At 42.7% G+C, this 53,892-nt stretch overlaps 3 protein-coding genes and 1 pseudogene across 5 annotated transcripts; all 4 read left to right on the top strand.

Annotated features, from left to right (window-relative positions):
- Positions 1-2,961: 2,961 nt before the first annotated feature.
- On the top strand, positions 2,962-15,917 carry LOC106587881 (zinc finger protein Aiolos). Of its 2 annotated transcripts, none has more exons than XM_014176545.2 (8): positions 2,962-3,414; positions 4,103-4,167; positions 4,365-4,523; positions 9,829-10,206; positions 10,637-10,804; positions 11,556-11,672; positions 12,663-12,782; positions 14,501-15,917. In XM_014176545.2, the coding sequence occupies exons 2-8, from the start codon at positions 4,116-4,118 to the stop codon at positions 15,166-15,168; spliced, it is 1,662 nt and encodes a 553-aa protein (XP_014032020.1). In that variant the 5' UTR covers positions 2,962-3,414; positions 4,103-4,115; the 3' UTR covers positions 15,169-15,917. The 2 variants fall into 2 exon arrangements, with proteins under 2 accessions (XP_014032020.1, XP_014032014.1); XM_014176539.2 differs by having other exon boundaries at positions 3,033-3,436.
- A 5,568-nt stretch (positions 15,918-21,485) lies between these two features.
- On the top strand, positions 21,486-22,552 carry LOC123737456 (lysozyme G-like; annotated as a pseudogene).
- Positions 22,553-23,332: 780 nt separating this feature from the next.
- LOC106587895 (protein AF-17) lies at positions 23,333-47,408 on the top strand. 2 transcript variants are annotated; one of them, XM_014176564.2, is made up of 20 exons: positions 23,333-23,652; positions 24,989-25,068; positions 25,257-25,311; positions 25,455-25,564; positions 27,129-27,232; positions 27,402-27,495; positions 27,823-27,942; positions 28,065-28,151; positions 28,499-28,649; positions 28,865-29,713; positions 30,313-30,479; positions 31,513-31,630; positions 32,776-32,842; positions 33,850-33,998; positions 34,574-34,786; positions 35,015-35,091; positions 36,371-36,735; positions 37,074-37,131; positions 43,932-44,114; positions 44,351-47,408. In XM_014176564.2, exons 1-20 carry the CDS (start codon positions 23,544-23,546, stop codon positions 44,384-44,386), a joined length of 3,192 nt encoding a protein of 1,063 aa, XP_014032039.1. In that variant the 5' UTR covers positions 23,333-23,543; the 3' UTR covers positions 44,387-47,408. The 2 variants fall into 2 exon arrangements, with proteins under 2 accessions (XP_014032039.1, XP_014032032.1); XM_014176557.2 differs by having other exon boundaries at positions 43,932-47,408.
- A 2,374-nt stretch (positions 47,409-49,782) lies between these two features.
- On the top strand, positions 49,783-52,125 carry LOC106587910 (CDGSH iron-sulfur domain-containing protein 3, mitochondrial). The gene is made up of 3 exons (XM_014176572.2): positions 49,783-50,164; positions 51,287-51,403; positions 51,766-52,125. The coding sequence occupies exons 1-3, from the start codon at positions 50,078-50,080 to the stop codon at positions 51,976-51,978; spliced, it is 417 nt and encodes a 138-aa protein (XP_014032047.1). The 5' UTR covers positions 49,783-50,077; the 3' UTR covers positions 51,979-52,125.
- The last annotated feature ends 1,767 nt before the right edge of the window (positions 52,126-53,892 follow it).

Genomic DNA, 53,892 nt, shown 5'->3' with positions numbered 1-53,892 from the left:
GGCATCAGGTTTTTCAAGTCGAGTAGCAATTTCCTCTTCCATATGGGGTGCAGTGCAATGGGTTGCTCCTGAGAATGGCTCTACACGAGTGGTTCCTCTTGGAATTTATACTGCTGGCCAATGGACACGCCTCCTTCTTCAAGGGGAGAGGAGCTGAAAGGCACAGGGAAGAAATGCCAGGCTAAGCGCTCACGTTCTCTCTCCCTCACTCTCTCTCCCTCACTCTCTCTTTTTCTCTTGCTGTCTCTCACTCATGTTCTCACACAGACACACACACATACTCTCTCCCTCACTTTTTCTCTCTCAATCTTGAATGCTCGCACAGAATTGCAGGGAAGAAAGACTGAGCTGAACCACCCTCCACACACATACACACACACGTTCACTCTCTCTGTACCCACTCTCACTCTCTCTTTCCCTGTGTTGAATATTCACAGAATGAGTATCTCACTTTTTGTCCCCTTATAACACAGAATCACACCGACAAAATATGTAACTAAAGCCTTCTCCTCTCTCACATTCAGACTCAAGAGCTGGCAGCACCTTCACCCTAACACAATGACTGTGAACACAAAACATTGCTAACTCGCATCATTACAATAGCTTGCCTTGAACCACTAACCCCTACTCTCCCCTCTCTCTCTTTCTCATCCCCCCTCTCTCGTTCTCTGTCTAAATACACACTAGCCTGAACATGAACTTGCACTCTGACACACAAACACACACAGAGAGAAAAACGTATCTGGAAAGCTATTATTCTCACTCGCTGTAAAAGGCATTCATATACACACAAAGGAGATAAAGAAAACCACTTCCATGCCATCTTAAACTCTCTTTCACAGACACACACACACAAACACCTCCAGCTAACGACAAAGCATTGTTAGAAATAACAAAGCTTGGGCAACCTCACGTCCCTTTCCTGCACATGGCCGTGGTTAGTGTGGCCAGTGTGTGTGTTGTGTGAGAAGACGAGTCCATTAGGCGCCAGCATCCCTCTTTTCCTCCCTCTGCATCTGCCCTTTACTTACTCACTCTCCATTCAATTCATTTCAAGGGGCTTTTTTGGCATGGGAAACATATGTTCACATTGCCAAAGCAAGTGAAAAAGATAATAAACAAAAGTGAAATAAACTCACTCTATCTCTCTCTCTCTGTCTCTCTCTCTCTCCAACTAGCTGTGCGGGTCAGCTATAAAAGGCAAATGGACAGTGCCCTCCACGTGGTAGCCCTGCTCCCACAGGTCTTAGAAAAAGCCTCCACTCTCCCACAGAGGGCTTCGCCAGCTAACTTTGAATTACACCACTAGCTGGGAGTGTTTTGATTGTGGATGCGTGTTTGTAAATGAGAGAATGTAAATTAGTAGGCCGCCAACATGTGTGTTAGTGTCTGTGTCTTTTGTGTACGTGCGGGTTAGTGTCTGTGTCTTTTGTGTACATGTGTGTATATGTGTGTGTCCAGGATCTTTCTCATTCACAACTATTTGGTTCCAAGGCTTACAGAGGGCTGGAACGACGCCAATTCTCTTTTATGTTCCTCTGCTTGTGTTTTACCATGGTAACCCAGCATGTATTGTAATGGCTTTGTGTGCTTTCCTTCCCTCTTTTTTTTCATTCTTCAGACTGGTGTCCCGCTGCCATAGGCTGGGCCATGGGCCGTGGGCCAAACCTCACTAGGCAGTGTAGTACCACTCAGGTGGGTGGTACGTGTTATTAGCGATGAGATTCTTTCCTTCCCTCTCTCAATAAATGAGCAGAAAACGACAGGGGTATGCAACAAATGTCTCAGCGTTCTGCAAGAAACCAGCGTCTAGTCTCGCACAGTGAATGTAAGTATTTTGCATTTTGGACTACATCAGTTGTCCTCTTTACTGATGTAGTGGGCCTCATTGATATTCAGTACAAATCCCCAAATTACCCATTATTGCTTTTTGGTAATACCTTTTGTAATTTCTATCCAAGTCTCTTGGTATAGGGGCCATTAAGTAATGAATAACAAACTATTACAATATTGGAACACGTACTGTAAATAATACAATATAACCTTTCTTCAACTGTTTGCTTTTGGCATGTTAAATATCTTGTTCAAGACATTAGGCGAATAAGTGAATAAGCCTGTACTGTAACCACGGTAGAGAAATCCACAGGTGTCATCGGGGGAGGTGTTTATTGGTCTCCCATCTCTCATGAAATAATAAGGCCAACTGTAGTGAGCTCGAGCTGCTGGATAGGTGGTATGCCGTGTGTGTGTGTGTGTGTGTGTGTGTGTGTGTGTGTGTGTGTGTGTGTGTGTGTGTGTGTGTGTGTGTGTGTGTGTGTGTGTGTGTGTGTGTGTGTGTGTGTGTGTGTGTGTGTGTGTGTGTGTGTGTGAGAAAGAGAGCGAGAATGCTCCCTGGTCCCTCCGTGGTTACAGATGAAGCCGGGTAGGTGGTTTGTTGGAAATAAGTTTGTGTGTGTGATCTGTATGTGTGTGAGAGACAGGGATACAGTATTGGGTGCTGAATGGGTCAGTTGGGGGTTAGTTAGCAATGAGGCTGGAAAAGGGGGTGAGTCACTAATGTGCGGTCTGCTTCAGCCCTCACAGCAAATGCACATTTCCAGATACGATTGTGAATCTGTTAGTCAGTGTCCTACAATACACACACACCTGATTGCTTATCCCTAACTGCATTAAAGCACTTTTTGCTACTCTGTATTAGTCCGAAATGTCCAATGCCATAGCTCTAATGAGCACATATTCACGCACACAGTATAGGCTATAGAAAGCGATGATCCCGTTATAACCAAAAGGCTATCTGTGGTAGACAGAACAAAAGGCTGTTTGAACCGGTAGACCACAACACTTCACATGAATGCATCAATACCCATTACCCAAACAAAAGTTTCTTCTGACAGCATTACCATGCTTGGTCATGGTCTATTCATGCAATCAGTGGATAGACTTACTGGCAAATTATTAAATAATTGGCAGGGATACATGCACAAAATCACTTTAAATGGAAAGAGGAGGCAGTAGCAGTCTTTGGCCACAAGGTGGGTTACTTGTATATTATATGGAGCCCGTCGTTGAACATCTACTGTAATATCCTGTTTTGATCAATCGTAGTCATTCATATCATAATGATAAATCAATGCATACATGTATAATGTATATTCACCACTTCAACAGTTTCACCTCACCTCCATTCTTAAAATGTCTTCAGTCTAGTCTTCCTATGCTATTACAAAGTATTTCCATCACTTCGTTTTGGCAAAAAATCTGTCCCCTGTTCCTTTAAGACGGTCTCCAAAGTTTCGCGTATGACGTCGACTTTGGCATATCCATAACGCGAGGCGATCCAGTGGCGGAGATAGGAATCTGAACGGCGGGAGAGACAGGTGAATTTAAAACTGGACGAAAGCGCTTCAGTGTCAGGTAGGAGATACATCAATTACAGGTAAGACATTTTAAAAAGAGATTATGAAAACTGCTGTTGTCTTCCTTGAGTTAAATATATTTTTAATAGGAATGTGAAATGGGAATAAGAAGATAAGCCTACTGTACATAAGAACGGAATCGTTCACATTAAAATAGGTGCATTTAGCTATAATTCTAAAAGTCTTATGATAATGAGAGTTTTATATTGTTTTAAGCATGAACCATTAAGCTTTAATTTATCCTCAAAAACCCATGTAAGTGTGCTGTAAGAAATAGGACTTAACTTTGTCAAATACATGAACTACTTCAATGGCAAGGTGTCTTTTCTGTTGAAAATAAAATTATATTCTGGAGAATTGTGTGGCTACATTGCTGTAGAAGGTTAGAACTGTGTCTTTCACAGTTTTCTATTTGCATCATCTTGACAGGAAATGCATGTTCAGTGATCGTCATATTTTTTCTTCTTCATTTGAATGAACTGCTAGGGTTGAGCAATGGACCATGCACAAACAATTTACCACACATTTATTTAGTCGTTTTCATGGTTATTTTCATTAACATTTTTGAATTTATATACATATTGCATTGAGTATGCCCTACTTAATGGCTTATTGCATGAAAAGTCACTAATTCCATGGAAATATGCTGATTGGCACACTGCCTCTTTTGTGTTTTATTTCCACAGAGAATCATTGAAGATGAACACAGAGGAAAAACAAGAGCTCACGTCATCACAAGATGAAACGATGGGTATGACAGCTTTTTTTCAACGTAGAACTTTCACTATAACTTATATTCCATACCGTAGGCTAATAATCTTTATTGTTGCAAAAAGGATGTTGTGCACAGTGCAATGGTCATAAATTGACTTACAAAAAAACGTATACGGTTTGAGACGTATGTAAGGCGCCGTATTAAAGACTAAGATGGTGATGGTCTCTTCACAGACGTTAGCAGCGCTGTGACAGATGAGAGGCCACAGGCAGAGGAGGAGGAGAGAGAAAAAGAGGCAGAGGAGAGACAGGGAGAGGAAGAGGAGGCCCCAGAGAAGACCACAGAGAGTGGAATGGAGTGCTCAGAACCCACAGGAAACGAGGGAATGACAGGTACGAAACACATGTTGATGAGAACATTGCCCCAAAACCATGCTGTATGGACTAGTTTACCCACTTGCGTTCAATACTCAACTGACCTATGGGATGATATGCACAAGCCATTGGGCTTAACAGAGGCTGTGAACAAAGGGGGTCAGATGCCCAAGACCACCAAAGTGTTAACCAGTCATTGACTCCATTGTACAAACTGAGTTAGAGGAGTTGCTGGTAACACTTTATTTTAAGCGTCTGTAATAAACAATTTACAAGGCATTTATTAATCATTACTTAAACATTTATAAACCATTTATGAATCATTTGTAATCATAAGTATACATACGTTTTATTTTCAGTCCCTAATCTAAAGTGAGCGCAATTTATACTTTATGTGTACTTTATAAATGTTTTGAGTGACCAGTGTAATATCTCACAAAAAGATGGGCATGCCATTGGAAGACATTGCTGCAGTACATAGCAATAGAATATGCACACAACACAGGATGTTTAAGGAAATATATACACATGTGTGAATAACTGACTTACTAACATTTACAGATGTGGGAGTAATGATAAATAAAATGGTGAATAAACTGTTTTTAAATGCCTTATAAATGATTTATTGTGGACCCTTAAATAAAGTGTTACCGATGTGGTGTAAGTCTACTGGAGGCCATGCTCTTCCTTATTTTAGTATTTTGCCACAGCTACACAGTCGGGGTGTAACCCTGTAGCTCTGAATTTCTACTGAAGCGCGCCCTGCGGTTCACTGCCCTCAGGCCCTGGACTCTAAATGGGGCCTCTCTCTGTGCAAAGTTTCCATCGCACCTCTGAGCCCTTTGCATGACAAGGAAGAGCATCAGCCACCGCTGAGACCAGAATGTGGTTTCTGGATGGAATATAACTTGAGTCTCGACAGGGGTTGGTTGACTGTCAGCAGGGACAGACATTGCAGGCCAGAGCCCAGGACTTGACGTGTACACAGTTGCAGTTGTAGGATATATAGACTGTAGGACTTAGAGGATAGCCTATACACTGCAGGGCTTGAGATTTACTTGTATGGTATGAGGTGCACACTTGCAGGGTTTGGGTCTTAAACTTGCAATGCTTGGGGTGTAGGCCTACTCTTGCAGGGCTTATTGGTGTGGGGCTGGGCGATATGGCCCAAATATAATTTCACTATATTTTTCTCATTTTTGATGGTATGGCGACATTTGACAGTATTTTATGTTTCTGAATAATACAAGTTCCAAATATGTTTTAGGAGTAGTACATGACCCTAGAACGGCAACAAATTCTAACCCTTTTTTATTCGCGATCAAACTAGGACAAAACTGACAGTGAATTAGTCCAATTGTTGAACTTTTAAGTTATTTAGCACTGTATAAAAATATCTTTAAAAATGGTATTGTAAAAATCCATACCGGTATGTAGGTATTCAAAAAATATCACCCAACCCTATATTGGTGTACATTTGCTGGGTTTGAGTTATGCACTTTTAGGACTTGGGTTGCACACTTGCGTGGTTTGGGGTATACACTTCTGACTTGAAAAGCAATGCTACACTTAAGGGGAGGGCTATGTTCTCAATCTATATGATCAGAAGAAGATAAAGCATGGCTGTTGTTTTCTTTTCTTCAACGTTGACTGAGAGGTTTCTCTATGCCGCTTTGTCCTGCCCTGGTTCTGGTTTCTGAGCATTGAAAGGAAATGCCTTGCTGTTATCTACGAAAAACATCTCCTAAATCTCTCTGACAGTCTGCCTTGTCCTAAATTCGCCTAACCAAACTAGGAGACGTGCTAGTGTCAATATTATAAAATATTCTAACTGTAAATACAAATGTAGAAGTGGAGATGTGGCGTTTATCACAAAGCCTTGTAGAGGTTTCTGTCTGATGATTGGCCCCGTGGCTAACCCAGCTAGCATATTTGGTGCTTTGGAAGTTGTGGGAATGTACAGTACCAGTCAAAAGATTGGACACACCTACTCATTCAAGGGTTTTTCTTTATTTTACTATTTTCTACATTGTAGAATAATAGTGAAGACATCAAAACTATGAAATAACACATATGGAATCATGTAGTAACCAAAAAAGTGTTAAACAAATTCTTCAAAGTAGCCACCCTTTGCCTTGATGACAGCTTTGCACAGTCTTGGCATTCTCTCAACCAGCTTCATGAGCTAGTTACCTGCAATGCATTTCATTTAACAGCGGTGCCTTGTTAAAAGTTAATTTGTTGAATTTCTTTCCTTCTTAATACATTTGAGCAAATCAGTTGTGTTGTGACAAGGTAGGGGTGGTAAAAGACCAAGTCCATATTATGGCAAGAACAGCTCAAATAAGCAAACAGTCCATCATTAATTTAAGACACGAAGGTCAGTCAATGCGGAACATTTCAAGAACTTTGAAAGTTTCTTCAAGTGCAGTCACAAAAAACATCAAGTGCTATGATGAAACTGTCTCTTATGAGGATCGCCACAGGAAAGGAAGACCCAGATTTACCTCTGCTGCAGAGGATACGTTCATTAGAGTTAACAGCAGGCCCAAAATGATTTTCACAGAGTTCAAGTAACAGACACATCTCAACATCAACTGTTCAGAAGAGACTGAGTAATTCAGGCCTTAATGGTCGAATTGCTGCAAAGAAACCACTACTAAAGGATACCAATAAGAAGAAGAGACTTGCTTGGGCCAAGAAACAAGAACAATGGACGTCAGACCGGTGGGAGTCTGTCCTTTAGTCTGATGAGTCCAAATTTGAGATTTTTGGTTCCAACCGCTGTGCCTTTGTGAGACGCAGAGTAGATGAATGGATGATGTGTGGTTCCCACCGTGAAGCATGGAGGAGGTGGTGTGATGGTGACACTGTCAGTGATTTATTTATAATTTAAGGCATGCTTAACCAACATGGCTACCACAGCATTTTGCAGCAATACGCCATCCCATCTTGTTTGCGCTTAGTGGGACTATCATTTGTTTTTCAATAGGACAATGACCCAAAACACACCTCCAGGCTGTGTAAGGTCTATTTGACCAAGAAGGAGAATGATGGAGTGCTGCATCAGATAACCTGGCCTGCACAATCCAATTGAGATGGTTTGGGATGAGTTGGACCGCAGAGTGAAGGAAAAGCAGCCAACAAGTGCTCAGCATATGTGGGAACTCCTTCAAGACTGTTGGATAAGCATTCCAGGTGAAGCTGGTTGAGAGAATGCCAAGAGTGTGCAAAGTTGTCATGGCTAATTTGAAGAATAAAAAATATAAAATATATTTTGATTTGTTTAAAACTTTTTGGGTCGCTACATGATTCTAAATGTGTTATTTCATAGTTTTGATGTCTCAGTATTATTCTACAGCGTAGAAAATAGTAAAAAATTAAGAAAAACCCTTGAATGAGTAGATGTGTCCAAACCTTTGACTGGTACTGTTTATTTTCGGTTTCACATTGGTTGTGGGAACGAAGCCATATGTTTCCTGACTGGTAAAACTGAAAGTTTTTTAAACGTTATGAGAATGTTTTATTTTTAAGTTGCAGGAAGATCATGAGAAAGTTTTACTCTGGTTCCTTGAAAGTTTTATGCAAGCTCTGAGAACGGAAATGATAGGTTATTTGGAGGTTTTTTAATAACTTCCTTAAACCTTTCACTGAATGTTTCAATAACACTGCTATCTTATTGTGGGTTAACTTTTTTGAAATCCAAGCACAGATAAGACACATGAGAATCCATTTCCTTAAGCAGTACTTATGCAAACACCTTTATTTTTTATTGTGACACACCATCAGTGACATTTGAACCAATAACCTTCTGTTCTCTAACCATGGAATTAGTCCACTGCGCCACCAGGATGCAGCTAACATGCCATGCAAGCACTCATTAAGATCAGGTTTGGCCAATTAGTGGGCATGGCCAACACACCTGAACACCATTAACAAGATAGAGGATAGAGAGAGTTTTGTTGATGCTGAGGACGGAATGTAAATGTAAATCTCTGAACGTTACGAAAGTGTTCTTATGTTTTTTATGGAAAGTTTTCGGAATGTATGTTTTTAAATTACATTCTTAGAACCTTCTCTGAACGTTACAACATTTCGGTTCTCGGAACAATTTGAGAACATGTCTTTTAAATAGAACCATGAGGAAACTTGTAGGAAACGTAATTGCTGAAGTACTGAAATTCCCACAGAAGAACATTGTTTCTTAATGTTCTTGGAACATTTTGAGAACATTACTATATATGGAACCATGAGGAAACCTGTAGGAAACGTTATATTGAAGTAATGAAATTCCTGAAGGGGAAAGTTGTTTCTTAAGTTTCTTAACAATCTCTCAACAATTTGAGAACATTCCCAATGTCAAACCATTTGGAGAACGTTCCTAGAACATTAGTAACATTGAAATACAATGTAACCATGTTTGAACTTTTAGAAAACATTCTGTTAAGGTAATGAAATGCCAAGAAAATAATGGTTTTTTTTTTGTCAAGTTCCTTAAATGTGCTGAGAATGTTCCAAAGCCAAGCAACTATCCTGCACCGTTCCCAGAAAGTTGTGGGAAGGTTGAATGTAAAATAACCATAGGACAACCACGCTCTCACCAATCTCTATGAATCATCTGCTTCTCAGAACGCTGTGTTAGCTGGGAAGCTTTTTTATGTCCTTATTTGCAGAAAACTGCGTGTAGAATCATTAGATAGGTTTTACAACATAGACCGGCATTTTTCTCTTCGCACACTGGCAGTGGACAACTTTTGGGGCTTAAAGTGACAATCAGCAGTAGAAACAATAACATAGCCCTCTCCTCACCCTGGTTCGGTAAAAAGCCGAGGGTTGGGACTGGAGAAATGTAATCACCCTATCACAAATTCATAGGCAGAGCTATGGATGCAAGGATTGACCATCCATGATATCAAAATTATAGTCTTAATCACGTTTTGAGGCTATATAGGGTTTGTTTACATGTTCTTTGTTTACAAAGATTGGAGTAAAACAAGCATGTATTTTGGGTTCTGGTGGGCTACGACAGTTGAATTAAGCTCATGATGCATTTATAAGTTATATTCTTCAAGAATCTATGGGTACATATCATTAATTTATAAGTCCAAAAAAATGGATGGAGCAACTGTTAATTGCCCCTTTGAAGTCAGTCAGCTGAAATAAGACTAGTCAAAAAGCCAAAAAGATGTATTTTTTTAATGTTGTTTTACCACCATAGACCAGACATAACGAGTATCATGCAATTAGCTCTAGGTGCTCATGAAGTCAAATAACCAAGGAGGGAAATCTATTTAACCCTCTCTTTCTCTCCCCTCCTTCCTAGATGGGGTTCCCGTGAAAACTGAGAGGGAAGAGTATGACGACAATGACGATCAGTACCCCAAGAGTGAAGAAGAAGGTGAACGAGACAATTACCTTTATGAAGAAGAGGAAGAAGAGGAGAAGGAAAGGGAGGAGGAAGACGAAGGAGAAGAAGAGGGGGAAGGGGAGGAAGAGGGAGAAACCCTTAACGAACCACAGGACCTGTCTCTGGCAGATTATGCACAGTATGAGAGCACAGGCCCGCAGGACGCCCACGCCGACTCCTCGATGTACGCAGCAGAACCCCGCAGCCAGGCAGCAGGCAAGCTCAACTGTGACATCTGTGGCCTGTCCTGCGTCAGCATCAATGTGCTGCTCGTGCACAAGCGAAGCCACACCGGTGAGCAGAGTAACACAGCCAAACCAACCCTGACCTAAAATAATGGTGTTTTTGATCAACTTAGTAGATCAAGGTGTTTGATTAAAAGATTTGTGTTTCAATATGTACAGTGACTCATGCGTTACACTTTGAATGGACACATTTGCCTATACATGCGCTCTACATTACTTGCCCTAGTACTAATAAAATGCCATTTCAACATCTGCTATAACACAGTAATTACACTTCACCCAACGGTCTGCTTTATTAGACGTGTGGAACAAACCAAGTGTTACTCCTATTCAGTCACAGTACTACGGAGTAATACTTACTAGTTAACGTACCACAGTATCTCAACTATGTGCTACATAACTACTGTATCAGTAAGTCTTGGCAGTGTTGACAGAGTTTCTCCATGACATGGGATCCCTCTGTTTCGCCCTACACCCAGGTGAACGTCCGTTCCACTGCAGCCAGTGTGGTGCCTCCTTCACCCAGAAGGGAAACCTGCTTCGCCACATCAAACTGCACTCCGGGGAGAAGCCCTTCAAGTGCCCTATGTGCAGCTATGCCTGCCGCAGACGAGACGCCCTCAGCGGACACCTGCGCACTCACTCAAGTACCTATCCACCATCTGTGTGCCACCTGCGTTTACATATGTATGACCACACATGCATATCATAATAACACAAACTCAGGTATTTTCCACCTGTTTGCACTTACTTACACACGTGCACAAAATATATGCGTACACATGCAAACACACACACACACACGTAAGTACCTATAACCTGTCTGCACACAGTTATTTAGATATACCACTTCACGTTGGGGCTGTCAGTGACATTCATTTAAAGGAGGTTCTTGAGGCCTCCCGAGTGGTGCATACCCGGGTTCATTTCCCGGGCTGTGCCACAACTGGGCCGTGGCCGAGAGTCCCATAGGACGGCGCACAATTGGCCCAGTGTCGTCCGGGTTAGGGGATGGTTTGGCCGGTGGGGCTTTACTTGGCCCCACCGGGCCGGGTGCCTGCAGGTTGACCCCGGTCATCAGGTGAACAGTGTTTCCTCCGACACACTGGTGCGGCTGGCTTCCGGGTTAAGCTGGCGGGTGGTCAGGAGTGCGGTTTGGTGGGTCATGTTTCGGAGGACGCGTGCCTCAACCTTCGCCTCCCGAGCCCGTTGGGGAGTTTCAGCAATGAGACGAGATCGAAATTGCTGAGAAAAAGGGAGTAAAATACAGCAAAAAATAAAGGGAGGTTCTTGCAGAGATCGTAGTTGCCCCATTATTTAACAACAGCCTCAGTAAGCAAAGTGTATGATGGTTTGAAGTGGGAGTTTGTAGTTTTAACTGAAACTCTTTTCTCACAGTAGAGAAGCCCTACAAGTGCAACCACTGCGGTCGCAGTTACAAGCAGCGCAGCTCCCTTGAAGAGCACAGAGAGAGGTGCCATGTGTACATCCAGAACAAAGGCAACGCTGAGAGAGGTGAGAGGCCCTGGAACACTCCTACCTACCCTCTGTTACACACACACACTTCAGACACACACATACACACTTACACAAACGCACTTTAGACATACACACATGCACACTTTACTCGTGCAATCACACACACACACACACACACACACACACACACACACACACACACACACACACACACACACACACACACACACATTCGCAGGCACTCACACGCAGATGTGTGCACATTCTGTTATCTACTCACACATTTGTGCACACACACATACACATTTGCTGGCTGCAGAGTTGTGTAGCTTTATTCCATTTAGTTCATGGTCGTAAGTTGCCCCACCATTACAGCTAAATAGGTCGTGGCTGTTGTGGTGGGAGACGTTGTGTTGTAAGGACACCAGAGGGGAAGTCAGTCAGAAAAGATGTAGGACAAACGTCTCGGTGTTGTGTTCTGACTGCACACCCCCTCCCCCCAGAAGTCTGTTTGCCTGCCATGGTGGACAGTCAGGACGGTTGCGACACAAACAATACTCTGTCGTTTTGTGGTTGGTTGAATGTCGTAAGTACGACAGATAGATAGCGTGTGGTGAGGAAGCACATCCTCGACCTGCGGTCTTCTTCCTGCAGGCCTCACTAGTCGATGAGGCAAAACACCAGGAAGTGAGGTCACAGGCTTTGTTATCTTGGCTGCGATCAATTTTTTATTGGTTCCTCTGAGGGTGAGTTTCATTTTAATGTAATTTTGTTTGTTAGTTCTGTAAAAGAAAAAGATCATTTCACAACCTCAAATGCTCGAGGCGGTGGACAGTTGCAGCACAGCGGACATAAAGCACACACTTTGTCCTTACTGTACCTCTGTACTGCTAAGAGACCTCTCTCTCTCTCTCTCTCTCTCTCTCTCTCTCTCTCTCTCTCTCTCTCTCTCTCTCTCTCTCTCTCTCTCTCTCTCTCTCTCTCTCTCTCTCTCTCTCTCTCTCTGTGTGTGTGTGTGTCTCTCAGCCGGTGAGGACACCCAAGTGTCCAGGACTACTCACATGGGCACGGAGCGCGCTCTGCTACTGGACAGGTTGGCGAGCAACGTGGCCAAACGTAAGAGCTCTATGCCACAGAAGTTCACTGGTAAGACCATTCTGACTCATTCCCCACTTACAGTTCAACTGCCTTGCAGGCTGTCACCTTGGTAGGGTTAACTAGGCATGGGCGAGTGTGTAGGCGGTAAAAACTGCAGATGTTTTTTTTTTTTTTTTTTGTAGATATAGTCATTCAAACAAAATCAGTCTAGTCCTTTGTGACTAGACTGATGGTTGCTTATTCTTTTGAGAAATTGCTAATTTGGTAATTCAATAGCAAGTTGATTAATTGTATGTCTGTGTAATGGCTCTCTGATTACTGGCTTCATTGCTGCACCTGTCAGGTTTTTACTGTTATCTGACCCCTTGCTACTTGCTGCTGCTGCTGCTGTTATTGTATTGGTGTTTACTGTCAGTTGCATTTAATTAAAACAAATGTACGTTTTAATGATTTTTTAAAAAGTGTATCATACTGTTTTCTGTCTAAGCTACATGTCTGTCTGTCTGTCTTTTTCGCTCTCTGTCTGTCTGTCTGTCTGTCTGTCTCTCTATCTATGCAGTTCTACTGTCCCCCCTTGCTTTGCTTGCCAAGCAGGAATTCTGGGCAGAACGCCAGCCTCATCTGCTGCACCGCGCCATAGAGTGGTAGACCACTGCCCTAATTTCCCTGCCTGATGTATATGTTAGGTGGGTATGGTTAACCACGCATAGGAATAGAATGCCAATAACATGAAGCAATCGTGGGAGATATGCATTTTGCACACTGGAACACTCACACACAAACTGACAAGTATAAACATCTAAGTTGTAGTGCTTCATTGAAACTTCTACACTACTACTACTGCTGAGTGTTTGAAAACCGTCAGTTTCAGTAAATGACTGATTTGTCATCACGTTGACTTCCCAAACCTTAAGGCGTTGTACCCATTTCCAATACCCAGGTCACACTTTCTTGTCAAGCGTCTCCGCTTATCATGAAGTGTTTAGTTTCAGAATTCGAGTCGCTGCAAAGAAACAGCAAGGCATCTGGCCTAAAGAGATCCTACTCTCACCCATCACCCTGACAAATGAACTGAAATCTTGCAATATAACGACCACAGGAGGAAAAGAGAGGTGGTGTGTTCGACCACAGGGTTGAAAAACAGGCGAGAGCGCGAAACGTGAGCAGATGCCTCCGTCTCCTCTTGTGGTGGAACAGCAGCTGCAGCCGTGGAGACTCAGAGGCCTCTTCGTTTCCTCCTCGTCTCTGTGACTGAGTCCTAAATGGCACCCTATTTTCCTATAGTTCACCAAATGGCACCCTATTCCATTGTGCATTCTATAGAGAACAGGGTGACGTTTGGGACACAGATCTCTGTCCTGTCACACCCTCTTGGTGTTCGCTCTGTGGTAGGAAGCCCGTTTATCTACAGGGTCAGCGGCTGCCTGCTAGTTCTCCATTGCGCGAGCTATCAAGATTTCAATTGTACAGAATGTGCTTTTTATCTTCAAGTGTGACCAAGCTTGCTCTTTTGCTTCGGAAGCTCCTTATGGTTAGTGGAGGTGGCTATCTTGTGGCTCCCTCTGCACTGCACGTCTCTGGCTCTTTTCTGAGAGTGAAATTGTTACTGATGAGCCATTTCTATAGAGATGTATGTGTATGTATATGGCCATATGTATATATAGAGAGAGAGTTACAGTTGATGTATTTTTGGCTCTGGGTTAGTGGCCCCACCTGCACAGTGCTGAGTGAGTGTTGAGGTGTCTCTCCCTGTGTGGGTGATCCAGGGGACAACGGCGTGTGTCTGGACCTGAGCTTCAACAGGGAGCTGATCCACCGTTCTGACGTCATGGACCCTCCCCTCACCTCCCCAGGATCCGAGAACCACCACAACCACCTGCCCCTCTACACAGGCCAGGACCCTGACTCTGCCTCCCCCCACAGGGCCTACCCCATCCCCCTGAGCCGCGCTGACATGAGCCCCCTGGCCCTCACCAATGGTCACAAGCTGGAGCAGCAGCAGAGCACTGGTCTCGCCTACCTGCCCCGGCCCAGCCAGGGTCACCCTAGCATGGACTCACTCCACGCCGATCGGGCCCAGCTCTCCCAGCCTCTCATCTACAGCCTGGGGCACCTGTTGGGGCCCAGTCCCCACAACAGCCTCCCACACCCCCATACCCAGGCCCACTCGCTCCCCATGCCCCCCCTAGAGGCTCTGAGGGTGGTAAGGAGTGAGGGGGAGGTAGGGGTTGGGGTAGGTACAGGAGCGGGGGCGGTGTACCCCTGCGGTCACTGCAGGGTGTGGTTTCTGGACTACGTCATGTTCACCATCCACATGGGCTGCCACGGCTTCCGTGACCCACTGGAGTGCAATGTATGTGGCCACCGCAGCCGGGACCGCTACGAGTTCTCCTCACACATTGCGCGTGGCGAGCACCGCCTGGAGTTGAAGTAGTATAGACACATTTGCACATGAACACACACACACACACATACATGTAGTCAGACTCCTAAACGGAATAATGCATACACATTTATACACTTACACACATGAATTGTGTACATACATTACATACACACAAAAATAATCTCAGGGACTTTCCTTTTTGTTTTTAATTAGCACCAGTATTACCACACACACACACACACACACACACACACACACACACACACACACACACACACACACACAAAGAAATGTAGCATTTCAGTAAAGTAGCATTTAAAATGTTTTATAGAGGTTAATCATGCTTTGACTCAAGTGTCAACATTTATTTATGACAAATAACAAAGTGGCAAAAGTATAAGAAATCAATAGTTATTTTTCCATCTAAAATGATGTTTTATGTTTTATGTGGGACTACATTTTATTCTACTTCACTAAGCCATGGAATAACTTTTCTAAAAAATGTATGTATTTTTCATTTTATTTTTGATGACTATTCAACAAAAGTGTCAATAGTGTCAATCGAAGTGGTAATAGGCAGTCAATATTTGGCATTACCTTTGCCGTGCCTGCTGCTTTTAGGATGTGATATACTACACTATGTCCAAATGTCCTCTGTATGTACAGCAGTATTAGTAGGACATAGTACTGAGTACATTTTACGTTCACTGTAAGTTGACTGACAAACTCTGCTGTACATTTTGTTTTCCTGTAAACTGTACTGAGGTTCAAAAATAAAACAAGATAATTAAAGCTCATCTGGTCATGTGTGGACTTGTACCTTGTGAAAGAAATAGCAAGAGCCACTACAGAAAAAGACCGTCTTCTTAATACAGTCTATGTGCTAATAATAAAAAAAAATCCTTATGATTCATGTGTCTCGTTTTAGGCTGTAGTTTGAGAAGTTCACAGCTTCAAAGAAAGACATCACTTCACAGTACACTCCCCTCTTCACAACTCCTCAAAGTGAAACTGTTGCTCTGTCCTGGATTTCAACTTACGGTATTTATCTAGCGCTCCCAGAAGTCAAGGAGATGTTCTTTCTATGAACACGTGCTGTGAGACTGCTCTGTAGACATGTTCTGTGGCTCTGCTGAAGCATGTCTGTCCATAGAGGGGACATTACTGCACAAGTAGACAGTCACTAATAAAGAGCATGTAGGATTGATAGTAGGAATTACAATTTATTTCCGCTTGATTATTTTTCATTAATACCAAGGTTTAGGCTGTATTTTATGGGGAACTGTGCTTGCATATAAAAGTTGGCTAAAGATATGGCCGGTGGGAGCAAAATGTAAAAACACGCTTGATTTGATTTGGAAGAAAGTTCCAATCACATTATGGGACTTTGAGATCCATTGTCCAATCCGGAGGCTGGGGCGATTCACTGATAGATTTCATTCTGCTTTTGTTTTTACTAGAAGACGCCCTCTGGTGGCTAAAGCAGGTCACTATTGTGGTTCGTCACCCAGTCAATAGTCTTGTTCTCCTGCTACAGTATACGTCTTCAGTTCCACTTAATATGAAACTAGAAGTCTGGCACACAGTAAGCAATTCCTAAAGTGCATAAGGTCCCTTAAGAGAGAACTTGCATACCCCAATCCAGATAAGAAATCCTCAAACAAATCGAAACTGCTTCTGTCCACCTTCACCTGGGTATCAGTCAGTCACACCAGTAACCTTAGGGCCAACTCACATACCTCATAACAACAGGTGTAGACTAACAGCGAAATACTTACTTACAGGCTTTCCCAACAACGCAGAGAGAAAAAAATTGAAATAATTGAAAAATAATAGCACAGGGAATAAATACACAATAAGTAATGATAACTTGGCTATTTACACGGGGGTACCAGTACCGAGTCATTGTGCAGGGGTATGAACCAGGTCATTGAGGTAGATATGTATATATAGCTAGTCTTATCACTAACAGTAAGCAGGCAATAAGTTGACGAGCCAGCCACATGTCAGACAGACCAGGGACACAGTCAGTCACGAAAAGTCGCTCAAGCCGGCGTCAGACCACCAGAAAGGTGTGATTCTCATCTCATCCAGCTGCTGACATCTTTTTATCTGTCCTTTCCATCAGCACTCACTTCCCCTTTCTCTCTCTCTCTCTTTCTCTCTCTCTCTTTCTCTCTCTCTCTTTCTCTCTCTCTCTCTTTCTCTCTCTCTCAGTGAGGGGTTGAGTGAAGAGACTTGATACTTATAAAGCAGGCTGGGCTCTCAATGAATATGCCCAGATATGCTTATCAGGTTCTTTGATGTAAAGATGACAGGTTTGTATGTCTCGGCATTAAAAACAATGATGCTAAATAGATATTTGTCAACGTTGAGAGTAAACTGTAATAGAAACAACAGAACTGACTCCTAGGTTGAAAGGAGAGTATAGAAGGGTAGAGAGGTGGTGTGGGTGTCAATGGTAGAAAAGCATACATCCAGTCATTGTTACTTCCCTCGTTTGATCACCCAGTCCTTTGTCTAACTTTCTCTATATGCCCGAGTGTCCCTGTAAAGTTCCGTCTCCCTCTCTTCTACAAATTTAAAACAAGTTACCCAGCAGCAATTTACTTACACAGACAGCAGTGGAGGCTGCTGAGAGGAGAACTGCTCATAATATTGCCCGGGAAACAGGGCAAATGTGTTTGATGTATTTGATACCATTCCACTGATTCCACTCCAACCATTACCACAAGCCACTTCTCCCCAATTAAGGTGCCAACAGCCTCCCGTGAGAGACAGAAGTAATAAATTGACCATGGAGAACATACGATGCACAATGGAATAGGGCTCACAGTGACATCTACTGACTGAATCAAGGTCTAACTTATTTGCGTCCCAAGAAATTGCTTTGATTGATAATTACACAAATTGGGAGAATTGACACTACTGGTGCCTCATGGGCAACAGAAAATGCTGACGGGAAAAGTTCCAGTGGTATGTGGTTTCTGACAACTATTATACACTGCTCCAAAAAATAAAGGGAACACTTAAACAACACAATGTAACTCCAAGTCAATCACACTTCTGTGAAATCAAACTGTCCACTTAGGAAGCAACACTGATTGACAATAAATTTCACATGCTGTTGTGCAAATGGAATAGACAACAGGTAGAAATTATAGGCAATTAGCAAGACACCCCCAATAAAGGAGTGGTTCTGCAGGTGGGGACCACAGACCACTTCTCAGTTCCTATGCTTCCTGGCTGATGTTTTGGTCACTTTTGAATGCTGGCGGTGCTTTCACTCTAGTGGTAGCATGAGACGGAGTCTACAACCCACACAAGTGGCTCAGGTAGTGCAGCTCATCCAGGATGGCACATCAATGCCAGCTGTGGCAAGAAGGTTTGCTGTGTCTGTCAGCGTAGTGTCCAGAGCATGGAGGCGCTACCAGGAGACAGGCCAGTACATCAGGAGACGTGGAGGAGGCCGTAGGAGGGCAACAACCCAGCAGCAGGACCGCTACCTCCGCCTTTGTGCAAGGAGGAGCAGGAGAAGCACTGCCAGAGCCCTGCAAAATGACCTCCAGCAGGCCACAAATGTGCCTGTGTCTGCTCAAACGGTCAGAAACAGACTCCATGAGGGTGGTATGAGGGCCCGACGTCCACAGGTGGGGGTTGTGCTTACAGCCCAACACCGTGCAGGACGTTTGGCATTTGCCAGAGAACACCAAGATTGGCAAATTCGCCACTGGCGCCCTGTGCTCTTCACAGATGAAAGCAGGTTCACACTGAGCACATGTGACAGACGTGACAGAGTCTGGAGACGCCGTGGAGAACGTTCTGCTGCCTGCAACATCCTCCAGCATGACCGGTTTGGCGGTGGGTCAGTCATGGTGTGGGGTGGCATTTATTTGGGGGGCCGCACAGCCCTCCATGTGCTCGCCAGAGGTAGCCTGACTGCCATTAGGTACCGAGATGAGATCCTCAGACCCCTTGTGAGACCATATGCTGGTGCGGTTGGCCCTGGGTTCCTCCTAATGCAAGACAATGCTAGACCTCATGTGGCTGGAGTGTGTCAGCAGTTCCTGCAAGAGGAAGGCATTGATGCTATGGACTGGCCCGCCCGTTCCCCAGACCTGAATCCAATTGAGCACATCTGGGACATCATGTCTCGCTCTATCCACCAACGCCACGTTGCACCACAGACTGTCCAGGAGTTGGCGGATGCTTTAGTCCAGGTCTGGGAGGAGATCCCTCAGGAGACCACCCGCCACCTCATCAGGAGCATGCCCAGGCGTTGTAGGGAGGTCATACAGGCACGTGGAGGCCACACACACTACTGAGCCTCATTTTGACTTGTTTGAAGGACATTACATCAAAGTTGGATCAGCCTGTAGTGTGGTTTTCCACTTTCATTTTGAGTGTGACTCCAAATCCAGACCTCCATGGGTTGATAAATTGGATTTCCATTGATTATTTTTGTGTGATTTTGTTGTCAGCACATTCAGCACATTCAACTATGTAAAGAAAAAAGTATTTAATAAGATTATTTCATTCAGATCTAGGATGTGTTGTTTAAGTGTTCCCTTTATTTTTTTGAGCAGTATATATACAATACCAGTTAAAGGTTTGGACACACCTACTCATTCAAGGGTTTTTCTTGATTTTTACTATTTTCTACAATGTAGAATAATAGTGAAGACATCAAAAGTATGAAATAACACAAAAAAAGTATATTTTATATTTGATATTCTTCAAAGTAGGCCCCCTTTTCCTTGATGACAGCTTTGCACGCTCTTGGCATTCTCTCAACCAGCTTAATGAGGAATGCTTTTCCAACAATCTGGATGGAGTTCCAACAAATGCTGAGCACTGGTTGGCTGCATTTCCTCCACTCTGCTATCCAACTCATCACAACCAATTTCAATTGGATTGAAGTCAGGTGATTGTGGAGGCCGGGGGGGGGGGAGTCCCATAGGGCGGTGCACAATTGGCCCAGTGCGTTCGGGTTTAACCGGTGTAGACTGTCATTGTAAATAAGGATTTGTTCTTAACTGACTTGCCTCATTAAATAAAGATTGAATTTAAAAAATATATATAATAATCTGATGCAGCACTCCATCACTCTCCTTGGACAAATAGCCCTTACACAGCCTGGAGGTGTGTTTTGGGTTATTGTCCTGTTGAAAAACAAATGATAGTCCCACTCAGAGCAAACCAGATGGGGAGGCATATCACTGCAGAATGCTGTGGTAGCCATGCTGGTTAAGTGTGCCTTGAATTCTAAATAAATCACAGACTGTGTCACCAGTAAAGCACCCCCACACCATCACACCACCTCCTCCATGCTTCACAGTGGGAACCACACATGCGGAGATCATCCGTTCACCTACTCTGCGTCTCACAAAGACACGGCGGTTGGAACCAAAAATCTCAAATTTGGACTCACCAGACCAAAGGTCAGATTTCCACCGGTCTGATGTCCATTGCTCATGTTTCTTGGCCCAAGCAAGTCTCTTCTTCTTATTGGTGTCCTTTAGTAGTGGTCCCTTTGTGGCAATTCAACCATGAAGGCCTGATTCACGCAGTCTCCTCTGAACAGTTCATGTTGAGATGTGTCTGTTACTTGAACTCTGAAAAATGTATTTGGGCTGCAATTTGGGGTGCAGTTAACTCTAATGAACTTATCCTCTGCAGCAGAGGTAACTCTGGGTCTTCCTTTCCTGTGGCGGTCCTCATAAGAGCCAGTTTCATTATAGCGCTTGATGTTTTTTGCGACTGCACTTGAAAAAACTTTAAATGTTCTTGATATTTTCCAGATTTACTGACCTTAATGTCTTAAAGTAATGATGGGCTGTCATTTCTCTTTGCTTATTTAAGCTGTTCTTGCCATAGTATGTATGGACTTACCAAATTGGGTTATCTTCTGTAGACCCCCGCTGCCTTGTCACAACACAACTGATTGGCTCAAACACATTCATTTAATAAGGAAAGAAATTCCACAAATGAACTTTTAACAAGACACACCTGTTAATTGAAATGGATTCGGGGTGACTACCTCATGAAGCTGGTTGATAGAATGCCAAGAGTGTGCAAAGCTGTCATCAAGGCAAAGGGTGGTTACTTTGAAGAATCTCAAATGTAAAATATATTTTGATTTGTTTTACACTTTTTTGGTTACTACATGATTCTATATGCGTTATTTCATAGTTTTGGTGTCTTCACTATTATTTTACAATGTAGAAAATAGTCAAAAAAAAGAAAGACCCTGGAATGAGTAGGTGTTTCCAAACTTTTGACTGGTACTGTATGTATAAATTCAGTACACACAAATAATCAATACTGCTAGTCTATATGTGACATGGTTATGTCTTGTTGCAATTATGGGTGGGGCTTGGCAGTTAATTAGCACGTTTTTTTGCTTATTCCTGGGCAAGACCTAAACCATGTCACACATACATTCATCTAATCATTCAATTTCATAGAAAAGCAAACACAGAATGGTAATAACATTCTTATTTTTCTTTGCAATTAATCATCAACGCGTGTCAGCATCTCATGAAATGGCAGAGCGTGATCGGCCCTAAGTGGACAAGTACAAGGGCCGCATCACCGGTTCAGGCAAAAGTATGGAGTGGAGCCAGCTGTCCTCGGTGGTATCATCTCTACAGAGTCCAGGGGTGGGACAGGACTGGGCATTGCTCAGCTTGACAATGGAAATGCCCATGGGCTAATGCAGGTAATATAAACATTTGTGTGAGAATGAATGTGAGACTCTGGATCAGGGGTCAATGACATAATTACAATCATGATTGTATGCAGGTTGCAGGGACGTCATTTTTACACCCATTATTATAATCTGGTTGTTTATTTCGGAGAAAAACTGTGCAACTGCTTCCCAGGAGGTCATGTCTAATGTGGAATGACTTGTTTGATTAACATTCTACAATACAATATGAGTCTACAGAATCTACAATTATATCTATTAAATCTACAATTCTATTGGAGATCTCTATTAATTTTCTAGGTTGGCAAGCGCTGCCACAGTCCAAAGGGGGCATGGGACAGTCAGGAACATATCGACCAAGGCACACAGATGTTGGTTGGCTCCTGTTCAGATGTTGAGAAAAAATATCCTCACTGGACCAAGGAGCAGAAGCTGAAATGTATTGACTGACTCACTCCTGGATTGAGCTGATGAATCATACATGTTGTAGTGCTGTATGCAACTACTAACCTGGTGTGTTTATGTTTTTCAGGGGCGTTGGCAGCCTACAATATGGGGGCTGGCAGCATCTCCTCATACGAGCAGGTGGACGCTAAAACCACTGGAGGGGATTATGCCAATGATGTTGTTGCCAGAGCTCAATATTTCACAAAAGCGCGGCTATTAAAGTCTCACAGGCTGACTGACATTCCAAGGAAAGAGAATTACATCCTTTGTTTTTGAGTTCTGCTCTAAACTTCTGCTTCTGCTTGGATTACAATTACATTTTATGTTCATAAACAATAGTTGTAATCTGTAGGCTATTACAGACATTATTATATTGTATTGCATTTTGCACGTTTATGCATTCATCTCTAACATAGTTCACTTCACTTTCTGAGAAAGATCATGTAATAACTAATGTAAGGCTTTGCAGTCTAAGGTTTTACAACAACCCTTTACATTACACATCACACAAGTGCCTAATAAAACGCATTATTAGCCTACAATTGTATTTTCTTGACCTCTGATTAAGCAACCATCATTATGAGACTTTATAATGCCACTAGTATAACATACGTTACCTGATTCTGTTTTATGGACTATTATTATGATAATACTTTTTAATATGCCTACATATTGGATATAGTTGTTATATAGTCTCTAAAAAAAATCGGCAAAGTAGTTGACCTGGACTACATATTGTTGAATGATATTAACGGTTTCCCCAAACTATGTCTGAGTATTCAATTTAGGCTAGTAGGCCTAGACATTTCTGTTTTGTCTGATCCCTAAAGATGGCGCTATGCATTTAAAGTGCTTTTATCCACAGTTCAAAGAGAAGAGGCATGCTTTAGTCTACACTTGTCATTCTTGCTTTTCGACAGCAGGAGATTGGGCTGTTTTGTCATTATAATGTAGAAAGGGAGCATATATATTGTCATTGAGCATGGACAACTGAGGACACAACTTCCAGGGATGGAAATATTGTCATATTCACACAGTGAGACTATTCTGCAGATGTGGGCATGCGCACTGCATCGGTACTACAGGGGACGGGAAGACATCACGGAAAAGTCGCTGTACCCGAACCCCACGCTGAAATTCATTCTTGTTTGCAGTATAGCGCGACTACCGACTACCATGTTTGATACACTGATGAAGTCAGGGACTACTTGACACCCTGGCGATTTAAGTCGCCGCAAAAGCGTATAAAATACCGTATGGGAACAGTATGCGGGAAATGGTTGGAGGTTGCTGCGTGTGTTCCGATGAGCGAGGCTGGGCTGAAAATCCTCTTGTATACTGTGATGGGCACGGGTGCAGCGTCGCTGTTCACCAGGGTAACTAGCTTCCTATACTACAATGTAATTACGGTATTGGGGGAAGGATGGGGTGGTGCGTGCCTACGTGCGTGCGTGTCTGTCTGTGTTTATGTGGGAGGGGGTGTTTTCCTTTAACACGCGTTGCCGTGGTGCCAGAGGGGACATATAACATTACATCGAGCCCTTATGGCGCCGACTATTGCGGTTTTGGTAGAATTGCTATTATTCGATACAAAGTTACGCATCGTTAGGAAGCATTTGCTACTACTGGAGCAGCAGACTAGCTGGCCTATCGGGCCTTCCGGATGAATTGTTTCCTCAACGATGCATCCACAATCTTTGTTGACATCATTGTATCTCAGCAATGCAGCAATGGATCCACTCAATGTGTCCATGAGTTTTGATTCGAATAAGAGCCATGAATTATGATTTAATGTGTACATCTTTACATTTGTAAGGCTATAAGAGTTGTGCACACCTTAGCAGTATATCCCCCGTGGCTTTTTTTAAAATTGTGCTATGTAGGAAACATCAATAACAATATCGTCTGTGGCTGACACACAATACAATCTGAGTTTACAAACGGTTATTAACGTAATAGTATTATAAATCAGCCTATGTCTTGCAAAGGAAAACCACTATGGTTGCATTCAAACCACCACCACTTTGAGATATCAGCTGACGTAAGAAGGGCTATATAAATAAATTTGATTTGATTTGACCTACATCAATAACCTATCAATATTGGGATCATCTCGGGAATATCTGTGGCAAGAAATATATAAATCATTGTCACACTTAACTTTATGCCCTGGCTATGCCTTCTCTCAATTCAGTTGCCTTGTGGTAAGAGTGTCTGTCCTGAAAAGGTTGGGAGTTTGATTCCCGGCTGAGTCATACCAAAGACTGTAAAACGGGACCTGCTGCATCTCTGCTTGGCACTCAGCATAAAGGAGATAGATTGGGGGTAAAGCCCAGTGATAGACTAGCATCCTGTCCAGGGGGTGTACATGTACATCAAGCTGCTTCACGCTACAGAAACAGGAGATTGGCTCTTGCTCCTATGAGTCGTTTTGGCTCGTACAAGGCTACTTACTTACTCTATGCTTGCTCTCAACAGTAAAAAATAAAATAAAAGTTGAAGGTATACCAAGAAGTTAGTTACATAACTAATACGTTAGGTAACTTGTTTGTGTCTCATTCATTTGAGTGGTAGACTAAAGATTTGTCTGTATTTATGTCTTTATTTATGTGTGTGTGTGTGTGTGTGTGTGTGTGTGTGTGTGTGTGTGTGTGTGTGTGTGTGTGTGTGTGTGTGTGTGTGTGTGTGTGTGTGTGTGTGTGTGTGTCACAGCGTGCTATGGTATTGTCCAGGTGCCCACTGGCCCGTGGTTCTGTCGAAAATGTGAGTCTCAGGAGAGAGCTGCCAGAGTGGTGAGTACATATATCCCATATATCAATATATTATCCGCATACTCATTCAAATCAATGTAATGTACTGCATCTCTATCAATGTACAGCATATCCCTACCTGTTGTAGTAATACCACTGGTAGTACAGTGTGCTATTGAAGCTACTGTGCGTAGTTGGTTATTGTGAGGTGTGCTCTCATTTCTCATCAGAGATGTGAGCTGTGCCCTCACAAAGATGGCGCCCTCAAGAGGACAGACAGTGGAGGTAAACTACTGGAGGCTGACTTTCTTTCCTCTATTCTTCATCCTCCACTTTCCATCAATCCCGCCTTCCTCCACGTCTCCCTCGTCTTACAAACATATAATGTGTATGTGTATGTGTACTAATGTGAGCTGTTCTCTCTCCAGGCTGGGCCCATGTGGTTTGTGCGCTCTATATTCCCGAGGTGCAGTTCGCCAACGTTCTCACCATGGAGCCTATCGTACTACAGTACGTCCCTCACGACAGATACATCAAGGTATTCTTCACTGTTCACTTCAACTTTTCATAACCTTGTTTGTCTTTTGTGAAGGATGTTCTGACCGTCATTTGAAATGCATTTTATCGGCCTATAAAGATTGAATCAAATTGGAGATATTGTTTCTTTAGCCAGAGTAAATGGTTGTCCATTTATGTGCCTATCTTCAAAACTCCACACAAACTCGTGGGGGCGTTTTTGTGATTTGCAAGCGGTCATTAGTATACAATATATTTTTGCACAGGCAAAGCTTTCATGAGATCATCCTCAGTTTTTCCTAAGCCCTCTCTTTCAAGTCCTCTCTGCAAGTTTAGCCTTTAGAGTTGGCATCTGGATAGTCATGTGCCATGTATCCCACCACCGTCTGCATGCTTTTAGGCCTAATGGTCTTGAGTGATCGCTATTGTGGAAAAATCTATATTCAGCATATGCCCACCAGACAGATTTTTTGAATGAAAGCTTTTATATGATTGGATTACAGTTCTATTCAAGTCAATGGGAAGCTACTAAGATGCTTGCTGCTGAACGATAGTGAGTGCTTGTCTTGTAGTGGTCTCGTGTTACCATGTCAGGGGCAGCTACAGTAAATGGCTTGCACCTCTCTGGTCTGGGTTGTCAGAGCCATTCATCCGGATTTGCTGCCCTGCATTCTTAGAGAGCGTTTGAGTGGACAATGGGTCGTGTCCCAAATAGTACACTATCCCAAATGGGCCCTGGTCAAAAGTGGCTTTACTACACAGAGAATAGGGTGCCTTTTGGGACGGAGACAATGAGTGAAGGCTCAATAAGCCCACCACCCTCCCCCCCTCCTTTACAGTAGCTCCAGATGCCGTTTCTCTGTTTCCCTTTGGCCCACGATGCATATGGCTCACAAGGGGAGAGGAGGGGTAGATGAAGGGAAGGAGGGGTAGAAGAGAAGAAAGGTAAGGAGCCCGCTGTTCTTTTGTCCAGCACCTGTTGCTAGGCAGACAGCCAGCCCCCTCTGTCTGGGTAATAGCCGTAGGGGAGCGAGGTGTGAAGAGGAGGGGGGGGGGTAGAATGTTTCATAACAGGCTGCTATCAATGACAGGCTGGGGTTGGACTCTGGGCACTGGTGAGGCCCATACAGTTGAACAGTATCACACTGGCTGTGTCCCAAATGGAACCCTATTCTCTATGTCATGCACTACTTTTGACCAGAGCCCAGAGTATAGTGCACTACTTTTTAGCCCTATGGGCCCTGGTCAGAGGTAGTATAGGGAATGGGATGCCATTTGGCATAGACACACCTACAGACATCTAGATTTGGGTCGTTCCACCAATTAGGTACCCTTTAAGTAGTCTTAACTTTTTATTTATTTGTAAGTCGCTCTGGATAAGAGCGTCTGCTAAATGACTTAAATGTAAATGTAAATTTAATGCAAAAAAGCATTAATTTCGTGGAATGACCCGATTTCCCTTCCATAGCTGTGTGCCCATTAGATCTGTGAGGGATTTCAGGTGGACCTGACATCTGATGTTGGTAAGAGGAGATATGTTCTGGTCAGTCATCCTTCTTCTTCATCTTTCTCCTCCCTCTCTTTAGACGTGTTATATCTGTGAGGACCATGGGCGAGAGAGCAAGGCTGCTTGTGGCGCCTGCATGACGTGCAACCGCCAGGGATGTCGACAAGCCTTCCACGTCACCTGGTGAGTGGTCTGTGTGTGTGTGTGTGTGTGTGTGTGTGTGTGTGTGTGTGTGTGTGTGTGTGTGTGTGTGTGTGTGTGTGTGTGTGTGTGTGTGTGTGTGTGACTGTGCGTGCATGCTTTTGTGTGTGTGTCCCCTCTCCCATCTGTCTGACTGTCTGACCCTGTGCAGTGCTCAGATGGCTGGCCTGCTGTGTGAGGAGGAGGGCCCTGAGGCTGACAATGTCAAGTACTGTGGCTACTGCAAGCACCATTACATCAAGATGGTAAGAGACTGGCAAATCTATTCAAGTCTGTTTTCAGCTGTTTTCAGCATTTATTTAAATGGAATGAAATGTGTAAATGTGTTGTATTGGGTAATAAGAAGGCTTTGGAAAGGACGTACAACTTCCACTTTGGTTTTGTAACTTCCATTCACATACTGCATTGAGGAAGGAAAGGAGACAGCGGAGAAATAGCTTCTGCCCCCTAGTTGCCCCTGTAGCTCTAGCTTTTGCCCGTCTAGCTATTGTCCCTTTAGCTGTACTTGCCCCTGTGACTGTTACGGTTGGCAGCAGTGTGACTCTCTGCCTCTCCTCTGTGGTGTCCTGTAGCAGAGGAAGATGCGCTCCAGTGGAGAGAACACAGAGCGCGGCTCCTTTGGCCACTCCAGGGGGCGCTCCACGTCCCCCGCCCAGGACAAGCACGGCTCCCACCGCCACAGGCTCAGGAAGGTGAGTGTGTGTGTATTGTGTGTACATACTGACATTGCATTTGACTATTGCTCTGTGTGGCTTGTATTGCTGGATTTGCATGAATGCTCAAATCCTCAGCCTCTCCCTTTGGTTTCATTCAGAGTCACAAGGAAAAGATGAGGCAAAAGGAGCGGCATAAAAAGTCATCTGATGGTCTGGGGTCCTCACTGTCCATCAGCATGGACAAGGTAAAGCCAACCCCAATATTTACACCCCAAAATGCCCTCAGTCTCTGTCTCTAACCTCTCTTAACTCTCTCTATCTAGTCTTTCCCCACATCCACCAATCCTCTTCCTTCATTGTTCCAGTAGAACCATTTGGTGTCCTAAATAGTTTGAACTATTGTGTATTTCTAAATGGATACATTTGAGAAAATGGTTTTATTCAGGTGAGGTCCTTGGTTGAACTCTCTCACAGGACCGCCTTACAATACTTTCTAACGAGCGTAAATGGCTTTGATCTATGACATCAAACCGCTTCTCGATCTATAATGACACATTTTCCCCCCCGTGACCTCTCTGTGTTGTTGATTTAGTTGTCGTCAGGTCACCACAGCAACAAGGACAGCGAGGGGAATTCGAAGAGGTTGAGCTCTCACGGCCAGCTGGGACATCGCAGTAAGAAGACAGGAAGCATTGGCAAGAGCTGCTCCTCTTCCTCTTGCTCCTCCAGTCCCTTCAACACTGGTACAAAGCTAATCCTTTATGAGCCAACTAACCGGCCATTTTGTGTCCAAGCAACTTCTCAGTCAGTTCTGTTTGTGAATAACCAACTCTCTAGTGCAGAACTCTTTGTTTTGGTGTAACTTCACTGTGTTTAGTCTGAACGTGTGTTTTATAATGGTTTAGGTATAACTGCACCCTATAGTGTGTGTTTAGGTATAACTATGGTGTGTTCCCAGGTGGCGGCTCCCAAGACTTCCTCCCGTTATCCTCTACCTCTCGTTTGGAGCGCGACCCCGACCGAGGAGCGGACGAGCACGGCGCCGAGGAGCCCCGGGATGAGCGGACCAGACGGACAGCACCTGAGGAAGATGACGAGGAAGAGGAGGAGGAAAAGGAAGAAGAGAAAGAAGAGGAAGAGGAATTGGACAATAGTAAATACCACAACAAGGCCTCTCTGCAGCCCCCGGCCCTGACCCCGGTTGACGGACCTCACGGAGGGTCGTCGCAGGGTCACGAGAGGTCAGAGGGCGAGGCCAACTCTTTCGAGACCAAGGTCACCATCTCCACCTTCGGCTCCATCATGCGCATCACTTCCTCCTCGGGTGGGCTAGGTGGCGGCAGCAGCAAGCTCCGCAAACTCTCCTCCTCCTCCTCGGGGGACTACAAGCTTTCCAAGTCGCTTCTCAAGTCCCCGCACCTAGCCACGCCCCCTATACTGGAGGAGGCCACCCTAGAGGAGGACAAGGCCACGCCCCCACCACCACTGCCAACACACCGGGAGAGGAGGCACCGTGGCAACAAGAAGAGCCGGCACGGACCGGGGCGCCCGCGGGGGAGCAAGAACCGGGAGCGGACGGAGAGGCGAGAGGAGGAGTACCGTCAGCACCATCACCACACGGCTCCACCTCCTTCCCTAACCTCCTCCTCCACCTCGTCCTCCTCGCTCTTCCCCAGCTCCTCCTCCCTCCCCCACACAGCGTACTCCTCCACCCTGCCCACCTCCTCCCTCTCCTCCTTCCCCTCCTCCTCCACTTACTCTAGCGTCAGTTTCTCCACAGGCCGCGGCAATACGCTGCTCGGCTCTGGTGAGTCTCTCACCGGATCCGTCTGAGTGGGCGTAGTCTCTGTGTGGTAGCCCTCTAGCTTCCTGTGTGCACTTGCATGTGAAAATAATACACAGCATTTCTATGTATTGTGGCTGTGGATGATGAACGTACACATTATAAGTATGTGTATTTAGAGATGTTCAGGAAGCAAGATACCTCATTTAGAAAATGGCGGCCAGATTTAAGCTTGTACGTATTTGCACTACGGAGAAAGAAAAGGATGAAGAGGAGTAACAGATTGAGTAAAAATAAGAGTAAAGAACCCTTGTATGTATAAAGCTTTTTGCTTATGACTTTTTGAGCAGAAGTAGAAGTGCAGACTTTGCACGTGCGTAGTAAATCTTAGGTAGTTAGTGATCTGTGTGCCGTAAAGAGATTTGTTAGATTGTGGTTTTGTGTGTAGTGGCAACAGAGAGAGCATGTGCGTCAATGGCTGGGTTGACTTCCTGCATTTGCTCTACTCTGACAAGATATGACCTCAACAATTTTAGGTGTGCGGTTGTGTGTGTGTGCATGTGTGTGTGTTCTATAAAGGAATTGCATTTATGAATTAAGTCGGATATTATTCTCTTGGTTAGGAATCTACACCAGTCACGAGGGCCCTCTGTCTTTGAGTGGGGGCGTCTGTAACACCCCTCTGTCGTTGGGCGGAGGCATATGTAGCACCGCTCTCTCTTCAGGACTCCTGCCATCTCACGTCTCCACACTGTCACTTCAACCAGTCAACTCTGCCCTCAACACACAGGTACTCCAGAAATCAACATCATGTCTGCGTTAGAGCCTTACCCATACCCGCGACATTCAGACCCTACCCAGGCCCAATCGCTTCTGCCAAATCTAAGGCCCGGCCCTGGCCAAAATCAGAAATAACTTCCTGCGTTAGTCAATCCATTAGCTGCTCCTCTCTGTCTGTCACGAGCTCCCTGCTCTGCTCATGGCGGCTTTGAGTCTGTGAGTATCCATAGCAACGGCTCTGCTTGGACTACTCTGCTCAATGAAGAGACAGGAGAGAGCAGTTAGCTGTTAGATACTTTTCGTCACTCGAAACTCTGAAATAATCTCTCCAGCACTTCTGACATCATGCTGTGATATTAGCCAGATATGACTGTACTGCGCAGCAGAGCACGAGCAAATGGCTCAGCTTCAACCATTTTGTGATCAATTTAGTGATACCCAGGCCCTGCCCGTACCCGAGTTATTGATGAAAAAACAGGCCCCACCCGGCCCTAACCCCATGTATGATGTCAGAGCCCGTCGAGCTCGGGTCGGGTAGCAGAGCTATAGTCTGCTGTCCTAATGGCACACTATTACCTACATACAGATGTATGATCTTCATTTGAGCCAGTTTGCTACAGCAGAAAAATGATCCTGCTTCAGCAGGAAATATGAATTATTATGTGGATTGTAATTAATGGACACTTTTGTAGGGGTTGATACATTTTGTCGTAAAGGAGTCTGACATTTCAAAGCGGAAATTACAAACTTCAAGCGCCTTTTTAAACCTCAAATACACTACAAGTTAAAAATGTCCTGCATTGCAGGAAAGTTCTCCTGCAACAGGTTGATCAAATTAAGATCTTACATCTGTAGTGCACTACTTTTGAGGGCCCTGGTCAAAGTAGTGCACTATGCAGGGAATATATAGTGCCATTTGAAACGCAGCCCATGACTGAGCTTATCAACGATATCAAGTTACAACTAAAATAGTATCCCACATGTATTCATTTGCCAGGTAAATGAGATCCTAACTTTGTTCTGTGTGTGTTAAACCCTTGTAGGTGCACCCGTGTTCCAGCTCTTCCTACAGCCTCAGCTCCTCTCAGCCGTTTGGCAGGGTCCTTTCTACTGCCCGTACACTGCCCTCACTACTGAGCCAAGCCCAGACCTCACTTCAAGGTAACACACACACACACACACACACACACACTCTTTAGTGAGATACTTATGTTTGCTCTGAAGTTACATAGGGGAGAGTGGGGTAAATTGAGACAAAGGGGTAAGTTGATCCACCCTTGTTTCTAGGAAACCGTACACAAAATTTATAATTTGACCAAATATCTAGGAAGAGGTCTTCATTTCAGTCTGTGAAGGAAGAAATCACTTGGAAAAAGTGGTTAGCAAGTTAGGTAAAAAATTAATTTTAAAAATCACCAAGTCAAATTAATTTATTGTGTTAGAGGTTTCATGATGCTTGTATCTAAACCAAAGTAGATTATTTTAAGATTGTTCTTTACATCAGTTAGGGTCTCTATAAGCTTCAATATGAGCTCCTAAACCTAGCATGAAAGTACGTCCTTGTGTGTGTGGGATAATATAGTCAAAATGTTTCCATGGGGTAAGTTGAGCCAATGACCATGGGGTTAGTTGAGCCAATGGTCATGGGGTAAGTTGAGCCAATGGCCATGGGGTAAGTTGAGCCAATGGTCATGGGGTAAGTTGAGCCAATGACCATGGGCTAAGTTGAGCCAATGACCATGGGGTAAGTTGAGCCAATGACCATGGGCTAAGTTGAGCCAATGACCATGGGCTAAGTTGAGCCAATGACCATGGGGTAAGTTGAGCCAATGGTCATGGGGTAAGTTGAGCCAATGGTTGAGCCAATGGTAAGTTGAGCAAATTGAAGTGTTTTCTTCCCAGGCAGAAAAAATCAAGGCATTATCTCAGGGATATGAGGTAACAACAGGGCCTTAGGTGTTAAGCCTCTGTTAAAAGATGCTTAAAATTATTAAAAGACAAAAAGCAATTGTGATTGTGTTGAATTGTGTTTGGGATATAAAGATAGACATGGTTTTAAAAAGGTAGTGGTAATATTTAATTTAGTACAGAAATGTGTATGCGGCTTAACTTACCCTGTCCCAAAGCTCAGCTAAGTTGTGCGAAGAGACCACTTTTTTTGGACAAGCAATCTTTTCAAAACAGAAAGACATACTATATTTCCCTTGACGGAGTGATGCTGAATGTAAAAAAACGGCTCAACTTACCCCACTCTCCCCTACTGTAGCTACCTGGTAGTTTATCGGGATTGCTCTCTCTCCTCTCAGAGTCCGAGATGGACGACTGTCGCTTCCCATGTCACGACAACTCACCACGAGAGAGCCTTTCCTCACAGTAAGTTTCTCTATGACTCTACTCTCACTGTCACTATCAACACTGTCACTATCAACACTGTTCTCGCTCACTGTCACTATCAACACTTTTATCTCTGTCACTATCAACACTTTTATCTTTCACTGTCACTATCAACACTGTTCTCTCTCACTGTCACTATCAACACATCTCTCACTGTCACTATCCACACTGTTCTCTCTCACTGTCACTATCAACACTATTATCTCTCACTGCCACTATCAACACTGTTCTCTTTCACTGTCACTATCAACACTGTTCTCTCTCACTGCCACTATCAACACTGTTCTCTCTCACTGTCACTATCAACACTTTTCTCTCTCACTGTCACTATCAACACTATTATCTCTCACTGCCACTATCAACACTGTTCTCTTTCGCTGTCACTATCAACACTGTTCTCTCTCACTGTCACTATCAACACTGTTCTCTCTCACTGTCACTATCAACACTGTTCTCTCTCACTGTCACTATCAACACTGTTCTCTCTCACTGTCACTATCAACACTATTATCTCTCACTGCCACTATCAACACTGTTCTCTTTCACTGTCACTATCAACACTGTTATCTCTCACTGCCACTATCAACACTGTTCTCTTTCACTGTCACTATCAACACTGTTCTCTCTCACTGTCACTATCAACACTGTTCTCTCTCACTGTCACTATCAACACTGTTCTCTCTCACTGTCACTATCAACACTGTTCTCTCTCACTGTCACTATCAACACTGTTCTCTCTCACTGTCACTATCAATACTGTTCTCTCTCACTGTCGCTATCAACACTATTATCTCTCACTGCCACTATCAATACTATTCTCTCTCACTGTCACTATCAACACTATTTTCTCACACTGTCACTTTTACTTTTGTATACTTTACCATTCCGTTTCATTCTGTCTCTTGTGTACCAACGTTATTCCATTTCAGTCTGTTTCTGTTCTCTGTAGCCGTATCCCTGTTCATTTACCACTGTTATTCTCTCAGGTCTCCTATGAGCTGTCTGCCCCTACTGTTTGACCAGAGGGAGGGCGTGGGCCCTGGGGTCAGAGGTCGCCCTGAAAACGTCCCTCCATCCAGCTCCCACATAGAGCTCCTCCTGGAGAAGCATGGCAACGGAGAGATGGGTGCCAACAGTAAGTACACTAGGATGCTTTGTGGCAGTCTATAATATATCTTCATTCTCTGAGGATTTTCAGTTTGTCTTTTTTGGGCGATGTGTCTGCCTTTATGACACAGTCTGTCATACACACCCAATGTCAAATGTATTTTTGGACTCTTTGAAGAGGAAGTGGATTCTCATCAACCCGAGTCAGTCTGATACACTTGCTTTAAAATGCGCTGTGCTGTTCAGTGATGATCATTAGTGTATCACAGCAGGTAGCCTAGTGGTTAGAGCGTTGGGTCAGTAACCAAAAGGTAGCTAGTTCATATCCCTGAGCTGACCAGGTAAAAATCTGTTGAACAAGGCAGTTAACCCACTGTTCCTAGGCTGTCATTGTAGTTAAGAATTTTTTCTTAACTGACTTGCCTAGTTACAAAAAAATATTTAAAATAAAATGGCTTAGTATGGAAACTGTAACAAAAAACGGAATTGACTCTAATACAGTGCTCTACACTCACTGTCTTATTTTCTCACTTTCTTTCCTGCCCCTTTTCCCTGTCTCAACCCCCCTCTCCCTCCCCCTTTCCATCTCTCTCTCTCCTCCAGTTGTAGAGATGCTCCAGTCCCTCCACTCGCTGCAGCAAGAGAACCAGCGTCTCCAGGACCAGATCCTCAGCCTGACGGCCAAGAAGGAGCGGCTGCAGCTGCTCAACGTGGAACTGGCCTGTCCCTTCCCTCCGCAGGTCCACCACTCCCAGCACTCCGCCCAGGGCCTAGCGCCCACCACCACCCACATCAGCTTCCTCTCCTCCGCACACGGTCAGATTCAGAAAACCCTCCTCATTCACCTCCTCTCAGAAGCTTCCCATCCTCCTTACCTCATTCGTTGTTAGAGTTAGTTTGCTCGTCTGGAGAGAGTGTCACCATCCCCAAACACAAACCTTGTTTTTGTCATTATAATCTGGGCAGTTGTGTGTTGTGTTTTTGTAGTCGGTTCCCTGTCCCTGTATCTATATCCCTGTGTGTGTACCTCTCTTGTCCCTATAGACCCCCTCAGCACCAATAAGAGTCCCCTGTCTAAAAGCTGCTTCCTGAATGATACCTCCTTCATCACCTCATCCGAGGTGAGAACCCATTTGTGCCCACCATACCTTACTTAGTACCGACCGTCACCTGAACCCTCTGTGTAGTTAGTTATACAATACTCTTACCCTTTATCCCAAACGGTAGCATTAAAGGGGATATCTGAGTTTCATTTCCAATCTAAAGTGCTGCCTCTACTTGTTTGTACATTGAGTAGCAACGGTCATCTAAATTGTTAAAAATGCAACATAAGGAGAATGGATGAAGATACTCATCTTACTGGCACGGACAAATAATGAGATTAGGGATTTTGGTGGGAATTCAGGTATTCAATTTATTGTAAAATGTCACTTTTTTTATTAGAATGCACTCATATATAAATGTTCTTATTGTATTAGGTATTTTTTGGGATATTTTATGTTAAAATAAAGACAATTCTATATGCGTCGTTTGCACAAATACACCGGGTTGATTTGCATGTATGAATAAATTAACATAAAGGGGTGGCACAGGGCTGCAACCCCCAAACACTACCTCTGTCTACCCTACCTGCACTCACCTGCGCTGACTTAACTGCCCCATTAATTACTGTTGTTCTCACGTTCCCTTGCGTAATTCAACAAGTGTGTCAATAGCAGGATACCCTCAGAGTAAAAATCAACACGCTTCGCTCTAGATTACACCTATTTAAACATACTTTACATTTGCGAGATCAAACTAATATCACTATAATCCGAGTGTTCATTTTCGGAAGATGCTTTCATTTCAGAGCCTCTAATTTGTAAACATTTCAACTGTATTAAAGGATTACTTTTTCAAATTCCACAAAAAAATGAACACCCATTAAAATAAAGTTATCTTTCTTGTGATGGAAGTGTCAAGATGGTGCGTTAAATCCCTAACGAAGCTTTAGCGTTTTTTACAGAATCAATGTAAAGACAATGTATTCCATTGAGCCCATTTTAGCCATTACCCGTGTGTTTGACAGGTGTGTTTGACAGGTCATTACGAACGTTTCCACGGTCGTAACGTTAACGGGAAAAAATGACAGGCACAAGCAAAAGTATGAAAGAGTCGCAGGAGTAAAATGAAAGCAATTAATCCAGCGAAATTTAAGTGACAAGTGGATATTTACCCCTCAAACACAGGAAATAGATGGGTGAAAAAGAGAAATCCTCAGGTGGGCGGGGCATGTGTGTTATTACATTGAGGGAATGTTAATATATGAAATATGGGGAAATGAAACTCACAGATTTCACCTTTAAATGAACCATAACTGTCCTATTAGTTTTACCCTGTGTTTTTCTCTTCTGACTCTAGGAGCTCCACTGTGGTAGTCCCTCCCGCAGTAGCTCCTCCCTCTCCTTCCAGAGCACTCCGCCCCCTCAGCAGAGTCCCGCCTCCTTCGGCCAGCCCTTGCTGAACGGGCTGGGTGGGCGGGGTTTGACTGACAGCCTGGGGGGCCTCAGTCAGGCCAGCAGTTCCATGGTGGGCGGGCTCATGGCCTCCCTAGCAGGAAGTCCCCAGCTGAACATGAACGGCGTGCTGGGCAGCCTGAACGGGGTGATCCAGTCACCTGTCCAGAATGGCCCCCAGCCCACCCTGCCAGCCCTACGGCCCCAGCCTCCTCCTTTGGGCCTCCAGGCACTGGCACAGGGCCTGCAGCTCCCCAAGAGCATGAGTCCGTGAGTACCTCCTCTCTGTCTGATCACCAGAAAAGTAGAATGTTTGGTGATAGTGTTGGTTGATTGTTTTGTGAGGATGTTGTTTGTTGATTGCTGTTGATCAGTTGTTGTTGTTGTTGTGATAGCCACGGCCATTCTTTTTGTGACAGTGATACATTTGTATATAGTCTGACACTGACAGACAGTTGATTTCTTGTTGTGACTGGCTGTGCTGACTGATTCTGGTCTAGACTGTTACGGTAATTGATTTTTGTTGTGACTAATGGGTTGGCTGGGTAAGTGTTGTTTGGACTGGAAGTGTCCCACGATGAGTAATATTTAACATGGTTGTGTTTCAGGTCTTCCCTCCTGTCTGAGCAGCAGAAACAGCTCCTTCTCCAGCAGCACTTCACTCCAGTAATGACTCTACCATGCCTTACAAACACACTCAGACATGCAAACACTTGCAGTACATGCTCTTGATGTTTGGTAACGCAATACAACACAACCATGACGATAAGATGGTTATCATAAGAAGTTAAACTGAAAGAGTATTAATGGATGAATTGTCAGGACCGAAATAAGAGATACAGTTGAAGTCGGAAGTTTACATACACTTAGGTTGGAGTCATTAAAACTCTTTTTTTCAACCACTCCACAAATTTCTTGTTAACAAACTATAGTTTTGGCAAGTCGGTTAGGACATCTACTTTGTGCATGACACAAGTCATTTTTCCAACAATTGTTTACAGACAAATTATTTCACTTGTAATTCACTGTATCACAATTCCAGTGGGTCAGACGTTTACATACACTAAGTTGACTGTGCCTTTAAACAGCTTGGAAAATTCCAGAAAATGATGTCATGGCTTTAGAAGCTTCTGATAGGATAACTAACACCATTTGAGTCAATTGGAGGTGTACCTGTGGATGTATTTCAAGGCCTACCTTCAAACTCAGTGCCTCTTTGCTTGACATCATGGGAAAATCAAAAGAAATCTGCCAAGACCTCAGAAAAAAATTGTAGACCTCCAGAAGTCTGGTTCATCCTTGGGAGCAATTTCCAAACGCCTGAAGGTACCACGTTCATCTGAACGCAACTATAAACACCATGTCGACATAACCTGAAAGGCTGCTCAGCAAGGAAGAAGCCACTGCTCCAAAACTGCCATAAAAAAGCCAGACTACAGTTTGCAAATGCACATGGGGACAAAGATTGTACTTTTTGGAGAAATGTCCTCTGGTCTGATGTAACAAAAATAGAACAGTTTGGCCATAATGGCCATCGTTATGTTTGGTGGAAAAAGTGGGAGGCTTGCAAGCTGAAGAACACCATCCCAACCGTGAAGCACGGGGGTGGCAGCTTCATGTTGTGGGGGTGCTTTGCTGCAGGAGGGACTGGTGCACTTCACAAAATAGATGGCATCATGAGTGAGGAAAATTATGTGGATATATTGAAGCAACATCTCAAGACATCAGTCAGGAAGTTAAAGCTTGGTCGCAAATGGATCTTCCAAATGGACAATGACCCCAAGCATACTTCCAAAGTTGTGGCAAAATGGCTTAAGGACATTTAAGTCAAGGTATTGGAGTGGCCATCACAAAGCCCTGACCTCAATCCTATAGAACATTTGTGGACAGAACTGAAAAAAACATGTGCAAGCAAGGAGGCCTACAAACCTGACTTATTGTGGGAAGTTTGTGGAAGGCTACCCGAAACGTTTGACCCAAGTTAAACAATTTAAAGGTAATGCTATCAAATACTAATTGAGTGTATGTAAACTTCTGACCCACTGGGAATGTGATGAAAGAAATAATAGCTGAAATAAATCATTATTCTGACATTTCACATTCTTAAAATAAAGTGGTGATCCTAACTGACCTAAGACAAGAGATTTTTACTAGGATTAAATGTCAGGAATTGTGAAAACTGAGTTTACTGTATTTGTATTTGGATATGTATGTAAACCTCCGACTTCAACTGAACATTATTAAAAATATAGCTGTGAGCAGCTATGAACGGGGTTCACAGGATGACAAAAAGGACAAGATCAGTTGGATAACAAAGCAAGCACTCGATCACGTAGGAACTTTCTTCCTTTATGTGCAATCAGGATTTTAAATACAACACCTGGAGTGAATCTGACATGTGGTTCATGAGATGATTTTTTCGTGTTACATATGCAAAGAATTAGTTAACCTCTCTAGGCTAGGCGGGACGAATTCGTCCCACCTACGTAACAGCCACGGCTATCCTGTGGCGCGATTTTCAAAACCTTAAAAATCCTATTACTTCAATTTCTCAAACATATGACTATTTTACAGCCATTTAAAGATAAGACTCTCGTTAATCTAACCACACTGTCCGATTTCAAAAAGGCTTTACAACGAAAGCAAAACATTAGATTATGTCAGCAGAGTACCAAGCCAGAAATAATCAGACACCCATTTTTCAAGCCAGCATATAATGTCACCAAAACCCAGAAGACAGCTAAATGCAGCACTCACCTTTGATGATCTTCATCAGATGACAACCCTAGGACATTATGTTATACAATACATGCATGTTTTGTTCAATCAAGTTCATATTTATATCAAAAACCAGCTTTTACATTAGCATGTGACGTTCAGAACTAGCATACCCCCCGCAAACTTACGGGGAATTCGCTAACATTTTACTAAATTACTCACGATAAACGTTCACAAAAAGCATAACAATTATTTTAAGAATTATAGATACAGACCTCCTCTATGCACTCGATATGTCCGATTTTAAAATAGCTTTTTGGTGAAAGCACATTTTGCAATATTCTAAGTACATAGCCCAGGCATCACGGGCTCGCTATTTAGACACCCGGCAAGTTTAGCACTCACCATAATCATATTTACTATTATAAAAATTTCATTACCTTTTGTTGTCTTCGTCAGAATACACACCCAGGACAGCTACTTCAATAACAAATGTTGGTTTGGTCCAAAATAATCCATCGTTATATCCGAATAGCGGCGTTTTGTTCGTATGCGTTCCAGACACTATCCGAAATAGTAAAGAAGTGTCACGCGCTTGGCGCAATTCGTGACAATAAAATTCTAAGTATTCCATTACCGTACATCGAAGCATGTCAACCGCTGTTTAAAATCAATTTTTACGACATTTTTCTCGTAGAAAAGCGATAATATTCCGACAGGGAATCTCCTTTTCGGCAAACAGAGGAAAAAATCCCAAAGGCGGGGGCGGTCGGGGTCACGCGCATAAGCTAGTGTCTCTTGATGGGCCACTTGAGAAAGGCGATAATGTGTTTCAGCCTGGGGCTGGAATGACGACATTCTGTTTTTTCCCGGGCTCTGAGCGCCTATGGACGACGTGGGAAGTGTCACGTTAGAGCAGAGATCCTTAGTAAATGATAGAGATGGAAAAGAAGTTCAACAAATGGTCAGACAGGCCACTTCCTGTAAAGGAATCTCTCAGGTTTTGACCTGCCATTTGAGTTCTGTTATACTCACAGACACCATTCAAACAGTTTTAGAAAATTTAGGGTGTTTTCTATCCATATTTAATAAGTATATGCATATTCTAGTTACTGAGTAGGAGTGGTAACCAGATTAAATCGGGTATGTTTTTTATCCAGCCGTGTCAATGCTGCCCCCTAGCCCTAACAGGTTAAGTTTCCTTGTTTTTTTGTTGATATTACCAAATTTAGTGTGGTTCATCTTAGGGATGTCGATGATAGTGATGACAAGTTTCAAGTTGATAGGCCACTGGGGATTGGATTTACAGTGTTTTAACCTCTTGCATCTTGACGTTCCGCTAGCGGAACCCCGTTCCGCCAGCGGAACCCCTAGCCAATAGCCAATGGGATCGCATGGTACGAAATACAAAAACAACTAAAATAACACAATTCAATTTTCTCAAACATACGACTATTTTACACCATTTTAAAGATAAGACTCTCGTTAATCTAACCACATTGTCCGATTTCAAAAAGGCTTTACAGCGAAAGCAAAACATTAGATTATGTTAGGATACAACCACAGCAAAAAACAACAACACAGCCATTTTCTTAGCAAGGACAGCCATTTTCAAAGCAAGGTTAGCCGTCCAAAAGCACAAAACCAGCTAAAATTATGCACTAACCTTGGACGATCTTCATCAGATGACACTCCTAGGACATTATGTTAGACAATACATGCTTTTTTTGTTCCATCAAGTTCATATTTATATCCCCAAAAAAACATTTTACATTGGCGCGTAACGTTCAGAAAATGTATTCACCCCAAGATTTCCAGTGAATTTACAAAAATACTCATCATAAACGTTGACAAAATACATAAATTATTTTAAGAATTATAGATACAGTACTCTTTTATGCACCCGCTGTGTCAGATTTCAAAATAACTTTACGTAGAAAGCACATTGTTCAATATTCTGAGTACTGAGCACCATGCTATTCAGTTAGCCGTCCAGCCACGGCATCCCCAAAACGCTGAAATATGTTAAAAATATTATCTTACCTTTGCTGATCTTCAGCTGAATGCACTCGGAAGGTCTCCCACTTCCACAAGAAATGTTCATTTGTTCGATAAAGTCCATAATTTATGTCGAAATAAATCCGTTTTGATGGCGCGTCCAGATCCCCATTCCAAAATGTATCTATCCACCGTCGACGAAAAGTTATAAAGTTCCCACAGCGTTTGTAGTAACATGTCAAACCATTTTCAAAATCAATCTTTAGGGTGTTATAATCGTAGAATTGCGATAATATTCCAACCGGACAATAGCAGATTCATTACAAAAGAAAAAGAAAAATGGCTAATCCTTCGTGAGCGTGCACGAGGTAAGGCAATGACCCCAGCCCGACCACATACTCTTCCGGGTATTATTCAATCAAATTACATTGTAGAAGCCTCAAACGAGGTTCTAATGACTGTTGACATCTAGTGGAAGCCTTAGGAAGTGCAATATGACATCACAGACACTGTATTTTAGATAGAACTTCATTTGAAATGACTACAACCCTCTGAGGTCCAACTTCCTGATTGGGTTTTTCTCAGGTTTTTGCCTGCCATATGAGTTCTGTTATACTCACAGACATCATTCAAACAGTTTTAGAAACTTCAGAGTGTTTTCTATCCAAATCTACTAATAATATGCATATCCTACCGTCTGAGTAGGAGGCAGTTTAATTTGGGTATGTTTTTCATCCGGCCGTGAAAATACTGCCCCCTATAGTGAAGAGGTTAAATGGACGTGTAAAATCTGATTTTTTATTTGGAGCTAGGCTTGTTAGGGGGCGCTACAGGCTGGAGCTGTATAGGTTGAGGTTGGATAGGATGAGTCTGGGGGTGAGGTGGCAGAGGTGATTGGTAGGGGGCGGCTGCAGCCCTGGAATGGCAGCCCACTGCTGGTGGTTCAGGTGTTGCCTGAGCTTGATCAGGTGTAGCTAATGCCAACGCTGGGAGCTGCATTGGTGTATTGTTTTGGACTGGAATTTGTGCTAGAAGGTGCCATCTGAAACCTCAGCTTCTCCAAAAATTACGCCATGATTTTCGACAGTTGTCTTTAAAGCGTGCATCATAGCCAGGAGCTGTTGGATTGGATTGTCCTGACCTATGATGGACGAGGTCATGAGTTGTCTTTGGTATCCGGTTATGGGGGTTGGACCTGGGTGAGGGTTGAACTTTGAAGTCTCCCTCTTGTTCCTACTCAGATTCTTTGTACTTTCTGTGCAGGGGTGATAATGATGAAGTGAAAACATGTTTTTAGAAATGTTTGCAAATGTATTGAAAATGAAATACAAAAATATCTCATTTACATAAGTATTCACACCCCTGAATCAATACATGTTAAAATCACCTTTGGCAGCGATTACAGCTGTGAGTTTTTCTGGGTAAGTCTCTAAGAGATTTGCACACCTGGATTGTACAATAGTTGCACATTATTATTTTAAAGCCAGTTTAAATCAAACTGTAAGTAGGCAACTCAGGAACATTCGATGTCATCTTGGTAACCAACTCCTCTATATATTTGGCCTTGTGTTTTATGTTATTGTCCAGCTGAAAGGTCAATTTGTCTCACAGTTTCTGTTGGAAAGCAGACTGGTACTCAGTGATGTGTTGTGTTGGATTTTCCAAAACATAACGCTTTGTATTCAGGATATAAAGTGAATTTCTTTGCACTTTTACTTTAGTGACTTAGTGCAAACAGGATGCATGTTTTGGAATATGTTTACTCTGTACAGGCATTCTTCTTTTCCCTGAGCGGTTTCCTTCCTCTCCGGCAACTGAGTTAGGAAGGGCGCCTGTATCTTTGTAGTGACAGGGTGTATTGATACTCCATCCAAAGTGTAATTAATAACTTCACCATACTCAAAGGGATATTCAATGTCTGTTTTGGGGGGGGGGGGGGGGTTGCTCATCTGCCAATAGGTGGCCCTTATTTGCCAAGCATTGGAAAACCTCCCTAGTGTTTGTGGTGTTTGAAATTCACTGCTAAACTGAGGGACCTTACAAATAATTGTATGTGTGGGGTACAGAGATGAGGTAGTCATCCAAAAATCATCATAAACACTATTGTTAGTCCATGTAATGTATTATGTGACTTGTTGAGCAAGAGCAGCTTTTTACTTCTGAACATATTTAGGCTTAACAAAGGGGTTAAATATTTGACTCAAGACATTTCAGCTTTTCATTTATCAATTTGTAAACATTTCTAAAAACATAATTCCATTTCCACATTGTGGGGTATTGTGTGTAGGTCTGTGACACAAAATGTAATCCATTTTAAATTTGGGCTGTAACACAACAAAATGTTGAAAAAGTCCAGGGCTGTGAATACTTACTGAAGGAACTGTACATACAAACTTTCAAGTCTCTAGGTCAAACGGGGCGGTGGATATGACGGTTTAAGTGAGACTGTTTATAACAGTGCCACCTATAGGCCAATCGGTGCCATTCTTTTTGCCCAAGTTATTCATGGACTCTAGTTTATCTGTTCCAAATTATTTTTTTAAAGTTACCAATCTGATTGGCTGTTAACCCCTAATTATTCAATGAGTGTGACCATGGCCAGGTTTATTTTGGTCCCAAAAAATAAATGGAGAAAAAAAAACAGCATATGCTGCAGTCTTTTTTTGGCCCAGCACCGGTGGATTAATTTTGGATGTGCATATCACTACCCATTTTCAAGTCCCTTATCTCTTGGGCTGTGTGTCTCTCAGGAGCAGCAGGTGGTGGTCTATCAGATGCTGCAGCAGCAGCGGCAGAGGGAGCTACAGCGCCTCACGCTGACCGGGGCCCTCACCCCCACTGCCCAGTCCCCCAACCTGGGGGCCTCGCCCCTGCAGGGTGGCCAGGGAAACCCCCTCTTCGGCCTGCAGGAGAATGCGCTTCACAAGCCCGGGGTGAGTGCCGATATGCAGTTGTTCGAGACTCCTTATTTGAATAGGCCATTGTATATGTCAATTCTTGATCAACTGAAGCTTTAAAGAATAAACTTCTTTCTAGGAGGTTGACTTGCTTTGTAATGCTGTTAAACCTGAGGATATATTGTAGGTGTATACTCCATAAATGTTAATAAATGTATGTGTGGGCCAAACATCTAAACTCACGGGTCAGTTTTAAATGTGTTTGATTTCAGGGGGTGGGAGAGAAGGGCGGAGACAAGAATGGCTGATATGTTATCTTCGTGTCTGAACTGTTGCAGCTATAACAGCAGCTATAACAGGGGAAAGGAAAGTAATTGAGCTGTTCCATCAGATACTAATGTCACCTTTAATCTCCATCTGAAAGACTCTTGAACTCTCTGTCTTCTATCATCTCTGTCTTTCCCCCTCTTTTATGAATGTATAGTGGAATTGATTTAAATGGTTATGGGGTTTTTTATGCATTGAATTCCTTTTATTTGAGGATGTTTTTTTCTTCTAGGTCTGTATGTGTGTAGGCAGCTTTCAGAGAGCATGAATACAGTGGTCTGTAATTGAATTGCACTAATCTGTTAACTAGACCAATTGGGTTCACTCTTGTAGCAAGAGCCAGAGATTCTGGTGTCCTGACGGTAAATGTGGAGAGCATTGGGGTCCAGCATAGAAATTGGACTCTGGTGATCAATTCCAAATCAACCCCTAGCCACTACTCTCAAGGCACTTCCTAAGATCTGAAATGATTAGATGGGCGTAAACAATATGATGACTATTCCACCTAGCCAATCAGAAGACGTGGTAAACTTTAAACCTATCCAATCCTTTTAGATCTACTGGAGTGCCTATGGGTAGGGCTAAGTGTCGACTTGGAATTTGGGTGTGAGTGTTTTGGGCCAAAGTGTCCTTAGGCCATAACTTTACTGAAGCACTGACCCTCCACTTAAAGCAATTATACCCCTGTGGAACCAATGTATCCCTCCAAACATTCTTGTTGAGGACAATCTGTCTGACACCTCTCTAAACATCAACTGTCTTCCTCAAGGTCTGTCTTCCTTTCATTTTCTTCCCTCCCATATATTGTGCAACTATGATATTACCATTCTATCCTATTAAACGTCACAGCTACAGGCTGGCATCAAATGATCTGGGGACTGGCATTGACAGTGTAGAGTGCGAACTATGCCTCAGTCCACCCCTGAGAATTTAGAGAGAATGTATGATGTTCAATATGTGTGCCGCTGCCAAGATTAATCAAACGAAACCAAACATTTGAAAATTGTCCCAAGTAAATATGTTAGAAATTAATATTTTTGTTTCCTCAACCCATGTGTACTTTGCTGATAAAGAACCTAATAAGGGACATTTGCATACTTGGAACTGATAAGTTTATGATTGATTAGTATGAATATTTTGCACTCTATCCTGAAGTGTTAGTGTTTTCTTATTTGTTTCTGTTGTACATATTGTTCTGTTGATGCCCGGAAAACTAGTTGTTCTTTTAGCAATACTGTATAGTTGTCAATGCCTTAAAATAACGCTAGAATTACTGAGGAAAATCAACTCACCCTTAACAGCCAAAAGGCAGCTTATTTTGTCTTATTCATTTCTTAATCTAGTTTTTGTTCTGGTTACATTTACCGCTATTTCAGATTTAGGCGAAAGCATTCTTTTCAATCTTACCATTTATACTATTGATAGGCAACAGTGATAATGTCAACAATTGTAAAATGAAAATGTGTTTATTGGTAAGTCTCAAATCATCTGTAATTGTGTCTTAAGATGCTGCTCAATGTTCTGTTTTTTAGAAGAACTGACAAGCAACATCCCGTGTTAGATGGTATCACTTTACTTGGTCGTAAGATCTATAAAATGCTGTCATAGTAATGACATAGCAGTCATGGTATTTGTGACTATGTTCTTATACAATTGTGACTCAAACTCTTATTGGTTTCATCAGGTCAGTGTTGATTCAATTGTCATCAGGTGACATTATCTGTTAGGATACGACTGCCTATGACATCTGTTACGTCAATCTAATAACACTTATGTACAGTATGTCTTACTACTGAGATCATGATGTCAAGTTATAAATGTTACCATTCAGAACTCATAGGCAACTCGGGAATTCTAATATGTAACTTTCTTTACTGCCTGCTGCATCTACTTTCTTGTGTGGCACATAATAACAGGTCCTTCTGTGCTGGGATCAAGCTAATCTATTAACAATGGCCATTCTCCCAGGTCTTTTAACTCACTGTTAGACTGGAATAATATTTTTCCTTTGTGGTGTTCATTACACATCTTATTTGATCATTTCCTCATTTAACTATGGTCAAAGATAATTTCCAAATGTGTGTTAGTTTTCTGTTTGCAACCTCGATATTGACCTCCCGTACATGTGATATCGGTAAGTAATAGACCAGTTCTGTTTTTGTTGTTAGTTGTCAGTGAGGAACTTTCAAGCGACTATGTTAGTTGGTAAAATACTGTAGCAACAAGACTATAGGAGAATGTTAACGCTGATAACACGAGCCTATTCCTCCATATTGACAGGACTTCCAAAGGAGGTCTGCGGTTGAACAAGTACGTCCTTATGAGTTGTTATACGATTAAGGTAAAAATCTAGGAAAGAACATGTCGAAGAGGTTGTTTTGACTGAAAGAGTACCGCGAAGGAATCTTGAAAGGGAATCTTTCCCATGTTGCACTGGGGCGATTTAGCCCAATAAATGTAAATCTTTTTTTATATATATACTTTTGTTGTTTTTTTATTGTTTGAGTGCAAATTGTATACTTAAATGTGTTTGTGTATAGACACATTCATTTTCTAAGCTTTGAAGTTTGGGTAACCAAGATAATCCATGTTATTATGTACGTATGTTGTTATGTGTATCTGTTATGTATTACATCATATTTAAGCACCTCTCTCTCAATGAAGTTTGACGAAAATGGAACTAACTTCTTGGGACATAAAATGCATGAAATGCAGTTAAGTCTCGCAAATCAGTAGCTAAATACCAAGTTTGACTACGCATAGTTTTTAAATGCATTGTTCTCAAAAAATGTTTTATGAAATTTAAATTGAGCACTGCATTTAAGAAAAGACAAGCATTGTTGTCAATGTACAGTGTATTTGTTAGAGAGAATTAATCAACAATGAATTTGCCAATATTCAGATTTAATGCCCTGTAAAGTATTTTGATATTTTTGTGTAAAAATTAAAAAGGTACAATTAAGACGACCGAACTTTTACTGTCAATAAATGTATTTTACTGAGTTGATTTGCATGTTCTCTTATTTACAGACCGCAGCATTGACAAAGTCCTTGTGTGCATCACTTACTTGAAGCAGCCTGTCATAATGCCTTCATGAACCAGTCATAACAGTGAAAGAGAGCTGTTCTCCAGTTGGGCTGGTCTGTGACGCACCGACACATTTTCCAGTCAGAGGAATAAGGCAACCTCACAGAGAGTTACACACACAATAGACAACTTTATTTCCAGAGGACATACGTATGAGATGGATGTGGTTCTGAGTAATAGCACAAGAGAAATGATAATATTGACTGTATAAGGCAGGGATGTCAAACATAAGGCCTGAGGGGGTACAATCCGGACCACAGGTGGTTTGAGTAATAAAACACCTGCAGCTGAATTCTTTGGGGAGGGGGGGGGTCTAACTCAATATACTTTAAAATTACTAAAACAAAAATGGAAACTGTAGAAATGATAATGGACCTATATTTATACAGTTTCTTGACTGTCCAGCTCGCTAACAATCACTTGACAGTCAGGGAGCATCGGAAACACACAAAAAAACAATGAATAGAGGACTATGTTTAGCAAATTTTGATGGCAAGGAAATACAGTATAACCAATTTTCAGTGTGGACCTCCGGACCTTTTTGAAAACAGAATGCGGCCTCCGGGGTAAAATGAGTTCGACACGCATGGTATAAGGAGATAGTGACATAAGCAAAGGACTGCATAACACATAGATAGCATCAACTACTATTAACAACTGGCAATCGTAACAACCAACTGTAAATGCGTAAGTTTCAATAACAACATCGCTCACTTCTATCCACGCACTCCATCACTCTTGTCCACCTGGAGAGAGACTGAGGAGGCTCTGACCTAAGCCGGCAGAAGGACTGTCGGGTCTTCTGCCCCCTAGCAACCTATCGGTGGCCTGCCAGGCCTGGTAGCGGAAGTCACCAAGAGTTTGGGGAGACAGATTATGATCCCCCTAGTCCTGGGATGGGCCATTTTGATGGGAGTGGGAGACACAACAAAAATCTGAATTCATCATGAGGGGCTACACTTGCTCACGGGCCTGCGTACCCACATGTCCCTGCCCTAGTCTCTCTGGCACCGTCAGGTGATGGGTGAAGTGAGCTGCATGAAGTTATAAAACTCAAAGGTGGGGGAATCCGTAACAATAACAGTGTCATGAATCAGTCAAAACACTGTAGAAGCAAAGGTGTTGTCTAGCTTGATCATGTTGGAGTTATATTGGATACCTGTTGATTTATAAGAACCCTGTGATTTGATTGCACAGAACATTTTATGCTGAGGAAGAAAAAACTGCAGTGATGATTGATCTCTGAAAGTGAAACCTATCTGTGCTCACCCTGTAGGAAAACAAACTGCATTCTCGAGGTATTTAGATGTTGTAGTACAATACATTTGATGGTCTGTAGAATTTCTTATAATGCAGCTCTTGCCAACATGGCCAGGTGGCTCAGGAGCACCTCTACAAGAAGACATGTAGGATTGGTGACATAGAGATAGATAGAGACAGAGGTGAAAGTAAGGTGGTATGGTCCCGGCAAAATAAATAGTGGGGGTAGGCTATATCGGTAAAACATGAGCAAAAAATATTAATCTATGCTATTACACCACTTTTTATAATTACCGCATGTCAGAGCCATGAAAAGTTAGTGAATGGACTTGAAAACAGGTGGTATAGCCTACGATCCGAAATGCGATGTGGTTAGATGAGAATACTGACATTTTTGCCAAGGCAGAGATGAGTGGCTGACACAGACACTCACGGATAGCAGTGGACGCACAAATTCTGGCCTAATGGAATCTAAAAATGTCATTACACTTTGTGTTTTGTGTAACAGATGTCTCTTTCCATTCAACACTGTTGGAGGCTGGAAATATATTGCAAGTGGATGAAAGTGTGCAGGTAGTCTAGTAAAGGAGCATTTTGAAGTGATTATTTGACAATCAGATGAAAATATCATGACTGCTTGTGTTTATGCCACAATAAAAGGTAATACTTTTTAAAAATTAAATGACAAATCTTTACGACTAGGCCCACAGAGATCCTATTGAATTAATAAGGATTCTATATGTAATTATATGATTAGGCCCATAAACATGTTTGCACATATAGGAGGTCCCATACAGTGAATAAATTAATTATACTGTCACCCCTGAATAGAGGATTCCTCTGTATATCTGTACATTATAGCGTCTGTGACAGCATGGGAAGCGCCATTGAGGCTACAACCCATAGGAAAACCCACCCAGTTGACTAATTTGACGACTTTAAAATGGCGTAAGTATGACGGAAACCCTCAATGGCGCAGCCCATGCCAAAATAGCGTTTTGGCCACTAGAGGCCTCTAGCATTCTCTATGATAGGTGATATGGTAGTGGACTTCGCCCTAGGGGCGTCTTTCGACATTTACAGGCCAATAGTTTACCTATCTGTGCTACAATCATTGTCATTGGCGGTATAAGCCCATTTGGAAGTTAATACTTGTTGTGCGTGGTCTAATTTGTCTTTTTAATGTTGTTTTTTGTGTGAAAAGGGTGAAGTGAAAGCTACTGGAGATTATTTTCTCTGACTTTTCTTAGGAGGCAGCTTTACTAAAAGGCTGAACCGTCTACGGGGAAATTTACTAAGACGTTCGCGTGCCTTTTCAGGAAGAATGAACGTGATCATAGGAACAATGCGTAATGGGACCTCGGCGACTTTGAGGCAACCTCGGCTATTTGCGGCAGTTGTCAGTTCAAAGGTAAGTATAAAGTCAAGGAAAATCAATGTTTGTATGTAGGTCGCTTGTGAGTATTGACTGCAAGTGCAATAGTTACAGAATAACACCTTTTGGCCGCTTTCTGTGGCGATCTGGATTCCAGGCTCTCTATTATTAAGCCTCACTAAAATAGTTCAAATAGACGATATGATTATCAAAGTATTACTGTTGACATGTGCATTTGAATAAAATATATAGATTCTAGCGTTTTAAAGACAAATTGTAAGGCATTGTATGAAATAGCAACATGTTGTACATAGTAGATAAAGGAAGGGCAGCTGTTCAAAGAAAACCTGTATAGTCATTAGAGAACACCTTATTCACCTATGGCACAGATATGCCATTCATAAGGCAGTGAAGCAGCATTGTGCCATTAAATCTGAACCTTTAATTAAATAATTGATCTAAAGCAAAGTTCAACAGTAATTTGTCAGGTCCACTGAATAGGCTACTAAATTCCAAGTTACATTCAGATAGTAAGTTCTCCTAGTGCTGGGTTGGAACAAAAACAGATTTTAACTCAGGCCCCCTCCCAGCATTGGGGAACAGGCCCCCCTTCCAGCATTGGGGAACAAACCCCCCCCCCATTTCTATCACAAGCACTGTTCATGACACAAACTGTTGTTGGAGGAGAGACATTTTTTTTTGCATGTTTAATGATTTCCTGCAATTCTACACATTTTGTCATGGGGTGCAGATACGTCTTTTGCCGTTTTAAAGCAAATTTTCTTGCAATTCTATATATTTTGCCATGTCTAATGCGTATTCATGTGATATTGTGTGACTCAACCATTACTACAAAATCTTTGGACTAAAAAACCTAGCTAAAAAACGTTAGTTGATCTGGACATTTCTGACAAGTTATAAATAGCTCTCTAAGGTACGCAATGACTGACATGACAAGAGGAATACTGATGATGCACTACCTACTTTCTAAATTTCACCTTGCGCATTCTACTCTTACAACTCCCCCACACCCCCCTGCCACAGTTTGGGAACCACTGCACCATGAGTTCTCAGTGCCAGGATGAACACTGCTGTCATATGACAAGCATAAGCAATGCACTATTATTGTGTGACTAATCTAAACTACTACTTCCTCAGATGCAGTGCTCCACTCAGACCGATAAGCCTGTTGTCGCTGCCAAGATGCCTTTCATGGTGAAAGTGACTGCAGGCAAACGCTACGTCTGGTGTGCCTGTGGACATAGCAAGAAACAGGTGGGTGTTAGCCATTGAATGTTAAAATTCATGCCCATGGGCTCTAGCCGGTACCCTAGTTATTGATGAAAAAAAAGAGGCCCGACCCTAACCTGATGCATGTCGGGCTCGGGTCGGGTAGTTCAAAGCATTGAATGTTAAAAAAAAAAAAACTAAAGGATTAGGACTGATGAGCCAAAATTGACACAATATTAACCCTTTCCTTTCCCAGCAGTAGTGATGTAGGCCTGTGTGCTCTTTTTAGGTCTTCTACATGAGAATAATGTCTCAGATTGTAATCTGTGCTATAATTAACACATTTAAATCAGTGAAACAATAGCACTGACAGTCTTTCTCTCTCGCTCTCGCCCTTTCTCTGTCAGCCCTTCTGTGACGGTGCGCACAAGACTAAAGCACCCAGCATCTCTCCACGACACTTCACTCCCGAGAAGGACAGCACCCTTATGCTGTGTGCTTGTAAGCAAACCAAAAATGCACCTTACTGCGATGGCACACATTTCAAGGTCATCTTCCAGCATCTAGTCAGCTCAGTGAAAAAAGCATTTAAAATGAATAACTTTAAAAAAATGGCATGACGCAGCTAATTTCCTTATAACTGTACTGCCTATATTCATTGTTCATAAATCACTTGTTGACAAACATTTTATTTATGATAAATGGACAAAGGCATTTACGTTTTGTCACTGTCCATAAGGGAATAAATGGCCTACTATTTCAATACACATTTTGTCATTCTTATTTTTTTTCCCTTAAACCATGCGTTCTTTTGAGAAACATGCTGGCGTCTGGCAAGTTCATATAGCTGATATATATGATGATCGTTTTTAAACTAAGTTAATGAGTAAAAAAATATAACCGCTTTTAACCCAACCCCTGGGGGGGGGGGGGCTGCCACGCTGGGCACTCGGGGAGTTGTTGTTGTGAGGGTTAAGTGCCTTTCTCAAGGGCACAACAGGAATTTGATACCAGCAACCAATGGTTGTCAGCTCACTTCCCGCCCGATCTTTCCAGTATGACCCGAGATTCAAACTCGCAACCCTCCGGCCACTGTCTCACCTCTCTAACCACCAGGCTACCTGCTGCTTGGTCATGTTGTCAACAAGGCAGCATGATGCATCGTCCAGAAACCTATACAACATCTCTTTTCCATAAAATGTTTTTTTTTTCAAACTAGTTTTCATTGGGAAGGCAGATAAAAATGCTTTATCAAAAGCAATCATTTTGGCTGTGTTTATACAGGCATCCCAATTCTGATATTCTGCCCAATTATTGGCAAAAGATCTGATCTGATTAGTCAAAAGAATAATAATTGGGCAAAAAATCTGAATTGGGCTGCCTGTGTAAACACAGCCTTATGCATGTGAAAACAGACTCCTACTCATTACTCCACGCTCTTAATCTAGCCTAGTCTGTCACTTTTGTTTTGAGATGACTTGCCATGGGCTTTGAACGAGGAACCTGGTTGACGCTCCAGCCTGGTCTCATAGACTAGAGACGTAACATTGTAAATCCGGGACACTCAAATGAGTATGATAAGTTACATAAGACAGAGGATTACTTAAAGAAAATATAAAGTAGGGTGGTTGGTTGTTTCAGGGGTGGATAGGAGGGTATATTATGCGAACATCAAGCAACCCAAAGGTTGCATTTTCAAATCTGATCATGGACAACTTTACAACTACTTTTTAGCTACTTTGCAACTACTTTGCATGTTAGCTAACCCTTCCCCTAACCTTGACCCTAACACCAAGTCTAGCTAGGTTGTCACCTACAGTAGCTAACATTAGCTACAACAAATTGGAATTCTTAACATATCAAACGTTTAGCAAATGTGTAACATATTGTAGGAATTGCAAGAAGTAACATTATACAAATTGTAATCTGTAACGTATCATACGAATTGGATTATGGACACCTGCAAATTAATACATATCATACGAAATGTAACGTATACTAATTGAGTGTCCCGGATTTACGTTTACTATGTTACATCCAGGGGCGAAAATCTGATGTCAACTTTGGAGGGGACCATTACATGACATTTTCTCAAGAGCAATTCCTGAGGGGACACCAAAAGTAGTGCTGTAACACAAATAGCCTACATTGTAATATGTTAAATGTATATTGAGGAATCAATTACTACTACTGGATAATTGATAGTGATTTAACTGAAGGGTTGTCCCAACTTGTTCAAATCATTATAATACTACTACTAATAATAGTTATGGCAGTGTTCCTTATCAGTCCAGTATGTATGCAGGTATTTGTATTTACAACCAGCAATGCCAAGAAGGTCCAGTAGGTGGCAATGGTACGTACACTGTACATGTGCAGTTTTCGTAAATACAATGAGCATGGTGCAATCTCATCTAAAATCTCCATTGAGAACCATCACAAAGTTGGTCTCAGTATTGAATTGACCTATTTTATTTGACATTTTCTGATATTGAATGACTATATAAATGTGTGCCACTGGCCTGAGTCTACTA

Source organism: Salmo salar, chromosome ssa02 (assembly GCF_905237065.1).
Source record: "Salmo salar chromosome ssa02, Ssal_v3.1, whole genome shotgun sequence".
NCBI classification, from domain to species: domain Eukaryota; kingdom Metazoa; phylum Chordata; class Actinopteri; order Salmoniformes; family Salmonidae; genus Salmo; species Salmo salar.
This window is presented reverse-complemented; position numbering and strand designations above follow the sequence as displayed.

What these genes read in the sequence shown, in the direction of transcription:
- LOC106587895 (XM_014176557.2), top strand. Translation starts at nt 23,544, where the DNA reads ATGCGGGAAATGGTTGGAGGTTGCTGCGTGTGTTCCGATGAGCGAGGC. An exon ending in AGGAGAGAGCTGCCAGAGTG is followed by an intron (nt 25,069 to 25,256) that starts GTGAGTACATAT and finishes ATTTCTCATCAG; the next exon opens with AGATGTGAGCTGTGCCCTCA. An exon ending in CTCCCCAAGAGCATGAGTCC is followed by an intron (nt 36,736 to 37,073) that starts GTGAGTACCTCC and finishes GTTGTGTTTCAG; the next exon opens with GTCTTCCCTCCTGTCTGAGC.
- LOC106587910 (XM_014176572.2), top strand. Translation starts at nt 50,078, where the DNA reads ATGAACGTGATCATAGGAACAATGCGTAATGGGACCTCGGCGACTTTG. An exon ending in CGGCAGTTGTCAGTTCAAAG is followed by an intron (nt 50,165 to 51,286) that starts GTAAGTATAAAG and finishes CTACTTCCTCAG; the next exon opens with ATGCAGTGCTCCACTCAGAC. An exon ending in GTGGACATAGCAAGAAACAG is followed by an intron (nt 51,404 to 51,765) that starts GTGGGTGTTAGC and finishes TTTCTCTGTCAG; the next exon opens with CCCTTCTGTGACGGTGCGCA.
- LOC106587881 (XM_014176545.2), top strand. Translation starts at nt 4,116, where the DNA reads ATGAACACAGAGGAAAAACAAGAGCTCACGTCATCACAAGATGAAACG. An exon ending in ATCACAAGATGAAACGATGG is followed by an intron (nt 4,168 to 4,364) that starts GTATGACAGCTT and finishes GTCTCTTCACAG; the next exon opens with ACGTTAGCAGCGCTGTGACA. An exon ending in CAAAGGCAACGCTGAGAGAG is followed by an intron (nt 11,673 to 12,662) that starts GTGAGAGGCCCT and finishes TGTGTCTCTCAG; the next exon opens with CCGGTGAGGACACCCAAGTG.